Raw genomic sequence first — 72,089 nt, forward strand, 5'->3', positions numbered from 1 at the left:
TCTGTAGCTGCAGGAAAGTTTTGAGTTCTCTTCTCAACAAATATGCTTTACACACAGAGGGACACCAGGATTACACTGGCTGGTCCTCCTCCCATGCTCTTCACTCCAACTGGCTCCACCCTTGACTTTTCAGCACTGAGGCAAAAGTGAGAATTGGTTTGATATAGATGGACAACAATGCACATATAGACCCTCCACCTCATCATCAGGAACCCTATTTGGTCAGGGTTGTCAGTTACATGGAAAGCTATACAGGCAAACCTTGTTATATGCGCAACTGCTTCACAGTTCTGCATATTCACGAGTGTCTAATTGACACCTGATTTCATTATCCGCAGACATGAAAGAGTTGAAACCGACATATCCGCAGATCCTAGAGGGCTGGAAGTGACCGCAGAGGTCACTTCTGGCTGCCATTTTGTAAGGAGGAGCAATTTTGTGGCTCATTTCTTTTTTTTAAAAGGATTTTTTCCTGCACTTTTTCATAGTTAGGGGGCATTTCACAGTTTGGGGCGCATTCCTGGGCATACGTAGACCCTGAGGAGCATGGTACAGTAAACAATTTCAATGATTTTCACCTTTCCCCACTCTTTTTTCACTGTTTTTTTTTTTTTAACCTTCTTCGTCAATCCTGGAACCTAACCCCCATTCCCATAGGCATCATGCCTCGTTACTCACGGTTTCATTACTTGCAGTAGTAGGTGAGGAATGGAACCCCCGTGAGTAATGAGGTATACCTGTATGCCCATAGTACATGTGTAGAGACCCAATTATTATCTCTGTCTCCATGTACAAAGGTTGGGGTGGAGCCAGCAGCTGGAATGGTCCCATTGTTCCTCCATGGGTAGGGAAAATGTGTGGTGCATTCATGAGAGGAGAGCTTTGGTTTAGCTCTAGAACTTACCCATCATTCAACAGGTCAGTGGTGAGGCCCAGCTAGTTTTGCCAGTGTCCTGTATGAATTGAGCATGAACCCTAGAACATCCCCCAGAACCAGTAACAGCCGGTGAGGGCAGCACTGGGGTCGGCAGCAAGAGGCACCTTTCAAAGTTAATCAGCAGGTGCTTACTAGCATTTAGACAACACCTGCAAGCTGCCTCAAGTAGCTGCATTACGTCCGCAATCCCGTGCGGGGTGGCGGCACTCCTCCTGGTATCCCAGCGGGGTGGCAGTGTGGCTCTGGTCTCTGCACATGCACAGAAGCTCTACGCACGTGCAGAGGCGAGGGCCACGCCACTGCCCCGCACAGAATTGTGGACGGAGTGCCACTGCTTGAGGCAGCTTGCAGGTGCTGTCTAAATGCTGGAAAGCACCTGCTGATTAATTTTTAAAGGTGCCTCACACACACACACACCCCAGGCACTGACCACACTGGCTGCTACTGCCCAGAACACAGGTTCCCATGGCCGCCATTTATTGTTTGTTTGAGAGACCAATTAGGGGGAAGTGTTTCTGAAGTTTGAAAGTCTGAATGGCCAACACCATATATCTGGCCAGGGGTTTTCAGATTAGGACTGCTAGGGTTGCTGACATGCCTGGCCGTCACCAGGCCTGTAGCCAGCTGGTGGCATGGTGTGTACCTGCCACACCAAAAATTATCTTTCCTCCCCAGCCTCACTGACTGTTTTCACTGAACATTTTATAACCTGCTTCCCCTGACTTATGCCCCCCCCCCAAAAAAAAATCCCCAAAATTGAGACAGGCTACAGGTCTGGCTGTCACCATAGTCCAGTGAAGAGTCTTGCCACACAATACATCTCACTGCACAGAGTATCAGCAGAGAGTACCTCTCTGGGCCCCACAACCACAAACTCATACTTCTGTATGGAATGAATAGCAAACTTTTGTAAAGAAAGAAAGCTGATTGCAGGAAAGAATGATGAGAAGATTTGCTGTGAGCAACTTCTGAGGAAGATTCATTTCCAACCAGATGAACTGAGAGGATCAGGCTGCAAGCTTTCAATCGAGGGATAGAACTGGGTGGGTGACCTCATTTCATTACTTTCACCAAACTGTGTCTGTGCTGTTCTATAAAACAGCACAAATGTAAACGAGGTGTGAACTGCTTTCACATCTCATTTAGGTAACAGATGAGGCATGAAATGCATTTCACAAGCACAAGTACGGGACTGGTACTGCTAAGGCTTGTGGCAAGGAAGGGCAGTTTTCTCCCGCTGGAGTTCTGGATTAGCTCTGAAAGTGCTTACTGGATGGAGGAAGCGGGGAGCAAGGGAGAAGAATTGTCAAGTGGTGGCATGTCTGCTATTTTTATTTGCTCTCTCAAAATATCCCAAGAGGAATTGAAGTTCTTAGGTCTTCTGCTGCAGAGATTGATATAGTATCTGTCTCACAAAAAAAGCACTCCATCCAGATGGTACAAAATAATAATACAAAAATGACAGTTTTAGCATGCAAGCTGGAATTTTCGATCCTTTAAAAGACCAATTTACTTCTTGTATGCAAAGACCCCAAAAACCAATAATCCGTGTTACTTTTTCTCTCCGTAAACTAGATTTCTATCCATTGGCCAGGAATTGAAAAAGGATGTTTTAGCAGTATTTTACAGGTTACATATGAGTGGCTTTGGACATTATTCTACTATTTATTTAGATATTTCTTTGTAATAATTGTACCTTATCTTTTTGTCATATTATATTCTAGTCATGCTCAGAAGATCCCATGCAGTTGCCAGCATGTCCCTAAAAAGGATATAGAGCTTTATTTCGCCTTATATGGCATGATGTAAATATAGAGGTGCAAAATATGTATCTAGTCAAAAGCATTCCTTCCGTAAATGCAGTATAATGTGCAGAAAACATACACTTGCTAATATGTTGAGCGCAGACAAGATCAGCTGATAGAGAGGCAGTTTAATGAGCTGTACACAGCCACTTTGTGCTATCTTAGTGAGCACTTGAATGTGGAAACAGAAAAAGACTAGAATGACACATAGGCTGATCCATTAAAAATGGAAAGCCACCATTGGCTAGGATCCTCTATGAGTGTCATAGACAATAACTCTGTTATTTAAATGAAATAAAATCTGAATTGGAAAGAGCAAAAACTCTTATCTTTACTGCTACCTTTTGTTTGAGAGTAGACACATTTATGCCCAATCACAGCTATGGTATAAACCTGGATAGGGCCAGCCCATCCACTAGGCAAACTAGGCAATCACCTAGGGCACCAAGCAGGGAGGGGTGTGAATGGCCTGGGTCACATGCCACCCAGCAAGCCAAAAGTGCCCCCCGCACCCGCGGGCAAGCATACACACCTCTTGTTGTCCAAGCAAGCAGGTGACAGAGAGGCATTCTCCATCCCTATCGCCCACCTGGCCACCCACTTGCTCCCCTCACCACCTCCACCCACCATTCCTGCCACTTCCGGCTGCTTCTTGGCACCCAGCCTGGTGTGGCGTGTTATAATAATGTTGTCACATCTGCAGCAACATCATTATAATGTGCCACAGCAGGCTTGCTGCCCAGAACTAACTGGCAGCGGCAGGCGCAGTGGGCAAAGGACAAAGCAGAGAAGCAAGGACAGCAAGTGGGTGAGCAGGAGGGCAATAGGACCACCTGTTTGCTTGAACGATGGGGACGGCCCATTCAACTACCCACCCGCTCGGATGATTGGAGGCGCCTACCCATGCGGGCAAAGGGCGGGGGCGGCACCAAAGCCAGGCTTAGCCTGTGGTACCAGCAATCCTTGGGCTGGCCCTGACCCTGGATTTCTACACTGATTTCAGTGAGCATCTTGAACCTCCACCTTGCTAACAATTAAAAATGCTTTCTCAATGTGAACAGAGAAATGCCCTATCCAATGTTATGTTTCTCTCTGGTATTTCTCTCTCTCTCTCTCTCTCTCTCTCTCTCTCTCGGAGGGTCATTATAATGAACAAATACTGTATGTATTTTTCTATTGAACTGTTGTAAGCCATCTTTATTTATTATTTCTCTGTGTAAACCGCCCTGAGCCATTTTTGGAAGGGTGGTATAGAAATCAAAATAAGAAGGAGAAGGAGAAGGAGAAGGAGGAGGAGGAGGAGAAGCAGAAGGAGAAGGAGAAGGAGAAGGAGAAGTTATTCCTCAGGGCAGGGGCCTGTGTTTATTTGCTTATGTTACTCTGTAAAAGCATGGTATATATTGATGGTGTGTGTGTGTGTGTGTGTGTGTGTGTGTGTGTGAGAGAGAGAGAGAGAGAGAGAGAGAGAGAGAGAGAGAGAGAGAGAGAGAGAGAGAATGGATTTAGATTCATGTTGGTGATCCAAAATGGTAGTTAAATTCAAATAATGAATGCATATACACTATGTCATTATAACACCCAAAGCCAGGCAGTAGCCCTCTTCAGATGTTATGATTGCCCTAGTAGTCACAGTTACAGCAGGCAAAAGCAAGGAGGAATTCCTGCCTCCCCAATGTCACTCACCCCTCGCACCAACGTTCATAGCTTTGGTGCCATTCATTGAAGGGGGCGACACCATAAATCGTGATCATGGCGGATCCGTGAGCTGCAACCTGGATCCAGCTAGGTGACCACCTTAACATGCTATTTCCATGCTTTTTAGTGAACAATGAAAATTGTAACTATATCATCTAGAATCAAAGGGTTTAAAAAACATTTTAATAAAAAATACTCTCTCTCTCTCTCTCTCTCTCTCTCTCTGCATATGAAAAGATAATGCATCAGGCAAAATACTGTGATAAAACTTTTCTCCTTGATGTGCTAGCTTTCCACATGCAAGGAGTTTCACCATGAGGGAGGAATCAAATATATATATTTCTCCACTTGAATTCTGAAGTAGTACAGTCCCATGAACACTGTATCAAATGCTTTTCTTGAATTATGAATGAGCTCTCAGTAAGTATTTGCGCAATAAAACAAGTAGATGAGGTATTTATACAGCTAAATAAGAACAATTACGTTACTGGCACTAAGCTTTCACATCTGGAAAATCTAAAATAAAGATTGTGTGTCTTTTTTCCACACATGAAATAGCACAGCACCCTTGTTCCAGTGCTAATGTATACCATGAATTAATGAGGAATCCTGAACACCTCACACATGTTCAGTAAAAGTAAAAGTAAATGTCTATTACAGAAGGGAAGGCCCCATATGGTTATTGTTAAAGCCCCAAGGTATGTGTTTTTTCCCTTTAATATTTCCCAAGGGGATGCAGTATCTTCCACTTTCAGCAGAGGAACCATCTGGGGAAATGTTAACACTTAAGAATGAAATCCAACTGATCTTTGCAGAATTGCAAATACAGATCACTGTCTGTTTACTCAGGAGTGCTGTTAGCTAGAAGGCCTCTTAGCTCCAGTTGTCAAAGAGGATTCATTACAGTGGTGTCTCACATAAAACCACAAGAAGGACGTAAATGTGACTGGGCAATGTTCTCGGTGTTACTTATGTAACTGCCTCTTGGGGCTAATTAGAACTGCTTTTGTAGTATGCAAGCTATACATTCCTTGAGATGCTTTCAAAAACAGTGTGTGATCTCCACAGTGAGGTCTTGGGTTTAGTGCTGATTCTGCAAGTCTGTTAAGCACTCCAAAGAAGAATGTACCAATCCCTCTGATTAATGGAAAGCCGAGGAAAGAAACTGAATAATGCCTGGTGGCTTCTTAAATTGCTCTTTTTCCTTTTTAACCCGAGCTCTATCATTTTGCAATACTTAAAAAAAAAATTTGCTCATAATACCTTTTCTTCATGAAATGACTATCAGTGGCTAGGGGTTACACTAACCACTCTTGCACCTTCATATTGCCCCAAAAAACAAAATCACATTTGCTGAGTGGGTAGTTAATATTGTTGTCTGCCCTGTCCTTTTGCAGCCTGGGCTGTGGGTGTGGGGTCACTTTGGCTACTAAAAACAGAGTAGAGATCCCCTGCACATGAACAGAATCCAACAAGTTTCTGAGTATGCACAGGTTGCTGGCACATAAACAAAGTATATTGGTGTATATTGGTGTTGCCATGATGGCCATATTTGTGCACTTTGATGCACCCCCAGACCAGAAGCTTGGTCATTTTAGCCCACAAGGATGTGAAGTCTTAGCTTGTTGCATTCCTTACCTTTATGCAACAGCTGAGTTTATTATGAGTTGCCCTGATTTAGGCTTTCCTTGTGCCCTCAGGTCATTAGAGTAATTACAAAGGGACTGGGATATGCCACTCTGATTCCTTCTAGGTATGTACAGAGAGTCAGGGCAGACCAGTCTAAGAGAGCACCAAGGACAATGGAATGTGAGCTTCCTGCCCCTTTAAGCCTTTGCAGATAAGGCAAGTATCCAAGGACACTTTTGCTTCCTTGTCAGTAGTTTGGGGTGAGTCATGCTGGAGAGAGGTGTGCCCTCTCCCAACTTTCTTTTTAGTCTGCCTCTTGGCCACATGGAGGCCATGTGCGTGCCAGTGCCACACTGGCGCCACACGTGGGCTGTTGGGGGTAGCACCACCGCAGCAGGAAGCTGCATGGAGTGGTGGTCATGCAGATAAGGATCTGCTGAACTCACTTTTAAAGGTGGCACTCACTGTGCGCCCCCCCCCCCCCCGGCACCGCCCTTGAACTGCTGAACTGGTTCGTAGTTGGGCAGAACTGGAACAAACCGGTTCACGGAACCACAGACCAGTCCTTATTCGAACCACTGCAGAAACAGATATTTCTGCACATCCCTGACCAATCAACTTTTCTGATACCTTAAACTTAAGAACATAGCTCAATGCAGGTTTGCACCAACTGAGCTAATTTCCCCCACTTTCGTCAAAATAAAGTCACAAAGAGTGGTTACTACCAGACTTCAGAGCACACCTGGTAACATTGGGTTCTGCTCTCCTTATCCATCACCTATCAATGGCTCTCTGCAACACACCCCTCCCTCACAGGTTGTGAGCATAGGTGACAATACATTCAAAGCTTACATGAAGCCCTTGTTTGTTATTTCCAACCTGGTTACTTTTCTAGACTTTTGTGTTTTAAGATTGTTTCACACTCCCCACTTTCCTAAATTCCCAGTTTTACAGGTGTTGTTTCCTTGAGAGAATACAGGAGACTTAAATGCCATCGTGTAATATGTATACAAACAAACACCCAAGTTGAGCAGCTAGGGAGCATGCAGGAAACATATAGGCAGCTAGCAATTGTGCTCATCTTTGGATTTCCGAAAAAACAGGACTGCTTTAGAAACAACTAAATTCAAGCTGCTTTTCCCCCTTTCCTGCCACACACACTTCTTACCAAGACTTACTCTTTTCAGCCTTTCCCAGCCCACTCAGGTGAATGTGAACAAAGAGCAGAATTGATAAGCCCCCATTTCCCCCCTACCAAGACCCAAAGTTCATATTCCATGTTTATTGTTCCATGATTTGTGAAGGCTGGTTCTACTTCTGCACATCCTTAATTTCATAATCTCTAATTTCTCTTTAGGGAATTGTATGTTTGAATGTCAGCAATCAGTTGATATTTTACCAACAGGTCTTCAAAGTTGCCTTCCTGTTACTTAGATTCACAGAGTCTAGCTATTTGGTACATCTAAGCAGTAAAATTATTCATCAGAGAAACAGCACATTTTGAGAGGTATTATATACGCACATTATGTACAAGTACTATGGAGGCCAGCATTGTGCTCAGTATACTTTGAAACTTTTCTATTCTACTGGAGCTGCTGGTCAGAGGATGGGAAAGCAGGCAAGAGCCCTGGGATATATCGTTTCCAAGACACCTGATGTCCATATCATGTGCACGGGCAAACTACTTTCCCCACAGTTCCTGGAATCTAGTGTGCTGCTATTGCAACCTTCAAGGTGCATGGAAAAAAGCTGATGAGACCTCAGAAACTTCTACCACCACAAGGTAAGTGTGTTGGGAAGTGGGGAACTGCAATGGTGGGGACCCAGTCATTATGACACAGCAGATTTCAATTCAGATCCAAATTTTGTTTGGCTTCACTTGTAATCCATTGTGGTGGGAAGCAAATTTATAGTCTGCCATTACAAGTCCCTTTTGCTGAACTTTGGTGCATCACTTTGCTATTGGAGTGTGTGTGTGTGTGCGTGCGATTGTTATATTTAAGTGGTTTTAACTTTTCTGTAAGCTGACCAGAATTTCTTTAATCAATCAATCAATCAATCATATGCAGAGGTGCACCTAGGTAACTTTGGAGCCTGGACCTAAAGGCCTTTGGAGCCCACCCACCCCGGCCCAGCAAGTTAAGCATCTTTTTTTAACATGTAGGTTCTTGAGGACACAAACCACACCATCCAGGAGAGACTAAAGAGTACTTGGGGCGGGGGGGCAGGAGGTGTGGAAATCCTGGACTTTAGCCCAGAAGTCTAGGGGTAAGAGCACCTATAATCAAATGTGTATATACCGCTCAACTGACCAGTGTTCTCAAAGTAGTTTATATCTCTCTCTCTCTCTCTCGATCTATCTATCTATCTATCTACACACACACACACACACACACAGAGTATATAAATGTATATCTAGAGTATGCATTTAAAATCATCCTCATCATCAATGCTTTTTAATTGTCCCACCTTCTATCTGAGCTGTTCCATGTGAGCAACTTGGTTACTATCTCTGCTAAAACTACCAACAGGGGGCAGGAAGGAATGGAAGATTCAATTTCAAATTAAGATGAGATAATATTTCTCAGATTACTGGGTACTGTCTCCGTTTGCCAATTGCCTCCAGAATTTAAAAAAAAGATAAAAATAGGTTTGCTTCTGTGAAATAGTATAAATGTGATATCACTATAAAAACGTACAAGTTTTGACACAATATGGGATGAGTCCATGAAGAAATGCCAGGAATGTACAAAACGCACGAGGGAGAAATATTATCTCGGCCCTTTGCTTTACAAGATAACATCAAAGATAACCAAAGCAGAATGGCTTTTGTTATCCGGCTCTGGAACCAAATCGGTGATCTCCCAATGGAAAGCTATTATTAACTTTATTGCTGAGATCCCAAGATGGCTGTCAAAGTGAAGATGACATAACCTCCCATAAGCAAAGTTCAGTGCTAGTGATCTACCAGGAGAACGGTAGTCAGAAGTGAAAAGATTAAACTAGAAAATGATATCTTTGTGTAGCAATAATGACAAGTGGCAAGGGCTTTTATGGAGATGTCTCCGTCTGATTTGGCAAATGACAAGGTATATGAGTCACGGCAGGGAGGAAGATCACAGCAACAGCAGCACAGGTTGTTCTCTCGTTCTACTTACTCTGTTTGTTCTTGTGACCACAGTTAAGCACTTTTAGGTTAAAGATTTCAATGGGACAAAATTAAGTGTGCTTACCACTCCCCTAGAATATACCTATGGAAATCAGAAATGAGCCATGTTTTCCCATTTACAGCCTTTCCAGGTGATCATCTTATTGTGCAAAAATTACAAAGCTGTTGCTCATTCAGTGCACTGTATCCACATATCTTCCTTCAAGGAAGCGCTTCTATTATAAGGATAACACATTTTCACAGCAATATATTGTAATTTTGTATCACAAGCCCCTACTAGATAGTGCCTGCCTGTGACATAACTGATGACACAGGTAACATAACTCTGTGCCAGCCAATGTCTGATATCCCATGCTCAGGTTTTACTGTACTTCTGGGAGTTGCTCCACTCAACACTTCTGGAGGATGAGCTTTCAGGAGTCATGGGGTAACCACTAAGAATGCTTTGTGTGTGCAACGTTGTATGATTTTGGCCACAGCACGGATAGAATAACCAAGAGGTTTGTCTGAGAAGGCACAAAGAGATGTATGGGAAGAGGCAGTCTGCTATGTTGTTGGAACTGAAAGTTGTTTCAACCTTTAGATATCAAACCTAGCACTTTGAATGCTCTGGGAAGCCAATGCAACTGTTGTGAACTACACCTGGTTTCACACTCTGTACATGCTCAGAGGGAAAGAGGGAAAGTCACATCATACACAAACTGAATTGGTTCTTGGAGATGGTGACCATGTAGGATCTGGGCGCGCAAACAGAGATAGAGAGAGACACACTCAGAAAGTTCAATGGGCTTTATTATAAAAAGTTGCTCATCAGGATAAAATAATCCACATTAAAAAACATGTTTCCAATTCAAGGTGTAGTGTAATGTGCCTAACTAACTTATGTGTGTGCAATCAGTAATTACAGATATCTAATAATCTAACAAATCCTAAATAAAACATTTAGAGAGAAGCAGAGAAAGGAGGAGGAGGAAGGGGGTGGGGCTTAGGAAGGGGGTAGCAGTGATTAGTAGGAAGGAGGGAAGAGGGATCCAAGGCTTATGAAGGCAGCATATTACCAGGATCGGAGCCTTGAGAACGGTGGAGCTTTCAGCTGAAGGAGAGAAGCTTTTGGCTGGAGACAGGAGCTTTTAGATCAAGCATGCAGTTTGCTCAGAGCACGGCTGAGAGTCAGAGCACCATGGCTGGGGAAGTCTTGACTTCTCACTTCGCAGCAGAAGTCACAAACAGTCCCTTCTCCCAAGGAAAGAGTTCCTGCCTCTCGCCCTGCGGCTTGGGCAGCAAACCCTTGGATTGCTCATGAGCAGATCTTGCTTGTACAGGTGAAACTCGGAAAATTAGAATATCGTGCAAAAGTCCATTAATTTCAGTAATGCAAATTAAAAGGTGAAACTGATATATGAGACAGACGCATTACATGCAAAGCGAGATAAGTCAAGCCTTAATTTGTTATAATTGTGATGATCATGGAGTACAGCTCATGAAAACCCCAAATCCACAATCTCAGATCAGCCCCTGGCCTCTTCCACAGACATTATCTGATAGTGAGTTACATTTTAGCATATTGATTAGCTCAGGCCTAGCCCTTGTGTTTCTGTGAGTGCCCATTTCACAATACAATGCTGGATTGCCTCCTCTTTCACAGAGCAGTACATGAGGCACGCAAGAGACCTGGGTGTCAGTTCACCTCGAGTCCAGGCAGTAATTCATTTCTTAATAAAATGAAGTCAGACACAGGCCTGAATTCCATATACTTCTGGGTTGGTATCTCTGGGTCTAATGTTGGGGGGCGGGGGGGCGTCCCCAACATAACCCCTCCTATTAACATGCTACATTCAAAGCACATTCAGATCTGTACAGTGTACAGATCTGTGTGCACATGCAGTTATTCGTACATTATGTTGAATACAAGTAAAACAACACATTTCCTACTTGCATTTCAGGGGGCCTGTACCGAGGTTCACTTTTGAAATAAACGCATGTACAGCCATTCACACAAAAATGTTTACAATGTTTACAGATATGTTTACAGATATCTGAATGTGCATACAACATAATGTCTGAATAGGACTACTTTCTGCTGATAATTCTAGTCCTTCCCAATGTTTTGTGCTTTGTTCATCCAGCATGGCAGTTCTTAGCTTGTTAGAAGGTCTAGACTTCTATAGGCGAAGTCATTTAGTTGGACCTTTCCTTGAAAACATCAAAAACCTTTTCTTTTCTTTTCTTTTTTTCCTCTTGGCTGACCCATCTATAGGAAGGGTCACTATGGAACCATCTGTATCATGTCTTCCTTGTAATATCTGAACATCTCATAGCTTATGCAAGCTCCTAAAGGTGGGGGGGATGACGAAACTGTACACTACCTAGGAGACAATGCTCCTTGAGAGGTGAAGATTCCTCTCAGACTGTCCATGTGCTTGCTTTGCCGCTAGTCTGCAAGCCCCGGCTGAGTTTGAAAAAAATCCCCAGATCCACAGTTCTCTTGCCTGTTGTATTTGGGATGTTCTGAGTAAAGCCTATGAGGTTTCAATAGTCATTTTTTAAAAATAACAGGGTAGGGATATTCCTTGAAGATCTGTAGAGTTTCCAAATAGATTATCCTGTTCCAGGGCCTTCCTCCACCATCCGCACTTTGATTCTGGCATTATCCTGTCACACAAGTACCTTTGTGCTATCTACAGTACCTTCTTCCAGCTTTGACCAATATCCAACAGTAGATGGTGGGAATACTGTCAACTGTCAGCTCTGTGATGTCACAGGAGCATTCCCCACCCCCACCCCATCATCAGAGCACTTGCCATTGCTTATCACTGCAGGGGATAAGGATGATCTGTTCAAAATGCAGTATTCTAAATTAGGGGTAGATTTGCATAACCCACTAAAATCCTATTCACTGGTGATTAAAGGGATTAATGCAAAAGATTTTGTTAAAGTCTTAAGTGCTTAATAGGCATTTCCCAGTTTTAGAGGAGAAAAGATACATGTGCAATAGGGATGTGTAAATCAGTTCAAATTGATTCATCTTGAATCTGGGTGATATGAGTGATTCGAATTTGAATCAAATAAGCCCTTAAAAGGGCAATTAGCTTTAAATTTGAGAACAGTTTCAAACCTTTTTTAAACCATTCAGGTACCCTGATTGGTTAAAAGATGGTGTCAAAACTGGGTTGGATAGATTCAAATTAGATTCAAATTTTAATTGCATTTTTGGACCAGATTCAAATTAGATTCAAATTCAAACCAAAAATTCAGAATTAGATTCAAATGCAAAATGAATTTTTAAAAAATCATTTTGTGCACATCCCTGATGTACAGCAACCACAACTGCCTATAAAATTATTTTATGATTTTACATTGAGTTTAGAGATATAAATACCCTGATCTATCTTTCTTTCTTTCTTTCTTTCTTTCTTTCTTTCTTTCTTTCTTTCTTTCTTTCTTTCTTTCTTTCTTTCTTGATGTAAACCACTTTGGAACCTTTTGTTGAAAAGCATAATATACATATTTTGTTGTCTATGATGATGATGATGATAATGATGATCAAAATCAGACTGAAAGAGAATGAGGGTGGGTTTTCTTTTGCCAGTTCAAATTACAATTAATGCTTGTAATTTCTGACCCTATTCCAAAACAAACACAGGGGAGCTCACTCATCACTCATCACTGTATTTATGTTTAAATCACATTATGGGAAAGAGATATGCACAAAACAGATTTTGCTCTTTGTTTTGAAGTCAAAACAAAACTCATAATGCTCAAAACATTTCAAGTGTTTCAGCCATAGGGAACAATGGGGAACTCGAAACATTCCATTGTTCCCAGGGGTAACTCCTAGGGACACTGAAGTAGGTTGTGTCGTAGGGCATGATGACTGCTACCTACCACCCAGCCCACAAAAGAAATGGCCAAGCTGTGCCTTTGTCAATCCGAGATCCAACAAAACCAGATAGTTATAACAGCAACAGCAGAGTATATTATACTTAGTGCTGACAAAAACAACACCACAAAATCAAACCTTCCTTCCTTCCATCCTGCCTGCCACAGAGAGAGAGGAGGACAGAATACTTTAGACAATACAGAGCTAGATGAACCAATGTTCTGATAAGAAGAAACAAAAAAAATGACTCTTGCCATGAGCAGAACTCCTCTTTCTTCTCTTCTCAAACATTTGTATATCCCATACCATGACACTGATGCCTACCTGCCTGTGTCTGGATAACACCATGGCCTCAAATTAGTCATGGGTCAGGGCAGCAGTCCATTACCTCATCATTGGCCATGGTGGTGGAGTACATGCATCTCTGCATGTGTCAGCAGCACTAATGGGCAGACTGTGACACATCTGAGTTTGGGTTGGCCAGGGTGGGGTAAGCTGCCAGTGGTGTTGCAGTGGGTGGGGGTAACCACGAGTCACTCACCCTCCATGGCCAGCTCTGGATAGCCCAGCAAGAGGAGATTGGCTACAGGAAGACCAGATGCTCCACCAAGTCAGCATCCAAGTGTAAGTGATGGATTTTCATCACAAACCCAGCCATGGAGAATGCCCTTTCACTCTAGATGCTGCTCAGCAGGCATGAGAAGAACCATCTGGCAACCATTACCAAGTTCAGCCAGACCTGGTGGTGCATTGCCCAAAACTAGATCAGCTCCATCTCCCAGCCTGCCACCATCTCCTGCATATACTTCAGTACACTCTTCTCAGCCCCGCTGCTGGGCTCAGTGGGCAACTCCTGTACCTGTGGCAAAGCGCCCAAGGTAGCCCTCTGTGAACCACTAGATGGACTTCTGAGGTGGAACTACCAGCTCCATTAGCCCTACCAGGGACCCCATGCTGCTGGACTGGGAATTGGAAGCTGTGGTAATGCTGCTGCTAGAGGGGGACTGCACACTAGCAGTAGGCACTGCAGAACTCTCCTCCTGGTTGCGTCCCAGCCTTCACTCCACAGCTCACTTGACCTCTTCAACCAGGAGCTTCCTCTACCTGGGCAGCTGGGCAGGGTGACAGCTTTGCCCTTCACCCTTGGCAGGACAAAACATGTGCTGCCAATGCACCAAAGGGTTCCATGAGCCGATCCACCACTCCAGTGCTCAGCCAACCTGCCAAGGTGATTGCTTCCTCAGTGGTCAGCATGGACTGGAGCTCACTCATCATCTTCTCGAGGAGAAGAGTGGAAGGCAAAACCTGGCTGAGGATTGCTGTCTGGGCACACAAGTTGTTTATGGCAACAAAGAACATCTTGAGTGCCAAGGCAACCTCAGAACTGAGCACCCATTCCTGGTGCACACTTCCGAACTATGCCTCCTTGCCAGGCTGTGGATGGATGGCTCTTGCACCTGCATGTGTTGGAGCAAGAGAAAGATGGAGTTCCACTGGGTTGGAACATCCTAAGATATCAGGTGTTCAAGCAGGCCAAACTCAAGCTGCCTCTCCTTGAACATCCGCATATCCTTTTCACTCCAGTGAAAGTGAGCTGCTATCCTGCAGCACTTCTCCACACGGGAAGTGTGGAGAACGGCACACTTCCACATTCTGTGGAGAAGGGAACTCCACACGGCACTTCTCCACACCCCACTCAGGAGAGGAGAGCTGGTCTTGTGGTAGCAAGCATGACTTGTCCCCATAGCTAAGCAGGGTCTGCCCTGGTTGCATCTGAATGGGAGACTTGATGTGTGAGCACTGCAAGATATTCCCCTCAGGAGATGAAGCCACTCTGGGAAGAGCAGAAGGTTTCAAGTTCCCTCCCTGGCTTCTCCAAGATAGGGCTGAGAGAGATTCCTGCCTGCAACCTTGGAGAAGCCACTGCCAGTCTGTGAAGACAATACTGAGCTAGATAGACCAATGGTCTGACTCAGTATATGGCACCTTCCTACATTCCTATGTTCCTATGAGCAGCCATGGAAGCAGCAGACTGGTGCTCAGCACCTCCAGTTGGGATGGCTCTCCTGGCCTTAGCCCCAGAAAGGCCAAGCACATGACCAGGTTCAGAGTGTCGCACCACACAATGGATGGACATAAGCTGAAGCCGCTTGTCTGCATTAACTATGTTAAGAGCATTGTCCATCACCATGAATCCTGACAGCTATCCCTCCACCTGGCAATCAATGGCCACCGACAGTTCATCTGCCATGTGGTCAGTGTCCATCACCTCCACATGCAGCAGAGCCCACCTGTGCTTTGCTGCATGGGAGGGGCTGGCCACACCACCACTAGCAGGTGTCTCCTCACTCTCCTGCCCCCACCAGTGTGCTGTGAGGATCAGGAAAGCAGTCTGCAGTCCATGCCTGCTGATCTACAGATCCACAGTGAAGTGTACACTGATGTCGGGCACTGCTGTGACATGGCCTCCCTACATGCCTGGTACACAGAGGGCACCCCCCACCACCACCTGCTGAAGGTGGTACATGAGGGGATACTGTAGTCAAGGGCAAGCAGTCAGAGCAGTCAGTGGAAGCTGGCATTCAGTACCAACTGGAATGGCTGGTCATGCAAAGCAGTCATGTCGTCAATGGCCCAGGTGATGGGATGAGGCTCCAGGTGACCATAATGCTTGCCCACCAACTGCACCCAACACACAGGCAACTTTCCCTGCTTTGGAGCAGGAGTAGCTGCCTTGCCACTACTCAAGGGCACACCACGCTTATTGCTGCCAGCAGAAGCAGGGGCCCGCAGGTGATACCATCGCAGGTGCAGCAGCATCCCCAATGTTGAAAGATGCTTAGGGCCCTTCGCCCTGATTACCTGTGCCCTGCAGTGGGTGCAGTGAGTGTGGGTTGGGTCAGGGCAGAGCTCAAAGTCGTCCCACACCATGCTGCCTTCAGAGCTGTTCTGGTCCCATTTTGGTGGTGGTGGTATTGAGGCTGCTGGTCCCTTATGGGGGCCACCACTACCACCCTCTGTCTGGGGCTAAGTTCCAGGAACAGGAAGCGGAATGACTTCCTCCCGTTCCTCCTCAGTCTCAGACCAGGGGATCATACTTCCAAGGGGGATTGGGGAGAATGGTGAGCGTGATCTGGCTAAGCTAGTAGCAGCTGACACAATCACTTCCTCTTTCTAATAATAATGATAATAATGATAATAATGATAATAATGAGAAGAAGAAGAAGAAGAAGAAGAAGAAGAAGAAGAAGAAGAAGAAGAAGAAGAAGAAGAAGAAGAAGAAGAAGAAGATACTGCTCTTCAACCAAATTTCACAAAGCAGTTTACATAGAAAAATAAATAATAAGGTGGTCCCCTGTCCCCAAAGGGCTCACAATTTAAAAAGAAACATAAGACACATACCAGCAGCAGTCACTGGAGGGATGCTGTGCTGGGGTTGGACTGGGCCAGTTGCTCTGTCCCTGCTAAATATAAAAGAATCAAGACTTTAAAAAGTGTCTCTTCTTCCCTGACTGGGGAAGTAGCTGTGCAGGTTTCCTCCTGACTGAAGGACAGTCTGCACAGGCAATCATGGCCGGAATTGAGGGAAGAGGGTCCTTTCAACCATGGATGGTTGAAGGGGACACTGCCTGCAGTTCTGCATTTGGTACCACAGTACCACAGGCTACGTCCAACCTCAGTTTGTGGCGATGAAACACTACCACCCAAGGGTTCAGATTAGGGGTATGCACAAAACCAGTTTGAGTGGTTTGGTCTGAATTTGAACCAAACTTGAACCAGGGCAGGTAGGTTTGGTTTTGTCATTGCTCTACCCCCCTCCCCCTTCCCCATTCAGTTCAAATTCGAACCCAACTCAAACTGGTTTTAAGAGTTTCTACATATGGTATAATGGGGACTCGAACCTGCCCATTATTCCATATGCAGAGCACCAAGGGGCACAAAACCGGGTTCGGTGGTAGGCACTCATGGGTACAAACTACCACCCAAACCCCAAAGCAATCAGACACTCCTGCGATGTTTAATGATTTTTAAAAAGATTTTTCAATTTTCATCATTTTCTCCATAGGGAATAATGGGGATTTAAGGCAGCCCCAATTCCCCCTTTGGGGGTTGCAGGTGCCCCAAAGTGGGTTTGTGGGTAAGGAACATAGGGCAACAACTCCCCCCTCAATCCCCAGGGTGGTGGGGTGAATGGTGTGTGTGTGTGTGTTTTAAGGAAGTTTTTTGCTTGGGGCTTCTTTGACAGTTCTCTCAATGAATCCCTATGAGAAGAAGATTGTACAAAACAACCAAGAATCCAATCCACGGTGTCTCATAGAGATTCAGTGAGAATCCCTCACCAGGGACAAAGAATACCTGTGGCACCCTTGCCCATCCTCTCTAGCTCCCCCACCCCACACCTCCCTCACCAGCTGGGGTACTCCTCCTTCCTCTGCCTGCCACCATGCTCCGAGCCTTGCCCTGAACACGGCACTCAGACATTTTCCCAAGGCTTCTTTTTTTAAAAAAAATTTAAATTAAAACCACCTTAAAAACCCTAGCCAAAAAATCTAACTTTAAATACCTACTCACCCACACCACACAACAACAAAATACACAATGGGGGACAACTAAAGGAACCTGTAAAAACAAGAAACAACCTGTAAAAGAAAAAGCAAATAAAAATCCCTCCCCCAAAACCAACCCTGGAGGAGGCCCTGTTTAGTAGAATCGAAGGGCAAAGGGGGCAACAAAAAACAATGGACACCCCCTCTCATTTTTCTGAAGTCTTCTCCCTGGGCTGCTGCACTGCACAGTCCAGGCCAGGGGTTCCACAGTCTGTCTCGCAGCTCAGTTCAGCAGCAGACACAGAGGCGGGTCTCACGATCAGTGAGACCTGCTTTGTCCGGGTTTGCAGGAAGAGTGGACTAAGCCCGCTCTCCCCGCAGACGATCGGGCAGACCTGCCCGGGCGGCCAAATCGGCCGCCCACACAACTGCCAACTCCGTGACGGAGCCAGCTGGAGCTGGGGAGTTCGGGGGCCACATGGCTCCCGGAAGCTCCAGTATGCCCTGCACAAGTACGGAGGGCATACTGGAGAGATCCTGAGCCAGGAGGCTGCTTCTCAGCCTCCCAGCCGGGGGTCTACTCATAAGTAGCCACAGCATGGGCCGCGCTGCGGCTACTCGCGATCCCAAAAACTGGGTTTGCAGAGTGCTCGCTCCGCAAACCCGGTTTAAGAGACGGGCTACTTGAGTGGGTTACCCGCTCAGGAACCACCGGGCTCGCAGCCAAGCCCAGTAGTTCCCATGGTGGGATAAAACCGGGCTAGTGGAGGCTAGCCTGATTTCGTCCCATCATGTGAATAGCCTCACAGAATGATTTTGCAAGGCCCAGGGCTGGCCTTAAGTAGAAGATGAATCTTTGGAGCCCCCCCCCCCCATGTCCCTCCTCCCTGGCCAATAGGGTGCCAGTACTTCATGACAGGCAACCTTGGCAAGCCTACCAGAGGGCCAGACGCAACTGGCCAATCCAGGAAGCAGGAGCTTGGAAAATCAGAACCAGTCACACAGTGGTCACAAATAGGCCACCAACACCTAAATTGGAGGCTTGAGCCTTCGAACTGGTTTGAACTGGTTTGAACCAAACCAGATTCAGTTTGAGCATTGCCATCTGAAGGGCCTGTTTGTTTTGAGTTAGAACCAGCAAATCAAGCCAGTTCGAATTCAGACCATTTCTAACTCAAACCTGTTTGTACATCCCTAGTTCAGATTGGAATTCCAAACCCTGAAACCCTGGGCTTGTCTCCATGCCAAACTCCAATTGCTCACATTCACACATAACATGAACCCCTGTCCTCTTCAACTGTGGTTCCACATTACGTGTGAATGTGGCCATAGAGTCGCAGTGGAATTTGGAAGCAATCCTTACAAAAATTTAATTCAAACAAAGCTCCGTAGAAAGTTCTATTGGGAACTTAAATATCCTGAATGTTGCTGCAATGTATGTTCTCTTTTGCATATAGGCTAAGATTTTACTTTGTAAGAAATGTTTTATTTGAGTGGGGGGGCATTACGTGAGATTTTTAACCCTGGTCCCCATCTTTCTTAACTTCTCTTTCAATTCCACACTGCTCAGTAAGAATATGAGCTATGGCTCAAGTATTATGCCCCTTCACAAGCACAAATGCTTTGCAAATTATGCTGCATTATGCCACTTTGCAAGCACCAAAATAATAAACATTTTTAAATGGAGGGAGAAATTAGCTAAAAGGTCAGTTATAAGTTATTACATTTTCTTTACAGTTTAACGATCAGTACTGCAACCTCAACAACTGCCAGTGAAAATGGCATTGAAATTTTCCATACTGCATCATTTCAGATTAAACTAGGGCAAAATGTACCCATCCAGCAGAAAAAGGAAAAAAAAAACACCTTCCCATCATTTCAATACTGGGCCATAATAGAGCAGATCCACTAACCTTCAGTGTTCATTGAATAGCGCACCAATACAAAATAACCTACACAATTGCAAGCAATTTATTATATCACAACCTAGTATTAAATGCAGCTAAAGAAATGCAGCGTAAATCCATCAGAGCAAGTAAAAAGGAATTGAACTTTTTTTTACACATTTTGCATTTATCTTCTTACAATTACTGTACTATTGTTGTTGTTGATGATGATGACGATGATGATTTGGCGCTTGTTGTTAATCAGCCATTATTATTGCTATCATGTTTTTTTAAAAAAATTTACATTTATATCCCGCTCTTCCTCTAAGGAGCCCAGAGCAGTGTACTACATACTTAAGTTTCTCCTCACAACAACCCTGTGAAGTAGGTTAGGCTGAGAGAGAAGTGACTGGCCCAGAGTCACCCAGCTAGTATCATGGCTGAATGGGGATTTGAACTCGGGTCGCCCCGGTCCTAGTCCAGCACTCTAACCACTACACCACGCTGGCTCCAAATGTTGTTTGGAACCAATGCTTTCATACAGGAGCAGGTCTCCAAGAGTAATACATCTTTGCAGGAATATACTGGGGGCCTGGTACACATAGTCCAATAAACAGGCAGGATAGATTCTTGGTAACCAGTCCACACAAATAGGGCTAAGGGAAGCACTGAAGTCGGAAGGGCAGGTAAGCAAACAAAGCAACGGTCAAAACTAAGGCAGGAGGCAAAGTTGGAGAAGAATAAAGGCTGGCAAACACAGGGTAGGCCTGAAATAGTGCAAAGGATGTGTGCTTCCTGCCCAAAGGCAGGAAGGCATATAGGAGTAATGATGAATTTGGTCCTATCATACAGCAGAGAATGTAGCAAAATTATGAGGGATTAAGGCTACTTGCACCCAGAAAGAAGAGAGCCAAGGTTCCCTGACACGAGAGTTCCTAACAATTACTGAAAGCCAGTATACTCCCACAGTAATGGTACTAGACTTAGACTCAGGTTCCAATCACAGCCATGAAGATACTAGGCTTGTTCACATGACCATCTGGGGATGGGTAGAAGGATAAGACCACCACTTAAAACAGTGATGGTAGGAGCCATTTAATGGCACAGTGGGGAAGTAACTTGCCTAGGGAGCAAGAGGTTGCTGGCTCGAATCCCCACTGGTATGTTTCCCAGACTATGGGGAGCACCTATATCGGGCAGCAGCAGTATAGGAAGATGCTGAAAGGCACCATCTCAAACTGGAAGGAAGCAATGGTAAACCCCTCCCGTATTCTACCAAAGAGTCGAGGAGGAGTCGACACCAGGAGTCGACACCAACTTGACGACATAACTTTATATGCTGGCAACATCCAGGCTTGACTACTGCAATGCACTCTACGTAGGGCTGCCTTTGTACACAGTTTGGATACTGCAGTTAGTGCAGAATGCAGCAGCCAGATTGGTCTCTGGGGTTGCCCAAAGAGATCATATTACACCCATTTTAAAAGAACTACACTGGCTGCCAATAGGTTTCTGGGTGAAATATGAAGTGCTGGTTATTACCTATAAAGCCCTAAACAGCTTGGGTCTGAGGTATTTAAGAAAGCGCCTGCTTCTTCTTCAACCCCACCGCCTGTTAAGTGCATCTGGGGAGCTCCGGCTGCAATTGCCACTGACTCGGTTGGTGATGACTCGAAACGGGGCCTTTTCTAGACTTGCCCCCGGACTCTGGAACATGCTTCCTAACAAAATTAGAGTATCTCCTTATCTGAATGTTTTAAAGAAGGACCTAAAAACATACCTCTTGAATCAGGCTTTTAGTTTATAGTTTTAAAGCTTCCGTTTTAGAGTTCTTATTGTATTATAAATTGTTTTAATTATGTTAATGTTTTAATGGTTTTATATTGTGAACCGCCCAGGGACCTTTTTATGCCAGGTGGTATATAAATGTACTAAACAGATACAATAGTAAATAAAGTACAGGAGCACGCCTATCTCATGGCCCCTAGACAACAAGAACCTCTGTTTGGGTTTGTAAAAAAAGCATCCAGACAGTCGAGGCTCTGGCAGCGGACTTATTTATTTATTTATTTATTTATTTATTTATTTATTTATTTATTTATTTATTATATCACCCTGCAGGTCCTGCCCCATTGTGGATAGTCTTCTAAACACACTCTTACCTTCCCAACATGCACTGCGCTGCCAGAAACATGGAAAAACCTCATTACAGCAGCATCTACTCTCGGCCGACCTTCTGGCCACGTAACTCCATGGCAGCAATTAGGGATGTGCACGGAACCGGCAGGGGCCGGTTCAACGGTGGGGGTGGGGTAACTTTAAGGGTGGGAGAGGGTGCACTTGCCCATCCCTTCACATTCCCTCCACTGACACTGGCTGGAAAACTGGTCTGGCGAGGCAGTAGCATACCTCCCTGCTGCCCCGTCCACTCTTTGGACCGGAAGTAAGTAGCGAGCGCATGCATGCATGTCACACTCACTTGCTACTTCTGCCTACTTCCGGTCCGAGGAGAGGATGGGGTGGCAGGGAGGTACGCTGCCACCCTGCCAGACCAGTTTTCCAGCCAGCACTGGTAGGGGGGAAGCAGAGAGAGGGGTAAGTGCACCCTCCCCCACCCTTCAAGTTACCCCACTCCCGCCGTCGAACTATTCAAACCAGCCAGTATTTGACTCTGTTTGGAGGCCCATAAAAGGGCCTCCAAACAGGTTCGTGCATATCCCTAGTAGCCATAAAGGGGTGGATGGACAGTGTGGCACTCTGCCGAGTGAAAAGCCTGTGTTCACCATCACGACTGGTGGGAAAAGATATGAGACTTTCCTCCTACATCAGTTAAGAGCAGGGCAGAGACTCTGGGTTAGCCAGGTTTGAAAAAGCTGTATTGGAGGGATCCCCATGGCTCCACTCAAGTCTGAATAGCTGGGTTTGCTGCCTTCTGTCCTGAAATTGATGGCCATGAGAACAACCTTACAGTGTGGCTTTAAGGGCAGTCACACAACCATAATTACATGCAAAACTGTTTTCCCACATTGATAAATTGGCTTTGTACATGATGGTTTCTCCTTATATTCAGATTTAACAGTAACTCCATTTTTGCATTACGCAAGTTTGCTTCCAACTTGTCAAGCTGTCCAAAATGTTCATGCTGTCAAATGGGTGGGAGTTAAGTGTTCTTTTCAATCCCCATATTGCATTATTGCTGTAGTTTTTATTATGTTGTGTTTATTTTAAATCACCCAAGGGTGCAAATTTGGGGCAGTATAGAAATACATTAAATACATTCATTCATTAATTGATTGTCTGAGTGATTAAATAAATAAATAAATAAATAAATAAATAAATAAAATTAATCAACATGCTGAAATAATGGTGGTTGAGTAGGATAAGATAGCCTAGTGAGGGGGATGTGAAACCCCTTTGCCTGAGAAGGTATTTCCAAGCCATTTACTGTGAACTGACCATAAATCTTGACAGAGAGTAGAACTTTGTCTTGAGCATTAAAACAAGATGGGAGCAGATTACAAACATGGACCAGAAGGAGACATGGCTTCAAGTCCATTACCATGAGGAGTGGTTTGTAGAATCACAAACATAAGTGTTTCTGATTCTAATTGAAGAGCCACAAAAGAGCCAGAAAACATCAAGGGAAAAGATATAAATGATAGACTTCCTGTGAGGAACCTCTTTCTCTTTCTAAAATGTCTACTAGGCTTCCTTTTTTTACACACATAAATATTGTGTATATAAAGAGAGTCTATGGGACTTTATCAGTTACTGGCATTTTTTCCCTGTCAGGTCATCCATGCAGAAGACATTTTACTGCACATCTGCACCTAGCAGGATGTTGCAGCCAACTGGGGTGAAAGAGCTCACCTGGTGTAATTCATCATCACTTATATAGGCTCAAAAATATATTAGAAGTTGTGATAGACTTAGGAGCATAGGATACCGTGGATCTGAATCCGTTGAATGTATTTCTTTATCCCTTTTGATATTTCTACAGATTGCTTGTTTCAATGTCAAGAAGTCTTATATAACAAGGAATGCTCCATCCCTCTGCCTCAAGCAGGGGGGTGGGTCTTTGTCAGGTGGCTCCTCACCCTCCTCCTCAGTCTGCTGTTGTCAGTCTCCCCTTCCCTCCCGTCCCTAGGGATAGAACGAGCTTTTGCTGGTCATCTGTTTAGAGGCCGAGTAGGAATGTTTAGCCCCTTTACTGACTGGCTGTGTTGGCGGGGCGGGGCATAGACCTTTTTGCCTACTGTTTTCCCTAGTGTTAGTCAGTTAGGTCACAACTAAGCAGGTACAGTGCAGGCTGGGTAGAGGTTAGAAGGGTTTCAGATCGGTGAGAACCCTTGGGCAGCTTGAAAGGGTGGATTGGTCAGTCGGTCCTTAGAGGCTTTGTGGCTCAGGGACTTTGATTTACCATGACACCCACTTCAGGGCTTCACAAACCTTAAAGGCTGCATGGCTTGTGGGGCGGTGGGTGTAAAGCCCTAGAAGTTGCCCTGACCCTTTGGGGTTGACAGTGATGGGGATGAAGCAGGTTTGCATTGCTTCTGTCCTGGAGTCAGGGTCTGTCACCCATCCAAGGCACGGGGAAGGACTTTGATGTCAAAACCCAGCCTTTGGTAGGCCTGCACTGATGGGAGTGGAGTTATTCCACATTTCAGTTTGCTAATTCAGGTGCTTAATAAAGTTGTGGCCCTTTTACCCCAAAATTGTTTTGTGTCTGTTTCTTCTTTGCGGCTGCGGTGTGTGGGCAAAGTCTCACTGTCCAAAAGTGGAACTAGGGGTGTCGCTATAATTGAGTGGATGGGTTCAAAGAACCTGGGCTCCCAGCTGCTAGCTCAACACTTCCATATGTTCTTCATTATCTCCCTCACTCCAAGGGGCCACTGGGAAGTGGGGTGAACATGGGCCCCCTTTCCCCTAGCTATGCCCCTGAGTGGAACAGTCAGTATGTAGGCCTAAAAAAAAAAAAATCAGCACATGAATTCTGTACAGACTCCAGAAGAATAAAAGAAATAGCTAAAACCAGGAGAAAAAAAACCCAAACTTCAAGCAACTATTCTCTCTTACCTCCCCTAAAGGGTTACAGCATCCCCACAGACAACTTGGCTTCATCGAGTGTCATTACTTCAAAGCTTCCCATCAAGAACTGAATTCTGTAGCCCCTGTAAACAAGGGCAAAATGGGCACTTTCATGAGCCTGGCACCATGGAATTTGCTCCTCTTTTATCTGTTCTGCCACAGGAGCTGACAACTGCTGTGAACTAGAGTACTGCAAGGCCCGACAAGGAATCATGCTAATTATAGTGTGACAAGTCAGGTGAATACAATAAAATTTTATACCTCTGAAGTCTTCTAAAATACTGCCAGCTCATCAAGTACAGTGCAAGAGGTTTTGCTAATGGGGCTGTTTAGAAGTATTTTTCTATGATTGATGTTGCCTTACTAAACTTGCTTTTATGCTTTTTCCAACATCTTCTTCATGCCCAGACCACACACTTCCGCAGAGAATTTCTTATCTTAAGATGAGATAGAGTTTTAAAAATGGAAGAAAAGTAAGGAAAGAAACCTGGCGGTGGGGTGGGGGGATCATTGCCAGTTTTTTTGATGTCCAGCCAATTACCAGGAAAAAATTGTGTGTAGCGCTCAGGGGGCTCCCATGTGCCATTTTTAAAAAAAAGTTGTAGAGCTTTTAAAAAATCTCCTTCATGTTCCCCTCATGTCAGAGGCACAGTAAGTATTCTTGAGGGGTAGGGTCTTTTCCATTGTGGCACCCAAATTCTGGACTAGCCTGTCCAGAGGCCTCTGTCTGGCACCATCACTCAGAAGCCCCTTTAAAATGTTTGTCTTTACTGTGCTGTTTTGTTGTAATCACTGGGTTGTACTGGGTAGTAGTATGGTTTTTTCCCCCATTTAGTATAAGCCTACTTGACTTATTTTATACAGAAAGTAAAGTACATGAATAGACAGCTTTTGCTCTGGGCTCTGCCCTGGACACACCCCAAACTACTGGGTTCTACCCCTAGACATACAAAACTACCAGACTTTTTCCTGATATCAGTACTAAAATGAGCTCATCTCTATGCCTGTATGTTTTATGGCCCATCCAATTACCACAAGTGGAAAGCAAGGTATTTTGCTTTGAGGCTGGGAAAGTGGGAACTGCACCCAGTGCTCTTGCATTTTTGATGAGGCTAAATTTCCAGCTGGATAAGTACGCTGGGACAGTGGAGAGGTTCCATTGGACAGCTGACCACATCCTAATGCAAACAAAGCAACTGTGTCCTAGCCAATTATTGAATAGGCATCAAATGTGCTCTTACCCCTGGACTTCTGGACTGAAGTCTAGGGCCTCCACACCCCCTGAGGGCCCCCAAATCCTTTTTAGTATGTCCCGTGTGGTGTGATTGCATTAAAAATGTGTTTCAAATACTGGGTGGGTGGGCGCCTTCCAAAGGCCTTTAGGTCCATGCTTCAAAATTACCTAGGTGCAGCTCTGATAGGCATATCTAGAGCCAGTCTTGCTGCCTTTGTGCTCCTGCCAGATAGTACTGACCCACCCACCAGTCCCCCTGAATCTCAACAACAAATTATTAGCATATCTGCCCTCATGCTGTCAGATCCCTAGAAGTTCCCCACTCAGGACACTCCATGTCTTTTGTTCGTTTATTTCCATGTATACAAAAATCATATAACTGGCTCAAGCACCTAAAACTCAGTGTGACTGAAGACATGGGACTACACAATAATAGTTGGCCAACCAATACTCAGTACCCAGTTATTGTGTCATGCTCCTTCAATACAGCTTCTCTCTTTCTTGAAAAGCACTGGCCTCCTGACTCTGTTTGCCCCTCTGGGGTACTTAAGATAGGGCTGAGAGAGATTCCTGCCTGCAACCGTGGAGAAGCAGATGCCAGTCTGTGTAACAATACTGAGCTAGATGGACCAAGGGTCTGTTTTGATAAATGGCAGCTTCCTATGTCCCTACAGTGACTTCACAGTCCAGACCTGATCCATATTTATTCCACACTTGTTGGTCTGATGCTAATCAATCTGAGCTGACTCTGCTGTCTGCTTCTCCAGCTGCCCAGAGTTGGCTACAGTACAGAAATGTTCAAAGGACATGAATCAGAGCAAGTGTGATAACAGAACTCTGGTAGCGGGGCTCAAAAAGACTGCCCCCGTCTTCAAGGCCCTGGAAAACCACCACTGCCAAGAACTGACAGCACCAGACAACACTGGTGGCCACCTCCAGCCTCAGAGGCAGGATGCCTCTGAGTACCAGTTGCAAGGGAGTAACAGCAAGAGATGAAACAGAATGCTGGACTAGATGGGCCTGATCCAGCAGGGCTGTTCTTATGTTCTTATGTAGCAAAAGTCTGACTCAGTATAAAACTGCTTCACATGTTATTGCTACCCATGCTACATGAATCAGCTATTAAAAGCCTAAATTTCAATTCTGCACATCATTTAGACTGCTTAATTCCCACTGAAGTCAACGAGACTTCTCAGCTCAAATTGCTGGTGAGCACTAATATCATCCTTGAAATGCAAATATTTCCACCTCCCTCTTGCTGATGTCACTACATTTCATAATCTATGTGGGCATCCCTTTGATAAAGATGTCACTTTCTGTTGTAGAAGCAAAAAGTGATTAGAGACATATTTAGAAAGGTGATTGCATCACTGATAGAGGCTGCCATGTTGAAGAATTTGATGTGAATCAGAATGAAAGGGTAACTGTCACTCATATCCCATGGTGTGTATTCGTGTGTGTGTGTGTGTGTGTGTGTGTGTGTCTATTTATATCTAGCCTGCTATTCCATGGTACATTCTACAAGATGGCTAAAATAAATACACAAAATACAATTCAGATAAAAACAAAAACACATTAAAATAACAAGATCTATATAAAATAACTTTCAGAAATGCTTTCAGATAAAGCAGTTTTAACCATGATGGGTCAATGCTCCCCAGTCAGGCTAGAAATTTGGCTCAGAAAACATGAACTACTAACTGGGCCAAGCGCAGACCATCTGCACCTCCGGCCGGCCCACCCACCACCACTGCCACCCCCCCCCACCACTTTCTGGCTGGCCGGCCAGTTTCTTCCCCTCCCCCCGCTTCTTGGGGGGGCGCTTTCTGACTGGCAGGCCAGCCAGCCTGTTTCTTCATCCCCCCCGCCCGGCCAACCGGGCTTTCCAACTGGCCTGCTTATTCTCTGCGCCCCCCCCCCCCCCGAGCTTTCTGGCTGGTAGGCCAGCTGGAATGCCGGCCTGCCACCTCCTCCCGCCCGCCTGCCCACCAATTCCTGGCAGCGGCCGCTTTCTCCCTGGGGCCGGCCCGGCCCACCGCTGCTTCCTGCTCCTGGCAGCCGGCCCAGGCCAACCCACCAGCGCCTCCTGCTCCTGGAGGCCTGGCCAGGCCAGCCTGCTTCCTACTCCTACTCCTGGCAGCTGGGTCAAGCCGGCCCACTGCCTCCTCCTGCTCCCGGCGGCCAGGCCAGCCCATTGCCACTTCCTCCGGCTGGCTTCACTATTTTCTCCCCATCACTATCCTATTTGGCAGCTGCTCACGAACGAGAGCTGCCACACATGGGATTAGCAATGGGTACGCCTAGGAGAATTAAATATATAGATACACAATTCAGATTATGGTATGGATTTTTTCCCCTAATCCAATTCCAAGTCTGTTTTGGATCCTTTTGCATCCCCAATAATTCACTGGGAACACAACAAGGTTTGATTCCCTCAAAAGTGCACCATACAGCTCCATCTAAACCTACCTTCACCTACCTTCTTCCCCACAAAAAAAACTTTTCCCTCCTGCACTTAGCTTTCTTGCTGCTCTGACAGTAGCAAGAAAATGAAGGAGTATCTTTCTCCATCACCCCGCTAATGCCTGGCACGCTACAATGAATGCCTGCCAGGTTTAAGGAGTGCTAGGAATTGTAGTTTTTCTAGAACTAGAACATGGATCAATAGAACTTGAAAAATCACAATTCCGAGCACTCCTTGCATCTGGCACACAGCCATCACAGTGTGCCAGGCAGCAGAGAGGTGAGAGGGGGAGAGAGATTCCCCTACATTTATCTGTTCCAACCACTGAAGCAACAAACAAGGCAACAGAACAAGAGTGGCTTGAAGGGAGGGAATGGATGGATGGGTGGATGGGTGGAAGGGTGGGCTTCCAAAGCACCCTGGAAAAAATGTCCACACTGGTCAGCAAGCTGGCCCTTTAGACAAGGTCCATAGAGAATTTTGCCATTAGAGGCAAAGTTTGTGGGTATAACTCTCCTTAAATATGCACTATACATTATATATGTATGCTGCATACACCAGTTGTCCTGATCTCTGCAATATGTCATTTCGTCTGGGCACGTTTTCCGAGAATTCTTCCTGTTCCAAATGCCAGAAATTATCACTTGCTATTATTTTTCTTATTACCTGCTAAGCCAATGAAAAGATTATTCTTTTTATAAATGCACTACCTCCAATTGACCTGGCAGATGAGAGGAGATTATTTCTGTAATGAACCGCGTGTCAGTACTTTCCAAGACAGAAAATAAGGTTATCTAACAACTGTAATGAACAATGGCTAATTGGCGTCTGGTATAAACTACACTCTCCTGAGAAAGATTATACTTTTCTTTCCCAGACAGGCATCATTCATATACTGAGGTAAATCAAATGATGGTTGAGTGGGCATTTTATATCATTTCTCAAAATGTCAAACAGCTTGTAGAACTAATGTTATCAGCTCCCGTTTGTGTTTTTGCTTTTCTTGATGGATATTTTTATTGCTTTCCGGATTATGAACCTCAGTCTAGAAGACTAGTGTCTTCAGCTTTTCCAGACACAGGGCTCATCTGTAATCACTATCATTAACGTAGAATCCATTTTTAATTTTCTTGCTTTTCTCTTTCTCTCTTGCTCATCAACTCTCTGGAAGCCGAGTCTGAAAAGCATGTGGGACCTGATATACTCTTGGTCAGGCATTATAAGAATCCATTCTGCAATGACATGAGGGACCCCGACAATTAGAACTCAACCCAATTCCCCCCTGTTGTTGTGGAACTCTGTCATAGTTCTGACATGCCTGTCAGACACCTCTCTCCCCCTCCACCATTGCCCTAGCTAGCAAGCTGCTTGCCATACTCAGCTACCAGTTTGGTTTTGAGGGAGGTTGGGGAGAGGGGAGATGGGCAACTCCTAAAGAGGACCCACAGGATCAGAGGGTCCCCTGTGGAAAGTTGGCTTCTTCCCCCTCCCCCTGATTTTCAGGCTGCAGACCTTGAAAACCAGCCTTGCAGCTGTGAAAAATTTCACAGAATGCCCACTAAAATAATTACCTCTACACCACTTCTGAAGAATACCTAGTGGGGCCATATTTAAACCTTATGCTGGGCAAGTAAGAAAAACACATTTCATACCCCCAGCATCTAATTTAAACCAGGTTGTCACATGCTGCATTGCCATGTCAGGGATTCATGGCACAGGCCGGAGGTGTAAATAGTGGGAAAGGGGGAAAGCTACCCTAGAGCTTTGTATAGCTGAGGGCCCCCAATAGCTTGGTTCATATTGACAGCATTTGGAAGGTGCAGGAAGAGGGTCCCAATGGTTTGTTTCTAACCCTGGCACAGACAGGCACCATGTTGCAAGCTTTGCACACAAGGCAATGAAGGACCTGGTTTAAATTAAATGTTGGAGACACTGAACATTGCACAAGTATAGCCATATTCACAAGTTTTGCTCAACACACATACAAACACACTACCACATCACCACATATACACACACTACATACAACACACAGACAATGCAAACACAAACAAACATACAATGCAAACACAAACAAATATACAATGCAACACACATACAATACAAAGTGTACAGAGGAACCTAATTTGCATGTTATGTTTAACACTCGTACAGTATCCAGAAGTACAGATCTGTAAACAGGTACAGTTATTCACATATTATGTTGAACACAGGTACAGAAGGACACTTCCTAGTACTATGCATTCGAGGGGCCTGTACAGGAGTGTAGGGAGGCAGGCGGTGGCCTATGTGTGGCTGCCATGGCTGCCCCCCCCCCCCGCATCTGACATCAGACACAGGGGCATGTCTGGGGCCACACTCGTGGCCCCTGATTGGTGGAGGCCCGGGTTCTTTGAACCCATTCGCCCAGTAGTGGCTCTGCCCCTGGGCCTTTACCCAGGTTCACTTTTAAAATGAATACAGGTACAGGTACAGCCATTCATACAAAAGCAAGTACCTGTGTACAAATATTTGTACACTCATATAACATACTCATACTAAGGTCATGCACACGACCATGTACTGCAGGCAGGGAAGTTGAGGGGAAGACAATGGGGCTATTCTCACGATCAGGAAAAATCGTGCTAGGAAAGCCTAGCCCGATTTTTCCCAATTGTAAGAACCACCAGGCTCAGCTGCGAGCCCGGTGGTTCTCCAGCACTTTGGTAGCCTTCCTCTTAGCAAGCACTCCGCAAACCCGGGCTATCTGGTCGTGAGTAGCCAAGGTACAGCTCTGTGCCATGGTTACTCACGAGGAAACCCCCAGAGGGGAGGCGAAGAGCCACCTTCTGGCTCCAGGGGTCTCACCGGCATGCCCTGCACGCTCGCGCAGGGCATGCTGGAGCTTGCGGGGGCCAATCGGCCCCTGCTCCCCCCAGCCCCCGCCGGCTCCATCACAGAGCCGGCAATCATGTCAGCGGCCAATCCGGCCACGCAGGGCTAAAGCCCCGCAGTATCATCAAAAGCGGATCTTACTGATCATGAAACCTGCCTCAATATCGCGCTTATCTCCCCCACCTGCGATGATCCCACTTGACATGTGGGATGTGCTGCTCGTGCGCCCACACAGTCCATACTGTTCCTGGCAATGTGGATCTCTGGAGGCCGGGAAAACAAGTCCCGGCCTCCAGGAATCCCTAAATGCACTGCACGAGCATCAGGTACAGCAAAAACAAGGTACAGCAGTACACTTCCTATCTGTGCTATGCATTTGAGAGACCTGTACCTAGGGTCACTTTTTAAGTGGATACAGGTACAGATATTCACACAAAAGCAGACATCTAAACCCTCGTACAACATAACAGCTGAAGAATTTCTTACATGCTCAGTGTCAAGTTTAAATCAGGTGTCAGAGAAAGGGCAAGGCTGTTACATTTCCATATGATTCCAAAGTAATGCCATTTTCTAGCACAAAAGATCCACTTACACACATCAAACCCTCCTGCTACAGTTAGTAATTAACACAGATGTCTGACTACACCAGACAGCATAATTGCCTGCCAGGGAAAGTACTCTGATGACAAACAAATCTTTGTTTCCCAAGGATACTGCCATGATAGCACAAATCAGAATAACCACTGACTGCCCATATAACAGAACAATCAAACCACTTCAACAGTTATTATAGAGAGAAAGTAAGTAAAGTGCATCTGAAGTTCAGATGTTGCATTGGAAACTCTTCCCAGGGCTGTCTATATTCCATGATTGCAGGGGCGTAGCAAGGTTGGAGTGGGCCCAGAGACAAGATTTTAAACTGGGCCCCTCACTGATATATATACACACAAACACACTTCACAATATATAGTGCACTCATACTCACATCCCCATCACGAATACGGTGAATATCTAGTTCACATTGAATCTGGTTTTTTTTACTCTCTGCTACTGCCGATCTCCAAGAGACTCAACATAATTCATAGGGGGTAAAACATGGGTGGGTGGGGAGTCATGTGATGTGACTCTGGGGGGCCCCTTGAGGCAGTGGGGCCCCAAGACGACTGTCTCCCCTTGCCTAATAGTAGTTACGCCCCTGCATGATTGCAATGTGCAAGCATGTAGTTCCGTATTGGACAATGAAGGCAGCATCCTGAGAATCTGGGCAGTTTCAAAAGCAAAATTCTAAATTTTATGACACTGATAGGCTTGAAAGTGTGTGGGCAATGGCTTGTGAAATCTTAGAATCCTGAGAAAAGGAAAAGCTGACCAGGAGTTTAGTAGTGAGAGTCAAGGCTCCAAATCTTCCCCTGCCCATAAAAAGGAGGCTTTCTTTTATTTTATTAGTGCAGAGTGTACGAATTCTCTGGCCATCCCAGTGTTGACATTCATGTAAGCCAAGTAATGCGTGAGCTGAGCTGTGGAGCTCACAGATATCAGCTGTGTCAACTTCTGCAATCTCCAGCACTCCAGAGTATATATTAGAGATCAAGGAAGTTGCCCTGTGAACTATGCAGTTTACCCATCATGTGATTTGTAAGAAGGCAGATGTCAAGAGAGTTGAATACCGTATTTTACGGACTATAAGACGCTACGGACTACAAGACGCACCTTAATTTTAATCCAGTTTTTCAGAGTTTTAACATATTAAACTGTTAAAACATATAAGACGCTCCTGAATTTTGGCGGATATTTTTTGAGGAAAAAAGTGAGTCTTATAGTCCATAAAATACGGTAAGTGGCTCAATGTTGCTTCTGATTGGGCCTCAAGATGCATTTAGATCAGCTTGAACTATATTCCTGTAGCATTCAGGTCAGCAGACATGCTCTCCTTACAGGGAGTGGGAATAAACCATTTTTAACTATGATGATGTTAATTGAGCAAGTGTATATCAATCTGTCCTTTTTAGTACAGATGATAGATTACATTTATGAATAAAGACTGTCACTCTTCAAGACTGAGGAAAGAAACTCTACTAATGCATGCAGAAGCTAACCAGTCTCAGGAGGTTAGAATGATAGCCACAGGCCAACCACTCATACCAGTGTAGTCATGTGTAACAGTAGCCTGATGGACACTTCTCTGCAAAACATCCTCAGGAGGGAACCATTTGCAACAGAGGTGCTGAGTATGTTTAGCTCTTTCACTCCCACCGCTTTTCCCCTGAGACTTCCATAATCACACACTTCCCTCCACAGGGTTCCAGCCCCTGTTTGGGAAGTAAACAGGTTCTGAAATCCCAGTAGGGCTAAAAGCAACAAGCAGAGGAAGGTTTAATAAACCCCACCCAACTCCACCATTTGGTATACCTCAGAGGGTTTACACTGAAGAGATGCCTTGCAAATGCTGTAATATGGTGGGGGACTTGAGCTGCAAATTGTATTTCAGTATCTATGAGATTAGTCACATGAAAGAAACAACTGACATATGCCCAGACTTGAGGATAAGGTTCTGCAGTGATTCAGGACTTACCAAGCACTGCTAGAGAATCTTAGAGACACAACAGAGGATCTGGAGAGAAGATGCTGTTACAAATCATAATATTGTGATCTGGGAAAACAGCTATAAAGGCTGCTTCAGGTTTACACTTTTCCTGCACAGTTTGCATTTACACACACACGAAAGGCACATGTGTATGACATGTAATGGTAACACATACATTTATTTCACTGCATGTGTGCCCATTAGGACACCACAGCTGGCATGGCTTCCCAGGATACTACACTACAGGGAGTGAGGCTATTCACACGATGGGAGAACCACCGGGCTCGGCTGCGAGCCCGATGGTTCTTCAGCGGGTAACCTGCTAAACTACCCCTGCCCTAAAACCAGGTTTGCAGAGCGAGCACTCCACAAACCCATTTTTTAAAATCATGTGTTGCCACAGCAACTCATGAGTAGACCCCCAACCGGGAGGCTTAAAAGCAGCCTCCCAGCTCGGGGGTCTCTCCAGCATGCCCTGCACACTTGCGCAGGGCATGCTGGAGCTTCTGGGGGCTGCACAGCCCCCGATCCTCCAAGCCCCCGCCTTCGGCCTGCTTCAGCCACCCAGAGCAGACTGCCTGCTTGTGTGCGGGGAGAGTGAGCTAAGCCCGCTCTCCCTGCTAACCTTCCCCAGGCAGCTCCCACTGATCGTGGGAACCGCCTCAATGTCTCACAATTTAGGGGCTAAACTAATGTCTTGCATATTGAGAGTCCCAAGTTTAATCCTTGGAATTCTCAATGACAGGGGTTTCAGATAGCATGGCTACCAAGCATGCCTAAGACCTTGGTAAAATCTACCACACTAGATTTTACTATACTGATCTAGATGGACCAATGGTCTGATTGTCAAGGCTAACCCATGGTTGGACCCAGAACTGGTGTGACCTCCTCAGAGGAGGAAGACTCCAACATTGGCCCTAGCACACTCTGGGATCAAAGAGATTGACATATTCTGATGTGTCCCCCAAGGATGCACCCTCAGAAGATGCCATATCCAGGAAGTCTCCTAAGACAAGGCACACCTGAAGTGACACATGACCCAGCTCAAGACCTTCTGCTATTATCCCTGGGTCTTCAGGAGCAGATCAATGAGCCAAGCGATGAAACCTTTTAACTCTGAGCCTTGTTCAGGAGAAGAAAACAAGGACTGATGCATACTCCATATCAGGGCCAGGGTCCTGTGAATGCTCTAGAAAGTGGTGGGGGAAACAGAGGCAACTATAAAACTGTTGCCTGGTTGCTACTGGTGCCACACATCCTCTGCCCAACTCTTTGTTCTAGTTCAACCTTTGTCTGGACAGCTGCCTTGCTGCTTCAGCATACCTTGCCTTGGACATGCCTTTGCCTTGCTGCACAGCCTCAGTGATACAATGAGAAATATAACCTCGGGACTGGCAATAATGGGACAATAAAGTACTTTCGCAATTCAGGTCTCCCAGGTAGGAAGGACATGGCTGAGAGATATAACATGGTGTCATCCTGTTTAATTTTTGTTGGCTCAGGGAAGTTTAGATCAACAGCACAAGATTTGCGTTTCAAAAATGAGCGGTTACGGGCAGTTACGGGCTCTAATCTGCCATGTTAAGGAGGGCCATGTAATCTGGCTCTAATCTGCCATGTTAAGGAGGGCCAGAGGCCAGTACCTCTAATATATACATTTTATACCATATATACATTTTATACCATATATAATTTGCTATAGGAGAGTTGACCAATTTATATACTGTTAATAATCCTATATACTCTTTATATACTGTTAATAATCCTAAATTGTAGCATTGGTTTGAGTTTAAGTAGACTGTTGAAGTAATTCTATGGTATGCTGAGTTCTTTCTTGTTTGTCTTTTATGTTATGTTTGATGTTATGCTATCCTATGTTATGTTATGTTATGACCAGTGGTCACAACAATAAACTTATTACTTACTTCCTGTTAATAATTCCATTGTTTCAAAAGTTACAACAGAGAGAAAATATATATTTGGACTGAAATGGGTGGTTTTGTTGTTGTAGTATGCTGAATATAGTCTGAATATTTTTAATGCTGGGTATTTTCTACTGTGCTCTGAATATTTTGGTATTTAATACATGAGTTGGTCAATGATGCTGGTCTTTTTAAAAATGTAGATTTTAATATACATTGCTAAAAGCATACTAAACATATTCCAATGTGATGTAATTTTATGGGTTTATTTATTTGTATGCTTTCTATACCACTCTTCCAAAAATGGCTCAGAGCGGTTTATATCAAAATAAAAACAATTAAAATCAATTAAACAGATAAAATCATTTAAACATTAAAATCATTAACATTAAAATCATTTAAAACCAACATTAAAAATTTAAAGTCATAAATATAATTAAAAGATTTATAAATTATATACTGTATGAATTCATTTTAAAAGACGACACAATATATTGGCCATCTTTGTTGAACTTGGTATGTATTTTGCACTTTGGACACATGCTCACTTCTCTGCTGCCCCACCCACGGATGCTTAGCAGCTGGGTAACAGCCATCAGGCTATGACTGCACCCACCAAAAATTGTATAACTGTTATCTGGTATGAACCAAAAGGCAAGTACTAACCAGCTGGCCTACAGAGATATGAGCCAGGATTTTCATTGGGCTTCAGTTGCTCACCACATGCCCAGCTCACGTTGCCATCATACCACTGCTTTGACACAGACTCAGAGGCACTTCATTTATTTATTACTTTATTACTTTATTAATTTATATAAACCCACACCCACAATACCAACTGAACAGGTAAATCAGCTGTCAGTATCTGGCCGTAGATAATAGATTTTGGCATGTTACAGGAGGTTGCTGGATCTACAGTGGTAGGCTTCCAGTACTCTAGGTTTATTGTATTAAGCATGGGGGATACCCAGGTTCTCTTGTGAGAAACAACACAATCAATGTGAGCAATAGAAAATGCCCATGTTTCCCTGGCATGGAAAAAACTTGCCTGGCATAGAAAAAAACTAGAAGCCCTTGAGCATGTGGGGTGCAGTATTGTAGCCTATGCTCACTGAACCACAAAGAAACCTTTCCCAGATAATGCAGCTGCAATCTAGCTACTCTTAGAGCAGTCACAGCCTTTGTTTTTAGAAGATATGTGTAAAAATGTGTCACACAGCTTTACAAACTAAACCTTCATACAACTGTGCAAAGTGAAGAGAAAAGGAGATGAGACATCACTGCCACTTCACAAATGGATGTAGGTCCTTCAAGATATAAAGCTGAACCATCTTTCCGGTAATCACCAAGATGTTTATCTGGTATTAGCAGCCTCGGCAGTTAGAGACCAAGGATAGGCTGTCACTCCAGGGCACTGTTCAAATGGCAACTTAAAACAAAGAGGCAGCACCTGAAAGATAACAGAGGACAAAGAGCGATGGCTCCTCAAAAGGGTTTTTAATTAAACACAACTCCAAAAGAGCTCCTTTAGGAGAGATCAAGGGCTTAGGCATATCAATGGGATTTCTGGCTTACTTTGTATGGATATCAATCTGCCCCCCATGTAATAACAGCTAAGGATGTGCGAGCCAGCTGGCTTGCACTTGAACTGGGCCAGCTCAAAGACTCACCATGGTCCAGACAAACCTGCTGGGCCGGTCCGGGGCCAGTTCGGGGTTTTTAAAAAACAAACAAAAAATCGCAGACGTACCACCATTGTGCGGCTTCAGTGGGTGCTGCCACAGCTGCAAAGAAGTCTCCGGATGTTCCCCCTTCTCCTACCAACGGCCCCTTTGGGGCCATTTTCAGCCTGCTACAGGTCTCTCTGTGATGGTGGTGGCCATTTTGGAGGCCACTGTGCGAGCTCACTAGCCATCATAACCCACCCACCCCAAAGACTGGGCCCAGCTCTAGTGTGCACAGAACTAGACCGGGCCCAGTTCAATTCGAGTCCAGTTCTACTTGGGCCAAACTGGGTTTTCCAGTTTTGTGCACACCCCTAACATCAGCTACTGCTTTTTAAAAGCCCCCTAAGCTTAAGGAATGAATTCCCATGTGGCATGATGTCTGCTGTTTGAGAAACAGAATCATAAAGCCCCTTAGGCCTGTGGAATAAGTTGCGCTGCTCTGGATCTCAGCCACATTCTCAAATTGTTTGGGGGGTTTTCCTACAAAATGCCCCCTCTATACTTGAACAGCTCCAAAAGGGAAGGAGGTTGCTACTGTTGTACTAAGGACCAGGATGAACCCTAAACAAAATGACACCCAGGTGCAAAAAATTAAGGGAGGAGAGCTGGTCTTGTGGTAGCAAGCATGAATTATCCCCTTTGCTAAGCAGGAGTCTGTCCTGGTTGTATTTGAATGGGAGACTACATGTGAGCACTGTAAGAAACTCCCCTTAGCAGATGGGGCCATTCTGGGAAGAGCACCTGCATGCTTGCATGCAGAAGGTTCCAAGTTCCCTTCCTGGCATCTCCAGGATAGGGCTGAGTCCTTCCTGAAAATTTGGAGAAGCTGCTGTCAGTCTGTACAGACAATACTGAGCTAGATGGACCAATGGTCTGACTTGGTATATGGCAGCTGCCTCTGTTCCTATGTCTTTAGTGCCTCCCCTTATTTGTTTATCTTCTGGATACATTATTTCTTACTGGATTTGTAGGCCCTGTCATGACTTTAAGGCACAATCTACATGCGTGAATTATCCCCAGGGACATAGAAAGGTTAGATGGGCCCGGGGACAAAAAGTGAAGATGGGCCACCGTGCCCATTCAGAGAGGCAGGAGGGGGAGAGTGAAGAGCAAGCAGCCACTCACCTCACAGGGCCCCCTCTCCCTCAGGGGCCCAGGGACATCTGCCCCCACGTGTTCGATTATTGCTATGCCCCTGATTTGAATGCAGGGATCTGAAAACCTGCATTTCCTCATGTCATATATAAGCAAAGAAAAGCAAATGTGTTACCTCTAGTCTTATAGCAGCTTTTAAAAGTTAATAGTAACTGGAATGCCTCATGCTCCCCAGTGCTGGTGTCAGTGTTGGTTCATGGCTGCCAATGCCAAATGGCGCCTCCTCTCTTCCCTCTCTTTTCATTGTTTTGCTATTAGAGTAACACACCCCAGTTCTTCCTTCCTTCTTTCCTTCCTTCCTTTCCTTCTTTCCAATCGGGAATGAAAGTGGAAAAGCAACATGCTGTTATTTTGCTGCCTTCCTCTGCAGGTCATAGGGGGGTGAGGGGAGATGGGTTTACTGAGTAGGCTGCCCAAACAAGCTGCCATCTGAAGTGGCCATTTAACCCTCTTCCACTGTAGCACAGGCCTTGCTTGGTGTCCCAGGCCTGGGCCGCTGGCCCCTTAAATCTAGAACCCAGGAACAAAGGAAGCTGCTTTATACCAAGTCAGACCATTGGTCCATCTAGCTCTCCATGGTTTCAGGCAAGAGACTTTCCCAGCCCTACCTGGAGATGCAAGAGGTTGAACATGGGTCCATCTGCTTGAAGCAGAAGCTCTTCCACTGAGCTATGTTCCCAACCCATATGGCCCTGCTAAGAACAATAATTACAGTTATTTAAAAAACCCAGGTCTAATTTTAACTATTCCTTCCTTATTGTGAGGTGATGTGGGTTTTATTCCTTCACCTTTATTCATCACCTTTTAGCTTTGCTCTGGGTTTGTTGTTGTTGTTTTTTCCTTGGACTCTTTTCCCCGCTTTTCTTGGACTGTTCAGCAAATCAGCATGCTGGGTATACTGTTTACCCAAAACCATAATCCATAGCTATAAATACTAAGTCCTTGTCATCCCAGTCCCTTTTTACTCCTGTAGTTCATTTTACCTGCAAATCCAAGTTCACTGTTTAACAGATTAAAACTATAGTGCAATTTCTCAGAAAAATTAATGGGCATATATCAAGAGCAAAAAGCTATCTATATTTTATTATTAGCAGGTGAGATATTTCATGCCACCATTTGCTAAACAATTGCAGACTTCTGAGCACCTTTGAAAAATCCCTTATATCATCAGAGTCTATTAAAAAGTAATTAAAATTTACTACGATGCATTGCTTAATAATAATCCCATACGAAGTGAAAAATATAAGGAGAAAGGATTTAGAAATAGAAATGTCAAGAGAGCACTTTCAATCTGGGCCCACCTCTTCCATCAGCACAAATATAAAAGTTGTTTTTTGATATAGTATACTTCTAACACTTGGAAAAATTAAAGAAAATACAGGCTAACTACAATTGTAGGTATTGGCCGCATTTCGACGTAATGCGAAATTGCAGTTAAATGAGGTAGAGATTGGAATTCGTGTACATCCAAATGCATGAAACTGCGGTTTCGCAGCAAAAGTGACCTGCAGTTTCCCTCGCTAAACTCCAATTTGAACCATCAGTTTGTAGTGAATTTCACCACCCCAACCTGAAGTTTTGGCACAGCAGTGTTATGTCCGAACGTGGGCACTGCCATAAACATGGTTTGAAGCCATTTCTGTAACTCATAATCAGTTAGCAGAAGACCCCTGCTAACTGAGCAGGACCTCTGTTAACTGAGCAAGGAGGTACCTTTTTAAAGTGGTGGTTCTCTTTATTTATCAGGGGGAGAGCGACTGGACCTATCCATCCCCAGCACAGCATTCCACCCGTGGCTGTTGCTGGTGTCTATCTTATGTTTCTTTTTTAAAATGTGACACAGAGCCACATTATATTATTTATTTCTATCTATTTAAACCTCTTTGGGGACGTTTGTTGAAAAGCGGTATTAAAATATTAATTATATTTGTCGTATTCGTATTCATATTTATATTCATATAGAAGAGGGTGGCCCCAAGTCGCCATGTGCTGCGCGGTGGCGGCGGGCGCATGCACACATATTACTTCCGCATTTTGCCAACAACCAGGGGGCAGGGGCGGCAGGGAAGACCGGTGCCACCCCAAAGATTTTGCTGAAAACTGGAGCGCCGGAGGGGGGGAAGCGACACATACCCCCAGCGACAGTCCGTTGGACCTCCAGACCAGTGAACCAGTTCGCAGGCCTCCAACATGGCCTGCAAACCGGTTCGTGCACATCCCTAGTTGCAAGCCATGGGGATGGATACCCTGGCAACACCACTTCCAGTCTTGGTGACTGCCGCAAGGAAGCAGACAAAGTGGACTCTCTACCAATCCAGTCACCCATCAAGACATATACATACTCTCCTAGGGTTACTGGAAATTGTGGCCGGGGGCTCTCCTGCGATTCCCAGCGGTGGCCAATCTGCATATGCCAATGCCAGTTCAAAACCCAGGAAATTTGAATGAGAGTTGAGAGCTGACCCTGGTCCTAGTGTTTCTCCAGAATGCCCACCTGGCAACACCCAGACACACGGAGCATCAAATTCTCCTTTGGGTGCATCAAAGGCTTCCCTTGAGAGTAGGGGGCCACTGTGCAAAAGTTCTATCATTAACCAGAGAGTATAGGGGTCAGACACAAGTGGAGCCCACTTTTTCTGATGGCTCAACTCATGAGCACACAGTCTGATGGAAGACCAAAGGTCAGCGAGCCTAAGATCCTCCCCAGTGGACTGGCCATCTCATCAGAGGGCTAATTCCTGGGTTGCCAACTGCCATGGGCGCAGGAGTGTGGTTTGGTCTCAAAGGACTACTTTGCCAGGAGGAGCCATCGCAAGAGAATCCTTGGTCACAGCAGGCCTGACCCCAGGATCCTTTGCCTATCTATCTATCTATCTATCTATCTATCTATCTATCTATCTATCTATCTATCTATACACACACACACACACACACACACACACACACACATACCCTCCTAGGAAGTCATCATGTTCCCTTCCCGGAAAAATAGTGCCCTCAGCACCCCCTTGCTGCCAGAAATTGTATTTGTGCAAGACTGTTTTGTTGTGGGGCTCTTACAAGGGTGGTGGTGCAATTGCTGTCAGATGAAGGGCTTGTGTAGCATTTAAAGGGATTTAAATGCCTTTTCCCTACCGAGGGTGGATGAACCATTCCAAAAAGTCACAAGCACACTCAGCACACCCCCTTGAAGATCGTGGCCAATGGCTGCTGAGACGTGAGTGCTACAGAGCTTGCTGGGATGCAGACTCAGTAGAGCAGTAAGAGAGAGGGCTTCCCCTGCCCTGTAAGCAGAGGTTGCCGGGCTGAGGTTGGACAAACAGCTATGATGTGATTCATGGTTAGAAAAATTAACCGCAGGTTCGGCAACCTCCAGTTTCACCTTACATGTAAATACAGGCATTGGCTATTTAATTGTAAGTGCAATTTCTTTTAAAACTGGTGGTATTGCTATATAAACAAATTGTTCTGATAAAAACTAATCTGCCTACTTTCCTTCCACTATAATCTTTATAATTACCATTCTCACAATTTAACCCGCTTCAGCCTTAAATTGGGGTTTAATTGGGGTGGATGAGATCATCACAAACTATGCCATTGAGGTATCCTTATAGCTGTAACAAATAGCTGTAACCTATAGCTGTAACAAATTTGGTACAAACTGGTTTGATGGTTCACAAGTTAGCCCTATTGTGCCTCAAATGTTCACATGTCTGCCATCTTGAACTTGACCAAGAAGTATCTTGAAATGGAGATCACCGGGTCACTGTAGTGTGTGGACTTCTTCACTCATATTTTCACCTTATGGACTCCATTGCTCTGTTTTGATATATTTTGTGGACTCTGTCATCTATGTGTTGTATTCATTTCCACTATGGATTCCAATGTTTCTTGTTGAAAATACAATTGTTCTATCCATACTCATTAACTGATCTACACTGAATACATTTTCTGTAATAGCAATACTCTATCATATTGTGTTTATTCTTTTCTTCATCATTGGACAGTTTGGTGGGGGATCTTTTGGGGGGTTTTGGTGGTAGTTTGTAATGATGTCATCCACCCTGATTCAAGATGGCAGACTCATGAATATTTCAGGCATAAGTAGGCTAATTTGTAGGGGTGTGCACGGAACCGCAGAGCTGCGGTCGGCACTGGGGTGGAGTGTTCCAATAAGGAGGAGGGGCTTTACTTACCCCTCCCGTGCCGTATTTCATTGAGCAATCGGGCGGCAGGATATCTCCCTGCCGCTCGCTTCATTCCCCGCTCGGCGCCGCGGCTCCTCTTTTTGAATTCAGAATCGGGCGGCAGGACATCTCCCAGTCCCTGCCGCCCCCTTCAAAGCCCCGCTCCGCTGGCGGCCGCCCCCTTCAAGCCCCCTGCAGCCCCTAAGAAGACCCCTGCTGCCCCTTCCCCTTCCCATTGCAAGAGATCGGCACTCAGCAGGAGAACTCCCTGCCGTCCCTTCCCCTTCCCCGACTGGGCTGCAAATGGCTTCTAAGAAGCCTTTTGCGCAGATGCAAAAGGCTTCTTAGAAGCCATTTGCAGCCCAGCCGGGAAAGGGGAAGGGACGGCAGGGAGTTCTCCTGCCGAGTGCCGATCTCTTGCAATGGGAAGGGGAAGGGGAAGGGGCGGCAGGGGTCTTCTTGGGGGTTGCAGGGGGCTTGAAGGGGGCAGCCGCCAGCCGAGCGGGGCTTTGAAGGGGGCGGTAGGGACTGGGAGATGTCCTGCCACCCGATTCTGAATTCAAAAAGAGGAGCCGCGGCGCCGAGCGGGGAATGAAGCGGGCGGCAGGGAGATATCCTGCCGCCCAATTGCTCAATGAAATACGGCGTGGTTGTCTCCGGGGTGAGTAACGCCCCCCTATTCCTTATTGGAACCCCCCACCCCATCCTCCCGAACCAAAATCACCCCGTGTCTGGACCGGTCTGGAGGCCTTTAGAATGGCCTCCGAACCGGTCCGTGCACATGACTACTAATTTGTGTACCGTGTAACTGATTTGAACCAAATTTGGTGCCGTTCTAGTGAATGACACATAGAGGCAACTCAATGGCATAGTTTGTAATGATGTTGTCGTCCCAGTTCAAGATGGTGAACATATGGATGTTTAAGGCTGAAGTGGGCCAACTTGTGAGGAGGGTAATTATCAATTAAGATTATAGTGAGTGGGAAGTAGTCGGATTAGTTCTTACTAGAACAACTTATTAGTTCATTCTTCCTTCCTTCTTAACTGCCATACTCCTTCAGGTATAAATTAAACCAGGGATTCTCAATCCTGAGTCCTCAGATGTTGGATTACAGCTTCCATCATCCCAAATCATAATGGCCTTCAGCATCTTGTAGAAGCATTATGTGTGGATATTTATAGCTAGATGAAAATATTTATATAGGCCAGTGTTCTTCATTCTAAGGCTCGGGTGCCAGTGGTGGCTGGCTTCCATTAGCCCTAGAATTAGCTCCCTGGCCAATTCTTTATTGAACATGTGTGAAGATTCAGCCAAAGCTGAATACTCTGCACAGTCTCTCTGGCACCATACAATTGTTCCCATTGGTGCATTGTTCAGTGTTGGTGGGGCTCCTTTAAGAGAAACTGAGCTATCTTCAGGCCCAGCAACATATTGGAAGACATGCATGGAGTGCTGGGAATTGTAGTCTTTCCCAGCACTTTCCCCATAGGACTCTTAAGAGAGAGCTCTTTCTCTCTTAAAGGACCCTTCCAATACTAAGAAAAGCACAGTACTGTGCTGAGGTCAACAAAGTGGGAAATGACTCTCACATTGAAGGTGTTTGGGGGTTTTGTTGTTGTTGTTGTTTGCTAAAGTGGCCCCAGCTTGAAAAACAGTGCAGATCACTGATATTAGCTTTCATAGACACAGTGGGATATTTGACTTTTTAACAGCTGATTCCCTCAATTTTAAAAGCAATTTGCCATGGAGAATAAGCAGCTGCTCTTTCAGAAAAACAAATCTAAAGCCTCTTTGGGCTCATGGGTTCAACAGTTCTTTGGGTGGTTGGCTGTCGTCCCAACCCATGTGCCACAGGATTCTAGATCTAACTTACCTCATAGAGTTATTGTAAGGATTAAGTCAGGAGAGGGAATCATGTATGCCACCCTGAACTCCTGGGAGGATGGAAGGGAGATGGAACATCTGATGTTGCCTTATATTGACTCAGACCATTAGTCCGGCTCACCCCGGCTCTGACTGGCAGCAGCTCACCAAGGTCTCAAGCAGAAGCCTTTTTTTTCATTACTTGACATGTTAATTGGCAATGTCATGGATGGAATCTGGGACCTTGATGTGTTGGTGTGTTGACAGTTTTAAGAGGAGAGCTTGTCTTGTGGTAGCAAGCATGACTTGTCCCCTTAGCTAAGCAGGTCTACCCTGGTTGCATATGAATGGGAGACTTGATGTGTGAGCACTGTAAGATATTCCCCTCAGGGGATGAAGCTGCTCTGGGAAGAGCATCTAGGTTCCAAGTTCCCTCCTTGGCAGCATCTCCAAGATAGGGCTGAGAGAGATTCCTGCCTGCAACCTTGGAAAAGACGCCAGTCTGGGTAGACAATACTGAGCTAGAAGGACCAATGGTCTGACTCAGTATAAGGCAGATTCCTATGTTCTATGTTCCTATGACCTTCTACAGGCATAGCATGTGTTCTACTGAGCTATGGTCTCTTCCAAGGACAAAAATATAATAAAGAAATGAAGTAAATAAAAGTGATCTCAAACTGGGCTTGAATTGTTTGAATTACCAGAAAAGCTGTGCCTTCAGAAAAAATTACAATAAGCCCAAATCTTTGGCATAATATAACTGCAGGAAACAGATAGCACACCATATATTCCTTAATCAACGTTACTGGCTTAAAATAAAGCATACATTAGGACATGTCACTGTTTCTGTCTTTGTCTCTTAGCAACCAAGCTTTCGCTTATGCAATTTCTTGTCTCTGATTATCATCTTGAGAAGATTCTTTAAATCTTAAACAAATGATCTTTAAAATTTACCTTGAAATTTTATTTATTTATATTTAGAATTTTTATACCCCGCCCCTCCAGTACACTACTGCTCAGGGCAGCTCACAGCATGAATAAAACAGATACAATATAAAATAAAAGATAAAAATAAAGTTAAAGAAATTAAAAAACCAAGCTAAAAATCACATTTAAATTTTTTTAAAGAAAAGGTTCAAATTAAAAGTTATTAATAAAAAGCTAAAAACCTTACTATAGAAACTAAAGAGCCTACCAGAAATAAGCAGCAGATAAAACATTAAAAAGCTCTTTTAAAAGATGTATTTTAATTGTGTGTTTTTTTAAAAAAAAAAAACATTGAGGGAGGAGCATGAGGGAGGGAGCATGATGAAGCTTTTTGGGGAGAGTATTCCAAAGCTGAGGGGCCACAACTGAAAAGGCTATGACTCTAGTCCCCGCCAACCAGATCTCTGTTAGTAGCATGGCCACAAGCAGGGCCTGAAATGCTGAGCAGAAGATCCTGGCAAAACAAAGAGGAAAGAGCCCACCCATGACTAAGACGGAGCTGTATAAAAGTCATATATTGCAAAAAACAATTAGAAATATGGAATGATAATCAGTAGGACAACAGTAAGATAAGATAATAGTAAGAGTAAGATAATTTCTTATTTCTTACAATGGTAAGAAAATTAGTAATTGAAATAAACATAACAAATTCAAAATGAAACATGAATGATAACATATATAATAATGGTCAAGACATCTAGAGGAGATATTCCTGAAACAAGGCAGATTTATATGGGCATTCATATTGGGAGCAGAGCCTGAGAGCTTTAAGAAAGAGGAGACCAGGTCCTTACTTGCTCTCTGCAACCCTGTGCGGCTTCCTGCTGGGGTGGCGCACATCCCTAGAAGCCCTATGTGATGTTAGCATGCACACGGCATGCACGGAAGCCTTTTGGATGGTCAGCAAAACCATGTGGACCACCCAAATGGTGCCTGTGCATGCACAGATGTCATGTGAATGCCAACATCATGCAGGGCTTCTAGGGATGTGCACTGCCCCACCAGGAAGCTGCATGGGGCAGCAGAGAGTAAGGACCTGCTCTCCTCTTTCTTAAAGCTCCTGGACCCCACTCTCAAAATGTCCTCAAACCACAGTTCGAACTGTGGTTTGTGCACTTCCTACCTCAGGCTCATTTCTTGCCTCTTTTTTATAGCTACAGTTGTGCCAAGCTTATACTTCCGTTACTCCTCAAGTACCCTGGTCGTCCAAGCCAAGTCTACACCTGGATGTTGCTATTGGACAAAGATTGGGCCTTCACTTGTAACACTGCCAAGTTCTGCATGGCAGTGTATAAGGTCCTCCAGGTCCTGACTCCTGGTACATATCAGCCTTTATTGCTTTTAACTACTAGATATTTTATTTGCCCGCTCAGTCCTCCCAGTTAGCTATCCTATTTTAGATATCTCATTTTAGCGACTTCATTTTTATACATATTTTATGTCATCCTTTTAAACATAGATGTTTATAATTATGACTATAATCTTAGTGATTTTATAGTTTTGCCTCTGTTTTTCTCAAAGGGGTAGTAGTTTTATAGTATTCTTCATAATATTAGCATAGTAATTTTAAAGTAATGTGTCTGTTTCAGAATTTGATATTGATTCATGCTCTGCTGTTTTATCTTATGCTGGTCTTGCACTGTAATTGATGGATTGATTCCTCAGGCTCACACTTTCCCCTCCCTCATTCTCCTTCTTTGCACATAAGGGAAGGAAATTTAAAGTTTTCACTTTTGGTTTAGAATAAATCACCATTTCCTGTTGGATGTTTGTTCTAACTGTGGTTAGTTCAAATAAACATATATCAGACCATGGTTTCAGATCCTGAGTTGTAAACTAACCACAGTATAATCTAGTTTTCCAATAATAAATGTGATAGAAAACATCTAGTTTTATTCTAAACCCAAAATGAAAGCTTTAAATCTCCTCCCCCTTTCAGAGGAAGAGAGGTAGGGGGGATGGGTAAGCCTGAGGCTCTCCAAGGTTCATTCTCATAACAAGAAGCCATGGTTTGTTATTACAACTGAATAGGTTTGTCATTAAATTTTAAGCAGAGCGACAGCTCTGTAAGCATTGTTGGTAGCATGCCCAATAAAGTTGTGTCATTATTGCAAGGTTTATCCAAGACTGGAGTCTTGAGGGCTCTATATGAACACTGTTGTAATTACTATCCAAACTGAGTGTGTGTGAAGACAAGAGACAAAATAGTATTAGCAAATTCCATACTTCAGTTGTTTCCACTTCTGACATTGTCTCATCTCTCTATTGTTGTGGTTCCTTCAGTGAACTTTTCTCATAATCTCTACATGGATTTTATAAAGCTCTTCTAATTAGATCAGAAGCCTGTTTAACCCCTGCAAAGGGTTTCTATGTTCTTACTGTAATCAAGAAAAGAAAAATACAGATGCATGGATGACATGCAAATGCTAGCATCCTCCAAAAGCGGGGTGGGGGAAGAGCCTTAATGGAGTCTTGTACCAATATCCCTGTTCTGTTCATGCTTTATAATGCAGCACAAAGTGCAGGCACTAAGCTTCCCTGTGACAGGTTAGAAATGAGAAATTTTAAGGACGGTTAAGCATTCTAAAAATGTTCCCAGTGGACCCATATAAACTTAGTACCTGAATTTCTGTAATTGTGGTATACTAGGAACATTAGAGAGCTCCAGTGACTTATTCAACCAACTAATATTTCCAACTTTTCCAGAAGGAGTATGTTAAATCTGTAGTGCAAGAAATGTGTCTGAAAATGGAAGCTAGAGAGCTTTCAGGCCAAGGTTTGTTAATGACATGGTGGTCTAACAATAACCAGCATTAGGAAATGATTAGCCCAAACAGCCAGAAAGAAAGATATCCATCTGCCCTTATTGGGGCTTTTACAGAGATAAAAGGCTTATCCCACATATATGTAGTTGGGCATTGCAGTAGCCCTATATGCAGTCCTTTTGATCATCTAGGGAGGGGGTTCAGGAAGGTCACAGCAAGAATGCCTGGCCCCTTATCCCAGCAATGCTAGAATAGGGCTTCCTCCAATGACCTAAGTACAAGGGAAAATCATATGGAAGAAGACATTCTCTGAGACATCTTGGCTCCAACCATTTAGGACTTTAATGGGCAAAAACAGCACTTTGGGTAACCAGATACTAATCCAGAACCAGTGTAGAGCTTTCAGCTCAAAGGTTATATATTTCCTTCACCTGACTCCCACCAATGGGCATTCTAACTCATTCTGAACCAAACCAAGCTTTCAGAAAGTCTCCAAAGTCAGCACCATATGGAGTGTGTTAGAGTTGCTCAATATCGGAGTTACCGAGGCATATATAAAAGTGGTCAAATCACCTTTCTGCAGATCACCCAATAAGGGCTGGCAGGTATCTGCCACTCCTGGAGTGCCCACAGCTATCAGCTGAAGCAGAAGAAAAGTGCTCTTGGATAGAGATGCCACCTGGCCTCCAGACACCATGAGGAACATGGAAGCACATCCAGAATGCACACCTGTTTTTTCAGAGGGAGTGTGTCCCCATCCAAAACAGGAGGACTACCTCCTGGATCAAGTGGACCACCCAGCATTAACTTCTAGAGCAAATGGACCACTCATTATTTTTTTTAAAAAACACCTTCATCTTCTCAGGATTGAGCTTCAATTTATTCACCATCATCCACTCTGCCATTGACTTCATATACCTATTTAGTATTTCCACTGTCTCATCTGATTAAGCTAAACAGGAGAAACAGCTGGATTATTAACTGGAGAACAGTTCCATGAGTTTCCATGTAGATATTGAGAATAATAGGGGACAAGGTCGAATTGTAATCTGTAGAGTTGACCAGCATCAGCTCCTGAGACCTGTTACATGTAAGAACAAATGTGCTACCAAGTCTATCCAGCTAGACCATCCAGAAGAATGCCAGGATTAATTGTATTGAAAGCAGGTAAGAGTCCTGGAGAATCAATTGGGTTATATCTGCCCATTGTTGTCCACCTGTGAGGAGTGTAATATCACAGCCCTGTCTGTCTCTCAGCAAAGATTGTCCACCAAGCTGACCAAAGCAGTTTGTAAAACTGGCCTGAAGCCAGGTAAGTCAGGATCTCCATTCCATCATTTTTACCTAGTAAGGTAAGTAAGGATCTCCATTCCATCATTTTTTATCTAGAATCCCATGGAGCTGTTCACCTTGCCCAAGAATGCTAAATCATGAAACTGACTAGTAATTATCCAGGGGCAAGGGATCTAATTATGGCTTTGTATTGTTTTTAATTTCAGAAATGGTCTTACCATTGCCACCTTCAAAGGAGTGGAAGCCAGCCCCTCTCAAAGGTATACGTTCACCAGTCCCAGGACTATCCCAAAGAGCTTTCCTTGACAAAACCAAAACTGACTAGCTAAGACAGCTAGCCTGCATCCTTAAGTATCAGTAACTGAAACTCATCCAAGCAAATGTAATCAGAAGCAGATGAGGACACTTCCTTTGGTATACTGGTGACTTTCTGTTTGATGGCTGGGGACAGACACCACAACTAAGGTGTGTTATCCTGAGATAAAAAGCTAATGCTGTGTGTTTCATCATCTGTCACTCACTCACTCACACCTATTTCACCCCATGGGAAAGGGCCATGTGTGAAATTAAGACACACAGCCACAAGCAAGATATAACAGGGTAAAATCATGTCAGTGGGAGACCATGGTGAATTAATTCCATGGCTCTGATTCTTCATAAGAACAGTGGCACAAGGTTAAATACCTTTATTAGCTAACCAAATAGCTAAATATAATGTAGTATAAGAATAATGCCTTCACTGTATTTCAGTCATTGCAAATGAATTCCAGCAGCAGGTTAGAGGCTAAGAGTCAACAATTTGCCCAGGACTAGGGTTGTACATGGAACCGGCATGGGCAATTCAGTTCAAGTTCAAAGCGAACCAAACTCAAACAGAGCTGCCAGGTCCACGAGCTGATTCATTAGAACCAGTGGCATTTCTGGGTTTGCTGTCAAACTGGGTCGAACCAAATTGAACGAGTTCGATTGCCTTGTTTGTAAAGAGGAATCCGGTATTGATTCCTCTTTACAAGCAAAGGGGGATTGCCTCTCTAAAAATAGGTTTGGGGGTGGTTGAGAGGGCACCTCTTGTAGTGGCAGATGTGGCAGCAGCTCTGCAGCGGGGGCAGGTCCATGCAGTGGCCACTCTCAGTCCTGCCAGCACTCCCCCACTGCATCAGAGGTCAGCGGGCGGCCCGGTTCCGACCTCCATGCATGTGTGCAGGCCATTTACATCATCCCTCGGCGGGGGGGGGGGGGGCAGTCCAGTTCAAGCTTGAACTGCTCAAACTGGGCTGGTTCAGATTGAACCAGGTTCAATTCAGACCAGTTCCTCACATCCCTACCCAGGACCATCTCGAGAGCTTCAATGGTGAGCAAGGGTTTGATCTTGTGTTTCCCACAGACAAACCCAGCACAGTAGCCATTGTCCCATTCTGGTTTTCTCATTCATTCAATAAATTTGAAAATAAGGTACCCTATGATTCTAATAGTCCTGAAGCAAAAATGGCCAAATAGGAAAGATGAAGGAGTAGACTGTTTTTCTCCACAAACCCTAGTGTTGGTGTTTCAAGTTTTAATCAATCCATCAGAAAAGTCACTAGATATGTGATACATATTATGGAGTCCACTGTTTGTGAGATTCCAGTGCTTGCTCAAACCCTTGTATGCTACTACACACATGAATGCCTAGGTTTCATGTCCTGGGTTAGGTTCACTGCAGGAACACTAATTAATTCTGGGGAGTGGGAAGTACTCTAATGCTGAAGGCAAATTCTCCCACAGTAATAACATAAGAACAACCCTATTGGATCAGGTCCAAGGAACATCTAGTTGAGCCTCCTGTTTTGCACAGTGGCCCACCAGGTGCCACTGGGAATCCCACAGGCAAGAGCTGAAGGCATGCCCTCTCTCCTGCAGTTACTCTCCTGCAACTGGTATTTAGAGGCATCTTGCTTCTGAGGCTAGAGGTGGCCTATAGCCACAGACTAGTAGCTATTGATAGACCTGTCCTCCATGAATTTATCCAAACCCCTCTTAAAGCCTTCCAGGTTGTTGGCTGTCACCACATCCTATGGCAGAGAATTCCACAAATTTTATTTATTTGTTTGTTTGTTAAATTTATATACCACCTAGTATAAAGATCTCTAGGTGGTGTACAAAATTAAAACATAAAATATAACACATTTAAAATTCATCAAAAGATTTTTTTAAAAAAAACATAATAGATAAAAACACATGAAACACACATTAAAATTTAAAAATTGAGTCTCAGTTGAAGGCCTGGGAAAACAGGTATGTCTTCAGGGTCCTCCTAAAAACAGACAGAGAAGGAGATGCTCTTACTTCAGCAGGGAGCGCATCCCAAAGGTCCGGGGCATCCACTGAGAATGCCCGGTCCCAAGTTGCCACCAAACGAGTTGGCAGCAACCATAACCGGACCTCTCCAGATGATCTTAATTGGTGACAGGGTTCACGACAGAGAAGGCGGTCTCTTAAATACCCCGGACATAAGCTGTTAAGGGCTTTATAGGTAATAATTAGCACTTTGTATTTTGTTTGGAAATATATCGGCAGCCATTGCAGTTCTTTTAGTATCTGTGTTATATGGCCCCTTCGGGTAAATCCAGAGACCAGCCTAGCTGCCTCATTCTGTATCAATTGTAGTTTCTGAACTATGTACAAAGGCAGCCCCATGTAGAGTGCATTACACTAGTCAAGCCTAGAGGTTACAAGCTATGTACCACCGTTCTAAGGTCACTAGTCTCCAAGAATGAGCATATCTGGCATTATCAGCTGAAGCTGATAAAAAACACTCCTGGCCACAGCCTCAACCTAAGAAACCAGAAGCACTCCCACACTACAAACCTGATCTTTAAGGGGGAGTGTAACCCTATCCAGAACAGGCAGATCTAAACCATCTCTCGGATCCCGAACCCCTACAAACAGTATCTGCATCTTGTTTGGATTCAACTTCAGTCTGTTATCCCTAATCCAGCCCAATATCGCCTCCAGGCAGGCACGAGTAGACCACCGGCTGGGAGGCTTAAAAGCAGCCTCCCGGCTCGGAGGTCTCTCCAGTATGCCCTGTGCACTCACGCAGGGCATACTGGGGCTTCCGGGGGCCGCGCAGCCCCCGAGCTCCCCAGCCCCCGCCGGCTCCGTCTCGGGGCCGGACATCGTGTGGGCGGCCAATGAGGACACCCAGGGCTCCCTGCCCGCTCGTGAGCGGGGATAGTGGGCTTAGCCTGCTCTTCCCGCTCACGGCTAGGAACCGGGTCTCACTGATCGTGAGACCTGGTCCTATGTGTTTTGTGAAAAAGTACTTCCTTTTGTTGGTCCTAAATTTCTTGGCAATCAGTTTCATGGGATGGCTCCTGGTTCTAATGTTATGCAAGAGGGAAAATAATTTCTCTCTGTCACTTTTTCCACACTATGCATGATTTTATGGACCTCTATCATGTTTCCCCTCAGTCATATTTTTTCTAAAACAAAAAGCCCTAGGTGATGTAACCTTTCCTCTTAAGGTGCTCTAACCCCCGATCATCTTGGTTGCCCTCTTCTGCACCTTCTCCAGTTCTACAATGTCCTTCTTAAGATATGGTGGCCAGAACTACATGCTAGTACTAGTACTCCAAATGTGGCCGCACCATAGTTTTGTATAAAGGCATAATAATATTAGCAGTTTTATTTTTAATCCCTTTCCTAATAAGTCCAAGCAATGAATTGGCCTTTTTCACAGCTTCCATACATTGAGTTGACACTTTCAACAAGCTGTCTACCACAACCCATGATCAATATCCCAGACAGCACTGTATATGTGAAGTTGAGTGGGTTTTTTGTCCTGATATGCATCACTTTAAACTTGCTTTAAAATTGAACCACATTAACCATTTTGTTGCCCACTCCCTCAGTTTGGAGAGGTTCTTCTGGAGCTCCTCGCAATCTGGTTTGGATTTCACTACCCTAAATAGTTTGGTGTCATCTGCAAATTTGGCCACCTCTCTCGTTACCCCAACTTCTATATCATTTATGAATAAATTAAAAAGCACCAGTCCCAGTACAGATTTCTGAGTGACCCCACTTCTTTCTTACTTCCATTTAGGGGAAATACCTAACCTCTGTTTCCTGTCCTTCAACCAGTTATCGATCCACACATGAACCTGTCCCCTTATCCCATGACTGCTAAGTGTTCTCAAGAGTCTTTAATGAGGAACTCTGTGGCCTAGCTCTGATCAGACTGAGGAAGGACAACGGTCCGTCCAATAAAGCCTGCTCAGAATACTAAGACGTTTAGCCAGTTACCAAAAGCAGTGTGCATCGCTTAAGACCCATTGTCTGGATATTGACCCATTAGAGTAGAGTATCTCAAAAAGCTGAATAGGGTAAATAACAGCTTGGACCCATGGTATTTAAGGGGATGCCTTCTTCAGTATGAACCCTGCACCTAATAAGATTGTCAAAGGAGATTTGTCTGAGGGTCTGGTGACAACTCAGAAGTAAGCATTCTCTGTAGTCACCCAAATGCTTCTGTTGAAATAAGAGTTGCTCCATCCTTGGTAGCTTTTTAGAAAAAAATCAGCCAGGCTTTTAGTTGAATTTTTAGTGATTTATTATTTAAACTGAATTGCATTTATGTTTTAAATGTTGGTTTTTTTAAAAATTGTGGTGGTATTATTTGATAGTGAACCACAGACTTTTGTTATAGGTGGTAAATAAATCAATCAATTAAGAGGTCAGGATTTTTACAAGAAAGAAATAATCAGGTCATGAATAACAGATCTGAAGTAAATGAGTTTGATGCTAAATGCTTGCATGACAACATCATTGGGCTTTGTGTTGTCCAATCAATGAGAAAGTTCACAAGCTGCCATTCTGACCAATGCTGCATATGCTTCCGACAATTAGCCCCTATGTTACTCCCTTCCAAAGCACAGTTGCTCTTGTGCAAATGTGTGACTATTTTGGAGTTCTCTCCATGCTCTAGAAGTGTTCTGTTACAGTGGAAACATATCCCAACTTGTTTCTGACTCTGCCCCGCCCACCGTGCTTTGGAAACACTCTGTTACAACAGAAATACTTCCCTGACCCTTTAACAGTACAGTTCTGGAGCATGTGGAGAGCTCCAAAATAGTTGTGCTCTTGTGCAATAGTCCCTGTGCAGGGACATGCAAGGTGGCTAGCTGCAATGCATCCACACTGTTAACTGAAGCATACACAGAGAGTTAGTCAGGATGTCAGCCAGTGAGTATATAGTTAGGTGGCCTCATCTGCTTTCCTTGCCATTTATAGGTAACTGCAGTAGCAAAAGGACTGCATCCAACTTCTAGAGGGATATAGGTATCAGTGTGTCAGTGGTGGCAATAGCAGCAGGAGGATGGTGGAACAGAGTCACAAAGTCGGAGATTTGCAAGAGTGGAGGCATTTCATTGGCCCCTTTGGAAGAAGAAATAACAGGAGGATTTTAGAGTCAGTATTTCTGGGTGGACAAGAAAGTCCCCTAAGTACTACCACCACTTAAAAGTGCAATTTGATTCAAATGCACCACTTAAATTAGTGGTAGCCCATAGCCATTAAAATTTGAATCAAATTTTCAAAATCCAATTTAAATTTGATTTTAGAGCTGCTTGGCACCTTTTAAAAATGATTCACACACCCTGATTGGTTTTAGAATGTGCCAAAACAGGGTCAAATCAATTTGAATTTGATTCAAATCTGAATCAAATTTTCGGGCCTGATTCGAATTAGATTTGAATTTGAAACAGATTTTTGAAATTTGATTCACATTTGAAATGAATCAAAAAATTGTTTTGTGCACATCTCTATTACTAATTAGAGATGTAGGTTGCAGATCAGCTATTCTAAAAAGTTGTTATCTTTGTTCCAGTTAGTCTTGTTGTGCAGTGTTGGGGCAAACACATTCTGAGGGGTTGGGGCAAATGCTAGATGTCTCAGTCACATCAGTGGTTTATATTCAGTTGCTTCAATGGTGATTTTTCTAATATTAACAAACTGGTACATTTAAAACCCTTCCTGAAAAATGCTTGTAGATTGGACTAATAGAATGATAGCACATTTATTAACTTGGTTAAACTCACAACCCTTACAGTCAAAGCACTTTCTGCTTCTCAAACTCAGTGAAAATAAAGAAGGCTTCTATAAAACAAAATACCTGCAGTGAGATACTGAAAGATGTAAATTAAATCAATTACTTAACTGATGAAAAACCAGACACATAATAAATTGAGGTCCTATTCAGTGTATAAATATAGCACACATAGCAGGGACATTTCCCTGCTAACTGTATTTCCTGCTAACTGGGAAAAGAGGCATATTTTGAAGGGTTGGCTCTCTTACATTTATTGATTGATTGATTGATTGATTTATTGAAACTTTTTCAATGTTATTGAAACATAAAGCAGAAGAAAAAAATACAGTATCATAATATTTCTTTAAGCAAGTACAAAAAAGAAAATGTTCTAAATATATTAACAGTTCTAAGAAAGTTCAGCAGCAATGATCAACATTTGATTATGCCTGATCAACACTTGGTTGCATAAAGCTGGATACATAAAGCTTCACAAATCAAATCTGGACAATGGGATCAAACGATGTCCTTGTCGAATATTAAAATTTATAAAGGGATCCCAAGTTGATATAAATGACTCAGTTGAGACTTCATTCATATAAGCTGAAACTTTGGAAACTGAGGCATAATCCAGCTATCTTACATTTAGCAGAGGCAAGATAACTCACTTTTCATCCCAGCATGGTGCTTTTTCCAGTGGCTGTTGCTGGTGTCTTCTTTGTATATATGTACAGTGTCTAAAGAAAGTCTACATCCCCTTGAACCCTTGTCACATTTTGTTGTTTCAGTGCATCAGAGATGCATGCATTTAAATGAGGTGTTATTCCATTCATCAACAGACCATACTCCACACCTTTCAGAGGAAACAAAATGTGCTTATTGTGGGGGGAAGCATCCTTCCCAGATACAGAACTGAAATGGATGTCTCCACCCTCAGACCTACTTGGATGTCTCCATCCTCCTACTTGGTGGAAGCACCTTTGGCAGCATTTACAGCCACGAGTCTCCACCAACTTTGCACACCTACAGTATCTGTTTCGGGGTTGTTGTTGTTTAGATTGTGAGCTCTTTTGGAGAGGGGACAAATTTTTCCCCATTTATTTATGCAACCACTATGTAAACCACTTTGAGAACTTTTTTGTTGAAAATTAGAATATACTGTACATCAGTCATCATCATCATCATCATGGCTCATATTCTGTGCAGTGAAACATGAATGTTTTAAGTACCACCCCATGCTGCTTAAAAGCACAATCACAGTTGTGTGATGCTACATCAGTTGAAATCATGGACATAGTGTCATGCAACTACAATTGCTATTTTACTGCAATTGCGCAATTTTACATCACAGCAAAATGCCCGTGTTCCACAACACCGCAGACAATGTCTGAGATGCAAGCAGCAGTGGGGTCAGTACTGAACTGTCTATATTTCACTGCACAGAATGCAATTCAGTAAAAATCATAATGTTGTACACAGACATAAAGAAGAACTGCTTGTGACTAAACCACACAGCAACAGAAAACAGGCCACTGAATAATAGAATGTTTTTGTGACATATTGGGGGCTATGGATGTTCAGTGTGGGCTAAAGAATGCAGATTGGAAAGTGCTCAACACAGAAAGGTATGTCATTGGCAAAGGAGAATTAAACTCTAATTAGCATCATGGCATGTTTCAAAATTAAAAAATAATAACATTCTCTACAACCATCAGTGTCAAAACAATTATTTTCATTCTTTAGCAGATGTCAGATACTGTAGAGGCGTGCAAATTTAAACAGAACATTTTCTAAAATTGTAGGTATAATCTGTTACCTTAATTATGACACATACACAAAACATGGAGGGAGGGGGGAAATGGTGCTTTCCTCTTCTCTTTTTCTTTGGTGGCTTCTGCTTGGCCATGAGCACAAGGAATTCTAACATGCAGAATCCATCATGCACACCTGAATAGCCATGTTCGAATAGGCAGCAATGTATCTCTGGCCTACCTCCAGAAATCTCTAGTTGCATATATTCTGATTAGCCCCTCAGATATTACTCATCGTTTCCAAGTTGTGCACAGCTAGTGACAGTTGAAATCACCACAGCCTCCAGCCAACTCAGCAGGACTGCCACTTCCCACCAAACCTCACTACCATTGGGGGCAGTGGCATCCTTGCCTTCCTGAGAGAAAAGCTGGTCTGGTAGCAAGCATGACTTGTCCCCTTTGTTAAGCTGGGTCCACTCCACCCTGGTTGCGTATGAATGGGAGACAAAATGTGTGAGCCTGTAAGATGATCTTCTCAGGGGATGGAGCCGCTCTGAGAAGAGCATTTAAAGGTTCCCTCCCTTGCATTTCCAAGATAGGAATGAGAGAGATTCCTGCCTGTAACCTTGGAGAAGCTGCTGACAGTCTGTGTAGACAATACTGAATTAGATGGACCAAATGGAAGAAGGAGCAGGAGTGGCAGCAATGGCTGCCATCACCACAGAGGCGTAACTAGGGAAAACGGCGCCCGGGGCAAGCACAGAAATTGCGCCCCCCCCCGCTGTGCCCCCCCGCCGCCCCCCAGCATACATCTGACTGACACACATGTTTCAGAAAACTTTTATTTTAAAAATTTTAAAAATTACAAAAATTACCAAAAATTTCAAAATGCAATATATAACCAAAAATGCGATAAATAACCAAAAATGCGAACTCTCCCTCCAAGTAGCCCAGAGTGGTGCACTACATACTTAGGTTTTTCCTCACAAGCAACAACCCTGTGGAGTTGGCTTGTATCTCAAACAACAGAATTATGATGCAATGATGATACACACCACATTATACTTAGGTTTTTCCTCACAAGCAACAACCCTGTGGAGTTGGCCTGTATCTCAAACAACAGAATTATGATGCAATGATGATACACACCACATTATACTTAGGTTTTTCCTCACAAGCAACAACCCTGTGGAGTTGGCCTGTATCTCAAACAACAGAATTATGATGCAATGATGATACACACCACATTATACTTAGGTTTTTCCTCACAAGCAACAACCCTGTGGAGTTGGCCTGTATCTCAAACAACAGAATTATGATGCAATGATGACCCACACTACATTATACTTAGGTTTTTCCTCACAAGCAACAACCCTGTGGAGTTGGCCTGTATCTCAAACAACAGAATTATGATGCAATGATGACCCACACTACATTATACTTAGGTTTTTCCTCACAAGCAACAACCCTGTGGAGTTGGCCTGTATCTCAAACAACAGAATTATGATGCAATGATGACCCACACTACATTATACTTAGGTTTTTCCTCACAAGCAACAACCCTGTGGAGTTGGCTTGTATCTCAAACAACAGAATTATGATGCAATGATTGATGATACACACCACATTATACTTAGGTTTTTCCTCACAAGCAAGAGACAATCTCCAAAGGTCCTGGCATATAACCCCCTCCCCCATTTTTCTTGCCAAACTTTGTGTCTTTAGCAGGATACCACAGGCACTTGTTAAAGCTAACACTGCAGGTTTTTCTGAGATGGAGCTGTTATAGGAGCACTTCAGCGTAAACTGAGATCACAAGGCAAGCTTTCACAGTGCAAAAACGAGCATACCAGCAAGCAGAACTCATGGTAAAACTCTCTTGAAACACCTTGTAACAATGCACAGGCAGCTATGTTACACTGCTTGAGTCAACTCACACTGCTGTACTACCCAGGCTGTGGGAATTGACTCTCAGTTCCATATACATGCATGCATTTAAGATTGAGTGCCAAAGAATCTTTATGATTGTTTTTCTTTCTTTTGGGGCGGAGAGAGGAGCGTATAATGCAAACATTAACACCTGTTAGGCACCTGAGACCATAGTTGGGCAGCTAAATAAAAGCCTGATTCTTTAATTTTATTTTTTTCCACATGTGGCTTCTGTAGTTTTTGCAACTCATTCTCACCCTGACACTTGGTCTGCTGCTTCCACCCACCCGCCGCCGAATCCTTTCTTCTGTGCCGGGTGTCCGTGTGTGTCCTCGTCGTCCTGCCTGTGCCTGCTGCAGTGCAGCCCCAGCCCCAGCAACGACGCTTTCCTCCGCAACGGCGACGGCGCCACCACGTGCAGGCAAACAGAGGAGGACGGACACACCGCACGCATGCGCAGCGCGACTCGGCACGCCGGCCAAGTCGCGTGTGCGTCACTGACTAGAGACCCTCTGGCTGGCAAGCCACTAGAGGGCCTCTTTCTGGCTGTTCCAGACTAAGCGAGCGATGGAGCGAGCGAGCCTCAGCCAAGGGCAGGTGCAGTGAGCAGCATGAAAGGCGCCCGCTGCGGCGCCCACCGCCAAGCTAGGCCACTGACTGGCCGCAAGCAAAGCAATGGGGGGGGCGCGGGCGGGCAGGCGCAGTGAGCAGCATTAAAGGCGCCCGCCGCGGTGCCTGCCGCCGCCAAACCAGGCCACTGACTGGCCGCCAGCAAAGCAATGGGGGGGCGCGGGCGGTGCGGAAGGGAACGCTCATGGGGGAGGGGGCGCCGACGCACTCCCTTGACTGCTGCAGCGCTGCTGCACTGAGCAGGAGAAATGTGTATTTAAAAAAATGGTTGTTTTTTTAAAAAAAAAAATTGGTCATGGCGGCGCCCCCCATGTGACCCGAAAAGATGGCGCCCGGGGCACGTGCCCCCCCCTGCCCCCCCCATAGTTACGCCCCTGCATCACCATCACCATGAGGGGAGATGGATGGGGAGTTTAGGGGATGAGGGGAGATTGGATGGGGAGTGGGGAGTTTGGGATGGTGGAAACTGGTGCATGTTGTACCCTGAAAACTGTTGGGCTAGGAAAGGAGAGAGATCAAGTCGGGGTGAGGAGATCAGCGATAGGAGGAAATTGCCAGGGTTGGGGAGAACAATGGTGAACAATCACCTCCTCTAGGCTGGTTCCTCGTTGCCCGCCCCCTTGGAGCACCCTCTCTGTCTGGGAATCCGGAAGGGGCTGAGGACCAGCAGCAGACAATCGACGGTGACAGAGAGCCGCGAACTAGAGGCTGCCTCCTCTCTATCCAGACTGCCCCCTCCCCCAGTGAGGCTGCCGGCTGGGAGAGGAGACAGGCTGCCATCCAGTCCAAGAAGGAGAACCAGCAAAACCTTGCCTAGCTAGCCCGCTGTCTGTCTGGCTACGTCTGCAGAGAGCTAAGGAGGAGGAATATCCGAGACCATCTGAATTCCCAGCGTCTAGACCTGTATCTAGAAAGCTTGTGATGGAGGGTGGGAACTGAAAGGGTGGGGGTTCAGGACAAACCAGCCAGGATCTAAATACCGGTAGCCTGATGAGTCTACAGTGTACAACTGTATTGTAAAATGGATGTTAATTCTAAACCTTGGTGTAGTTGGACTACAACTCCCATAATCCCAGGCCAGCATAGTGGCAGTGGGTTATGGGAGTTATAGTCCAGCGGAATCTGGGGGCCCAAGGTTGAGAATCCTGGTCTATGAACTTGACACCGCTTCCTGTGTCCACTGGGAAACAGGGGAAGTTCGGAGGAGAAGAGTGGGTCTTGTAGCGAGCGTGAATTGCCCCCTTTCCTAAGCAGGGCCTGCCTTGGTTTGCAATTGGATGGGCAACTACATGTGAGTGCTCTTAAGATATTCCACAGCTCAGTGGGAAAGTATATGCAACCCATGCTTGCATGCAGGAGGTCCCAGGTTGGCTCCTTGGCGGAGTTATCTCCAGGTAAGACTGGGAGAGACTCTTGCCTAAGCCCTGGGAGAGCTACTGCCAGTCAGAGTAGACAGTACTGAGCTAGAGGGACCAAGGGGGTGACTCAGTATGAGGCAACGTCCTTTGACTCCAACAGTGTCTTGCCTGCAAAGTTGCTTTGCTTCCATGGAAAGAGCTGGAAATCATGTTCCTTTCATGAAGCTGGGCCCTTCCAAGAAGGGGACTCATACACTGCAGCCCCTCTGTGGGCCCTGCACCAAACCCGCCCCTTGGGGCCTTACAGAAATGGGAGGTGGGTGAAGGGGCGACATCGGCACTGGGTCATGGAGACCCAGCGGAACGGGGTTGGTTATTCTGCTTCTCTCCCCGATCCTGGGTGTGGGAACTTCTCCAGAGAGGCAGGGTGAAAGTGGGGGGACCTTGAGGTTGGGATTTTCTTTTCTTTTCTTTTTTCTGTGAGTATTGCAGAAATAATGTAAGAAGTAAGCTGAAGTGGCAGGGCGGAGGGTGAATAAGTTTAATTAAGTATACTTGTGTCCCGCTTTTCCTTCAAAGAGTTTGGGGCTGTGTACATGTACTGTTCTGCATGTACACAGCAGATTATATAACATAATTATATTATATACAATGTTATGTACATATAATTAAGTAAACTCTTTGTGTAAATTTTGAATACACACTAATTGTATTTATTTTGAATTTTTATTTATTACTATAACTAAGGGCTCTCAACAGAATGTTGCATCGGGACGCCAGATCCCCCAGAGCCAGCCCTGGGGGCTGGCATCTCACCACTTACTGGAGGGCTTGGATCAGGCCTGGCTGAAGCCCTGGAAGCATCCATAGCTGTCCCCTCAACCTTCCTCAGAGCCAGTGGTAAGCACTTCACTTTTGGAGAAGAGAGATGGGGGACAGTAGCAGCTAACAGAATCCAGGTAATTACAGGCCCTGCTCGCTCTGTGGGTTGAATGCTCCCAACATCTCTGAGCATGTCCATCTCTGGGCATGCCTGTGCACTTGTCCTCCTCCAGAGCTCTGAAGGACTTTCTTCTCTCAGGCTTGAAGGTGAGAGGTGAGCCTTCAAGGCATTATTGTTGAAATTACCTCTCCCCCCGCCTCCATTTTACAAATAGAGTTTTGAGTATCTGAACAACAGGTCAAATAACTTTGCAGATAACCAGGTGCTTTGAATGTATGTATGGTGGAGAGGTGGCATGCTCCACCCCCTTACCTACACCATAGATGTGCAATGGTGCACAGCTGCAAATACCTACACACATGTGCTTCTATGCACATAGGCACCTCTCTGCATTGATCTGGAATTCAGAAAAAGTGCCGATGTGCCTGCAGACATAGGCATGTTGTAGACATGTGCTGGCACAGCAGGAACAGAGCCTGCTGTTACAATGTCCTTCTCATGCAGCCTGTGCAGATTCCATTCAAAGAGTGAAGATACAAGCTGAACCTCTTGTAGAATCCAGAGGAGAGAGTTGTATGCAAGGACAAGACAATGGATTTGAATCAGGAATATTAATGGTTTAATGAGACAGATATTATTTACAGAGAAGCAAGTGCATACTACTTTTCTGTGTTCTTGCTGCTGGCTGTTTGTTAGCCCTGCCTCTACTCTAGGACTGGAATAAAAGTAACTAAAGCACCATTCAAAAGCTGGCCTGGATCAATGAATAGATTAACCCAAAACACTACACCTCTGAAATCTCCAGGACTGATAACTCAGTCGCAACATGAAGAAAGGTTCTATAGTATATACATTTCAGATAAACACGTCCCTTTCTTCATGTTGGATCCAAGGGAAACACCTAAGTTCCATGCATTATTGTCAAAGCCCTTTTGGTCCATGCAAGCTGTCTGCTTTAAAGGAAACATTCAAGCTAAGTATAGGTATAATAAAGTTCTTGTCCCCTACCTTGCTGCAGAAAGGGATGAAACCCACACCCACACTGGTCCCTCCCATATGTCTCTTCTATCAGATACTCAGCCATCACATTTGCTCAACCATCAATACTAGTTTTGTGCTGAGTATTGCTCCCAGGGTATTGCACTAGTATTGCACCCAGGGCAAGCCTCACTGTGAAGCAAAGCAAAGCAGTCCCAGGGTGCCATTTCCCAGTCTCCAAACCCATACTCTGACCCGTACACATTAACGTTTTGCTTCAAAGATCAACACCTTTGAGGCCAGCCCTTCTTGCGTCATTTGTGACTCCGGTGCAGAAAGGAATCCACACACTGAATTGCTCATTAGGAGTCTGTTATGGAAGAAACATTTTATTATCTATTAGGGGAAACAGAACAAAAAATTTAACACACATAATGCATGCTTAATTATGCACCGCTAACAAGACTTATTTGCACTTGATATCACATTCAGTTTGTGCAATATAGCAAGGAATGATACCAGCGTCTCAAGGGAATGCATTGGGAAGCAATTATTTATTTATGATTGAGTGTGAAGGAGAACACTTTTCTTGTTATTTGCCTCCATTCCATGACTGGTTTTTATTCACAAGATATGCAAGTACACTGAACTTGGAAGCATGCAAGTGAGACCATGGGAGTTTTTTTCGGGGGTGGGGGGGAACAAGGATCAGAAGTGTTGTGATATTATAGTTAAAGCCCCCCATGTCCCCTTATTGTGTTTTGGTTCCACAGGGGATAGTCTGACTGCTATTAATGGCGGGGGTGGAACCAGGCCCACCCGGGTATTACACTTTAAACTCCTTAAATCTCACAAGTAGTTTGGCCCTAACAACAGAAAAATCATGTTTTCTCTGTGATATAATATGTTCTACAGTCTTTTGGACTAATCAAACAAAAGCAGAAGATTTACATACTGAAATACTTTAAGAAGGCAGCTTAGATGATTCCTAAAGTAATTTCATTTGACATTCAAAGCTAGTACTGATTTGCATTCAGGATGTGGTAATCAGACTTGTGCCACGTTTCGAGGTTGTCAGAGAGTAGGAGATTACCTTCCATCCATTCATCAACCTTGCAGTGTTGACTGATTGCCTATTAGCAGAGCAAAACATCCTAGGAAATGCAGCTTTCATTTTTAAAAATAGCAGGTTTCTAGCCCTTAAGACTGAAAGTTGAAGAAAGATGTGGGTTGAGCAAGATTTCAAACAGGCTGAGGGGGGGCTTCAGTGATCTGCATAACTCTTTGCCCTTTTCCATAACTAGCAAAACCAGTATAAATTATGCAAAACAAGCTTAATTTAGATAATACATACAGGTTGCATCATTCAGCTTTTATTGATATGGAATTTCATTCATCTTTATGCTCCTTCTGTTAGTGCATAAACCTGAGTCCTTCCTCCTGTGACTAGCCTTTAATAGGGTTGTTCCCCTTGTGGCCTCAGCAGGGACATGGAGTAGGGGTGTGCAAAGAAATTGGCCAAATCAATTCAAATCTGAATCAAACCCAAATTGATTTGACCTGAATCTGCTTGCAGATAATGGGATTCATTTGAATTGATTTGAATTTTCCTGAACTCGGATAGAATTTGTTCAAATTTGATGTGAATTTGACTAAATGTTGCTCAAATTCAAATCAATTCGAACAGATCCCATCCTGTGAAAGCAGATTTGAGCTGAATTGATTCTAATTTGATTCTAATTTGAATCAGTTGTGTCAATTTTATCACATCCCTGGTGTGAAGTGAGGCAGTTACCCAGCACCGAGATGAGTCCCTCATCTCCCCCTCCCCTCTCTCTCTGTGCTGGCTACCCAGTCAATTGCCAGAAAGAGCTGCCTGCATCATCCGGGCCCATTTCATCGTCAACTGGATGACTAAATAGGCCCTTACAATTAACAGAAGCTCTTGTGTCCTATCTTCTCCCTGAAGTCTTGCTCTGGTGGCCACACAAGCTGATCCCTCTTCATCCCCCATCTCTCAGGGTGGATGCCCAGCACTGGGCAGTGGCGCAGGGGGGAAAGGTGAGTTTGTTAGACCTCAGACCCAGGATAACTCTCACAACATCATAGGTTGGCCATATGTTCTCTTTTTTGGGACCATGTCCACCTTTCCCCCCATATCCTCTTTTCTTTGTGATGTAGACCTTGCCACCCTACTGACTATCAAGTCAGGAAATATGTCTAATACAGCATAATTTGTCCAGATTGCTGCTTTGTCTGCGAATGGACAGCCTGATAGATGGGGGCAAAATTATTAAACAAACATTTTATTCTTTGATGCCTGCTTGTTTTTTAATGTTGCCATTGGAAAAGGTTGGGCATTTATGTATGTTAATTCATATGTGCATCTAAACATATAAATTAACATATGCACATTTTATGCAAATTAATGTCCTCTTTTCGTGCTCTTGTTCTTGTTTGGTGATGAATGTCCTATATGTCCACTCTTCTGGTGATCCATGTCCTCTTTTTTGGTGATGTGGACCTGGCCACCCTAATACACCACCCCGGTGTACAGGGACTTTGATAAACCTGACATATATACAGTACCACCATCCTGAGATTACTCAGTCACTATGACCAATGAGTAGTTTTTAATCTCTTGCCAGATCTCTAGCCTCAGTTTTCAAGCATAGCAGCTAATATATGCATCTATATCCTGATTTAAAATATGATTTGTATAGACAGTGGTAAATAGCTTGGCATATTTAGAGCTGCTGATGGGAATTTCCAATATTTTCCTTGCAGGATGATAATGAATTGGATTACCAAAAAGTAATGAGGAAGGGGGAATTTGTGACAAAGGTTAAACCTCTACTGAGAAAACAGCACCAGCTTGTTTTCAGATGCCATTTGCATTCGCACAAAATACTTATTTTGGCTGGGGAATTTTATTGAATTAAATCAGCCAGTATATATTAAACCTTGCAAACCTTACATGGCTTTTATATGCCATATATTTATTTTCATTTCCAACTTGCCCTGTCCTTCAAAGCAGAAGACCATCATTCTTAAGGTATAGTGCAACATACTAAAAGTGTATAAAACCTTCACTCAATGTAATGTAAAACTCACAAGTAAAATTGCAATAACATTCCATGTAATAATTGCCTAGATAATATGAGACTGCCTACACCAAGTGTACTTTACCAGCTGGGTTGATGCTCAGTTCTTACTACTTCAAATGCTGGAAAGTAGGTTGCCAGTTCAAATCCCCACTGGTATGTTTTCCAGACTATGGGAAGCACCTTTATTGGGCAGCAGTGATATAGGAAGATGCTGAAAGGCACCATCTCATACTGTGTGGGAGGAGGCAATGGTAAACCCCTCCTGTACTGTACCAAAGACAACCACAGGGCTCTGTGGTCACCAGGAGTCGACACCGACTCGACAGCATACTTTACCTTTATTCTGCAGCTCTACCTATGTCTCTGGGCAATTCTCTGATTCTACATGCACTAATGCTTGAGAAATTTTCCATTGTGTACGTTGGCTGTGCTCTTCTCTATACAATACTTCTATCCATTTGGATATATTTATGTACTGGCTTGGGGGGTGGAGTCTAGTTTTGTTTGTCTCCTCCTCAGATGCTGACTTGTATTCAAACGTAGAGGTTCTCCATCTCTCTGCACAAGAGACTGTTAGTCTGTGTATTGTTTTCTCAGCCTATGTTTTAGTTAGTAATAAATATCAAACTCTTGTTTCTCAGTTAAGGTTGCTTCCTTTACAATTACTTATAGAGGATAAATAATTTGCCTCCACACCACAGCCACAAGGAAGACACAGACACAATTCAATTATCTGGGTAAAAGGGCCACAACTTTATTAATGATCCCAATTAGCAAACTGGATTGTGGAATAAATTCCACCACCACCACCACCACCACCACCACCACCCCCCACACACAGAGTGCAGGCCTACCAAAGGCTGGGTTCAGACATCAACATCCTTCCCTGTGCCTTGAACGGGCGACACACACTGACTCCAGGACAGAAGCAGTGCAAACCTGCTTCATCCCCATCATGGTCAACCCCAAAGGGTCTGGGCATCTTCTAAGGCTTAAACACACTCCACCCCAAGACATGCAGCCTTTAAGGTTTGTGAAGCCCTGAAGCAGGTGTCATGGCGAATCGAGCTCCCTGAGCTGTGAAGCCTCTAAGGATCAATTGACCAATCCACCCTTTCCAACTGCCCAAGGATGCTCACTGATCTAAAACCCTTCTATGCCTCCACCCAGCCCACCTGTACCTGCCCAGTTGTGACCTAACAGTAGGAAAACCAGAACAGAGTAGGCAAAAAGACCCCCCAGCATGGCCAATCAGTCGAGGGGCCGAATATTCCTACTCGGCCTCCAAAAGGATGACCAGCAAAGCCCATTCTGCCCCTGGGGATGGGAGGGAGGGGGGAAACCAAATGGAAGCAAAATGAAGAGGAGGGCAAGGAGCAGCCCAAGCAGTGGGCAAACAATGCCACCCTCATGCAGCCCTGACCAATCAGGGCACTCCCAGAGGCTGTACACTCTTAAGATACCATTTGGGGGGGATTCTGTGTTTTTCAGGGGTTGCTTGTTTTGCAATTTGATCTTGAATACATCTCAGTCTGTGATCCTCCCTGTGCATCGCTCACATACACCTTACTAAAGTCTATATCCCTGTCCCAAGATTAATTTAAGCCATGGCATCCAAGTCCACTTAGGCCATGGTTGGTTATTGGCCTCATCCTCAGCAGCCCAACAAATTGCCATGCACAGCTTCAGTGCCCCTATTTCCCAACCACCTCATTCATTCAGGAGCACAGACAGTCTCAGGAGCTGCAGATGTGAGAGAACAGTTTGCTCCACTAAACGGTCTCTTTTCTAACATCATGGTTGTCCAAATATGTGCAACTGCAGTTCTGTCTCAAAAGGGACCCAGGTTTGCCCTCCTCAAACTCCAGTTTGAACCTTTGGTTTGTAGTCAGTTTTACTACTCCTACCTAAGGTTTGAAGGTGGCAGCGTGTCATCCAAAGGCTGAATTGAAGGCTGCGTTCACTGTAACTTCTCTGATAGGCTGCCAGGACTGTCTTCATACTGAAGGAAGGCCATGCAGCCAGGTACCCTGCTGGCACAGCCAGTTTCCCCTCCTCTCTGCAGTCTCTCGGACTGAGATTTTGATAGTCTGGGAGGCGCATGAGAGTGGGGTGGAAACCATGGGTCCATCAGACCCCCAGTTTCACATGTGTGAAGGCAGCCATTGTCTGAATGGGGCTTTGGTAAGATGGCCCTCATGTGATGATTTGTCATACAAAACCTCTCTGCACAACCTGTACCTATTTGTCAGTGAGAAAACACAGTGCCTGACATGCAGAGCAAGGAAGCACTAGTGCAGCAAGAGAAGCAGGCTATCAACATTTCCCAACTAACTGTACCAGACTGTTAGTTACTGGACTGCTCTAAGGGCTGTGTAGCCCTCAGGGACATATTTTCTGGACAGAGGGCTTCCTGGGGAAGGGAGGTCATCAAAAATTGCCCCTTCCCCATTATACTGGTACAGTTAGTTGGGAAGTGTTGTTAATCTGCTCCTCTCACTGAACCGGTGCTTCCTTGCACTGTATATCAGCCAGTATGTGTAATAATGGGCTAATCTGGAGTGAATTTCAATCATTTGTAGCTCTCTCACACATGTGCATAGCTATCAGTGTGGCAAATGCTCTCCCTTCGGTGGAAATGCTTAGGTGTGGGTACTGTAATGTTTGTAGTTGTGAGGAATCTGTAATGAGTACACTGGTTCCCTGGCTTCTAGGGAATGTTTGTATGCTTCTGCTTAATTTGTGTGTTAGGCTATTTTCTCGAAACGAGATGAAACTCCCCTATACAAAATGAAACACTCTGGAGGTTGTTAAGAAATTTGCCTGGCAAGGTCTTAGCACCTGTCATAGAAATGATTCATCCCACTCCTTGGTGTGCCCCATCTCAAAACTGAGGCAAATGTCACTCAAAGAGCCTCGGTAAAGTCTGGTTTTGAATGGAGGAAACCAGAGCCTTGACAGCTAGAGAAGAGAGTGGCAACTATTTTTAAATAAGTAACTAGGTGAAAAAGAGAAAGAGATTACAAAATTCAGGGTTTGTAGCTTGTCAGAACTAACATGTCAGTAAATTTTAATTTAATGTGAAGTTTTATTCTGAATGCTTTAGCACCTCACTCCAGGTATGCGGCCATTTTAGAGCTCTCTTTAGCACAGGAAGAAAAAACATTTTAAAGCTATTAAACTAAATGAGGGGAAAACACTAATATAACCTTTTACTACCACTCACAAGTGCCTAGTGGGTTGATCTAAAATGCAATTAAATGTGTTCCATTTAGTAGAATGAAAACCATCATCTTACAAGAGGCTATAATTATATTGGCTGTATTTACCGATAAATGTTTCTGTTGGGTAATCTTTTCTGTCTATCCTTCTATAAATAGAGCTGAGCTAATAACAGTAAATTCTTTGATGGATGTCACCTTTTTAGCCTACTTTCCAGTAGGCTTATAAGATCACCCAGCATTCCATGTGTATGTCCGTCCATGTGTTTGTGTGTGTTTGTCCCCTTCAACTTCACAATGCCAGGACCAATATGAATCAAATCAGGTACAGTTGTAGGGACACATAAAGACACATCAAAGGTACAGTTTGTGATGATGTCATCCACCCAATTCAAAATGTTGTAAGTGTAAACTTGTGAGGAACAAGTGGGCTAACTTGTGGCCAATTCGAACCAATTTTGAAATCACTGGTCAAATATGAGACAAGACTGTTTGAATTGGCTCACCATGCTAATATCAACTATGACATTGCATGAAAGCTAGCTTTTTCCTCAATAATTAGTGCCTTTGTACAGAAAATGACTAGAAAAGCATATGTTACTGTAAATGAAAAATAGTTGGTACAGAATGTGGCAGCCCAGTTGGACTCTGGGTCAACTTAGAAATACCATATTACTCCTTTACTAAAAAAAACTACACTGGCTACCAATAAGTTTCCAATAAGGTACTGGTTATAACCTATAAAGCCCTAAACAGCTTAGGCCCTGGGTATTTAAGAGAATGAGGCTATTCTGACAATCAGGAGAAATCGGGCTAGGATTGCCTAGCCCGATTTCACCTGACCGTGTGAGCCACCGGGCTCGCAGGTGAGCCCGGTGGCTTCCTGGCAGTTAACCCGCCTAACTACCCTTCCCCTTAAACCGGGTTTGCGGCGCGAGCGCTCCGCAAACCTGGTTTTCAAAATCGTGAGTAGCCGCAGCATGGCTCCACGGTGTGGCTACTCGTGAGCAGAGGCTTAAAAGCAGCCTCCCAGCTCAGGGGTCTCTCCAGTAAGCCCTGTGCACTTGTGCAGGGCATACTGGAGCTTCCGGGGGCCACATGGCCCCCGATCCTCCCAGCCCCCACTGGCTCCATCATGGAGCCTACAGTCATGTGGGCGGCCATTGTGGCCACCCAGAGCAGACTGTCTGCGAGGAGAGCGGGTAGCCCGCTCTCCTCACAAACCCCCTAAAGGCTCTTCTCACCGATCGTGAGAAGAGCCTCAATGTCTTCTTCGCCATGAGCCCCACTATCCATTGAAATCATCTGGAGAAGTTAATCTGCAGTTGCCAACAGTTCATCTGGTGGCTATGCAGGGATGAGTCTTCTCTAATGCTGCCCCAAGACTCTGGAATGTGCAGATCCTGATTATAACAATAAAGAGCAGTTGTGTTTTTAGTAGGGTTGCCAACTAGGAACTTTAATAGAGGACATGTGGTTATTTTGGAGACCAAATGACTTTTTTTGCATTAGAAGGAATAGAGATTATTTTGGGGACCCAACAACTTTTTTTGGTATTTGTTGTGGTGTCCAAAGTTCTGGGGAACAGCTGGAACATTTTGTTCACTCAGAACACTTTGCTCCAATGAACAGCTTCTCTCCCTTTGTCTCCTTCCCCTTCTGGCATCCTACTGACCATCCATCCAATGGGGAAGCCAGAGTGGAGTTTCTGCTTTAGTGGCAGATTGCAGAGGCATGTGATGCAGGAGCACAGATAGGTGGGTCCAACTGGTGTAGGTTGCTTCCTTCATATGGTGGCAGCAGTGAGAAGTTAGCAGTTAGCTAACTAACTTTACTCAGTTAGCAGCTATCTCTGCTAAATGAGTAAAAAGGCACCTTGTAAAGTGGCAAATCTCTTCTATTTAGCATAAGAAGAGCAACTGAGCCTGTTCAACTGCAGTATAGCATTCCTTCAATGGCTGATGCTGGTGTTGAATTTATTTTTAGATTGTGAGCCCTTTGGGGACAGGGAGCATATTATTATTTATTTCTCCTTGAAAACTACTGTGAAACCTTCTGTTGAAAAGTAGGGATGTGAGAACAGGTTTGATTCCGGACCTGTTCGAAGTTGAACCAGTTTGGTTCGATGGCTCAATGTCGAGCTGAAACACCATCACCCTGCTTCAGCGTGACATTGGAGCAAACCCCCACCCCCCATCCCCAGCAGTTTGGAGGAAGGGTGTAAATTTTTTAAATTTATTAATTTTTTTATATTTTTATTTTTTCTTCTTACCCCAACTGGGGGGCTTCTCCAAGGCCATGGGGGGCTATGCTGATATTTCCGCTCCCCCCACCAACCTTCCTTATGTATAAAAGCAGCTGCTTCAAGCGATCTTTGGCCCTTCTCGGGCCTTGTCCCCATCGCCCCATCATG

General features: G+C 44.5%; 1 long non-coding RNA gene across 1 annotated transcript; it reads left to right on the plus strand.

Annotated features, from left to right (window-relative positions):
* Positions 1-7,598: 7,598 nt before the first annotated feature.
* Positions 7,599-57,431, plus strand: LOC128331744 (uncharacterized). The gene is made up of 3 exons (XR_008310421.1): positions 7,599-7,849; positions 49,899-50,157; positions 56,599-57,431. It is a non-coding gene; the product is annotated as an uncharacterized LOC128331744 (long non-coding RNA).
* Positions 57,432-72,089: the final 14,658 nt, after the last annotated feature.

This window comes from Hemicordylus capensis, chromosome 6, assembly GCF_027244095.1.
Source record: "Hemicordylus capensis ecotype Gifberg chromosome 6, rHemCap1.1.pri, whole genome shotgun sequence".
NCBI classification, from domain to species: domain Eukaryota; kingdom Metazoa; phylum Chordata; class Lepidosauria; order Squamata; family Cordylidae; genus Hemicordylus; species Hemicordylus capensis.